General features: G+C 43.4%; 1 protein-coding gene across 1 annotated transcript; it reads right to left on the reverse strand.

Moving 5' to 3' along the window:
• Positions 1–13,985: 13,985 nt before the first annotated feature.
• Positions 13,986–45,676, reverse strand: LOC139366787 (cadherin-20-like). Its single transcript, XM_071104495.1, has 12 exons — positions 45,501–45,676; positions 36,959–37,303; positions 31,920–32,214; positions 31,005–31,124; positions 28,905–29,072; positions 27,459–27,646; positions 26,356–26,609; positions 19,448–19,584; positions 18,499–18,620; positions 18,026–18,143; positions 16,499–16,750; positions 13,986–16,229 (listed from the first exon to the last, which is right to left on the reverse strand). The coding sequence occupies exons 2-12, from the start codon at positions 37,193–37,195 to the stop codon at positions 15,700–15,702; spliced, it is 2,421 nt and encodes an 806-aa protein (XP_070960596.1). The 5' UTR covers positions 37,196–37,303; positions 45,501–45,676; the 3' UTR covers positions 13,986–15,699.
• Positions 45,677–72,089: the final 26,413 nt, after the last annotated feature.

Raw genomic sequence — 72,089 nt, forward strand, 5'->3', positions numbered from 1 at the left:
TGTGAAAACATGTGTTCTTGGAACACTTCACGAGCGTGACATTCTACACATGAAAACGTGTTTTTTCACAGGTGAAAAGATGTGTTTTTGTAACCCTTCACATCTGACATGTTTTTCTGTAAAGGTGTATTAGGATATTTACAAGAGTTTCTCGAGACATTTATTTTACCAGTCGTCAGGATATAACATATCTCTCTACACTTAGGAAAAAAGTGCCATCTGCACAAGTATTTTAGTTATCAATTAATCTGACTATTATCTCATCATTGATTTAATTGACTTATTTCAGCAATTAGATTTTTTTCTGTATAGTTGTCTAATGTTGGTGGGGCATATTATTCTGTTTTAATGTTACTCCTGAATCACTATGATAAACAATAGTTTTTCTTGAGTTTATTTTTTATCAAAGCTGAGACTCACTTTGAAGTCCAAAGTGTAAAGATTACAGGTGAAATCAGTTGTTAACACAGGCGTGGTGGCATAGCAGAAAGATTGAGATGCTGTTAACCAAGAGCTTGTGAGTTCAAATTCCAGATGAGGACATGTTGATTAATGACTGCTGCATAAATAAACATATACAGTTGAACACACTGTACGGTATGTTAACAGCGCTTTGTGTATCATAATGACTAATTGTTGTTTTCCTATGTGAAGTGTTCTAAAAACACGTGTTGAAGTGAGGTGTTCCAAAAAACAAGTTTCCTACATAGCATGTGTTTTTTCCATAACGGAGGTTGGCAGCAAGAGAGAGAGAAAGGGAGAGAGAAAGGGGGAGGGAGGGAATGTCCCATCACCCATTTCATTTATGTACCCTATTATTGATTCAGTTATTTATTGCCATGCATGCCTTGCAGCAAATTATTGGCCTATACTTCAGAGTATTGACTTTATAAACCTTTATTGTGCCTTCATCACATAAGCCAGTAAACCCCTTTCTGCATACAATGCATTTTTTTTACACTTATGCACATTTAAAAATGAGGCATGTAGAGGAGTGCAGTGTGGAACAGTGAAACCTGTTCCTTGTCATGCAACGTGGTCTCAGATCATTTCGTATTATTATGTATGTAAATCTGAAGCGTTTAGTTTGATATGTTACGTTTTGTATGGTATGTATTAATTTGTGGCTGTCCGTCACTCATTTGGTATATGTTACGAATTACAATTCGTATGATATGTTACGAGTTGCAATTCGTACAATATGTTATGAATTAGCAAAATGTACAATATTTTACAAATATGCAAAACGTATGATATGTTACAAATTCCAATGTGTTGTGACTAACGTTAGCTAGGTGGCAAACGCTAACATTTGCTAGCTTTAGGGTTAGGCTTAAGGTTAGGTGTAGGGGAAGGTTTAGCTAACATGCTAAGTAGCTAGAAAGTTATACTTAGCCTAGTTACCATGTTGCTAATTAGCTACCATGCTAAAGTTGTACGTGATGAGATTCAAACACACAACCTTTGAGTTTCTAGATGTCTGTATTATATGCCTGGCCTCCCTCACTCACTCTCTTCTTGCATTAAAACCTCTACAGGATCGGTGCCCCCCCCCACGGGATGGTTAAGCTAACGTAGGCTAATATGATTAGCATGAGGTTGTAAGTAACATGAACATTTCCTAGGACATAGACATATCTGACATGGGCAGAAAGCTTAAATTCTTGTTAATCTAACTGCATAGTCCAATTTACAGGTGCTATTACAGTGAAATAATATCTTGCAATTGTTTGAGGAGAATGCACAATTATGAACTTGAAAATGTATTAATAAACCAATTAGGCACATTTCGGCTGTCTTGATACAACATTTTGAACAGATATGCAATGGTTCATTGGATCAGTCTATAACTTTGCACATACACTGCTGCCATCTAGTAGGCAAAATCTAATTTGTGCCTGGGCTGGAATAATACATTATGGCCTTTCTCTTGCATTTCTAAGATGATGGTACATTTATTTATTTTAAATGCTTGTTTTTTCTTTGTATTATCTTTTACCGGATCTAAAGTGTTATATTCTCCTACATTCATTTCACATTTTCACAAATGTATTTTCTTTCAAATGGTATCAAGAATTGGCATATCCTTGCTTCAGGTCCGGAGCCTCAGGCAGTTAGATTGGGTGTCATTTTAGGTGAAAATTGAAAAAAAGAGTTGGATCCTTAAGAGGTGCATTAAGTAACTTTATATCTTATGTAACCATACCAAACGTAACATATCATACTAATTTTAGTGTTCTGGATTTACATTTACTATGTTACGTCTAGTCTATGAGACCATTCTTTCTCAGCTCAGCCCTTCTTGCTGCCTTCAGCATGTCTAATCCATCGGAGTGTGGAGAAAGCAAGCAGACATACACACATACCACATATACAAACACACACACGCACACACTCACACACTCACACACACACAGACACAAGCACACACACTGCGGAGAAAGTGCTGGATGAGGCATTTTCACTAAATCCTCCTCCATCAAAGTCGTCAACCTGCCTGCCTGTTCCCACCTCTGTCTCTACCTGCACCCCAAATGGCACACTATTACCTATTTGGTGCACTACTTTTGACCAGGACTTATAGGGAATAGGGTGCCATTTGATACACATATCCTGCCCCCTGTCTGCCTCAGCTCGCAGGTTTAACATTTCACACACACTGTCAACAGCCCCTGTCACGACTCATCTAATCCGATCTAGCTGATCCGGCTGAGGATGAGATAAGTCGTTAGGAAACCACATGCTGACAGCCTGTCTGCTTCTGTGTGTGAGAGAGGTTATCTGTTTAGGTTTGAGTGTGTGTGTTTTCTTATGTGTATGCTTATGTGGAAGTTTGTGAAAGAGAACATCGGAGCTCTGAGCAAAGCATTGGTGTATTAATAGGATAAGCAAAGGTTGAGGAGGGACTTTCAATGCATTCCTGTCTCTGTCTGTATCCCTGTCCTATCCTGGCAGAGTCCATCGCTGCCCTCGCTCCTGGATTGCAGAAAGTAGTGTGTGTGTGTGTGGGAATCCTGTCTCTGAGTGTATGTGGTACAAGAGTGTGTGTTTGTGTGTGTGTCTGTCTGTCAGTGTGTGTGTGTGCGTGTGCGCCTGCATATGAGTCACTGTCCTTATAATATCTGCATCCTTCTGTCCTATGTGAACTCAGGTGGGCTTGGGCCTAACCAATGCATGGCTGACTTTATACTGTATGTTTGGCATTTGTGGGCTGCAGTGGAGGCTGCTGAGTGGAGGACTGCTCGTAATAATGGCTGGAGCGGAGCGAATGGAATGGCATCAAACAAATGGAAACCTATGTGTTTGATGTATTTTATACCATTCCACGAGCCAGTCCTCCACAATTCAGGTGCCACAACCTCCTGTGATGGGCTGAGACGGCCTGTTGGTTTCTATGAGAGACAGGAATTGAAAGAGAAAGCGACTGAGCGCTAGAGAGAGAGAAAGAGAGAGAGGAAAGGGAGAATCAGAGATAGCATGAGAAGGCTAGAGAAGGCTTGAGAGTGCATGAAAACGTCATCCTTCCACATCAGTATTGTTGTTTCTCTATCAAAGTTGTTGTGTCTTCTTGCAAGTAAATATGAGATGCTTTTGACCCTGTTGGCCACCTTGTTTACTGTGTCTATTTCTAACTGTGCCAATGGATGCCCATCGATCTGTTTACGCCTTCAGAACCGAGCGTTAATTAATGCACAGGAGAGGCTGGCAAGCGAGCCACGGTGGATTAAAGGAGGTCACGCTCATAACAAATGTAACTAACACTGGGAATACACATTGTGCTGCTCTGGGTACTTGGTCCTGACAGGATGCTATGTCTTTGACACTATGTGTGCGTGTGCGCATGAGTGCATGCATTTGTGTGTAGCTCTTCTGACCTGTTCAGTTCAGCAAATGAGTTATTCTATCAAGGGCCATACTTCAGTGTTCAGCTCTGACTCTCCAGATAAAAGACACTTATTGGAATAATCTGGCGAGGTAATTCACCTTGGTAAAGTGTGGCTATTATATGAATTACCCTTATGGAAAAACTACCTTCATTTCACGTGAAGACATGAAGTGTTCCAAAAACACATGTTTTCATGAGATCACTTGATCCTATGTGAAGTTAATGTGACAACATGTAAACCAACACGTGATAAAATAAACTATACATGTGAAAATGGGATCACGTGAAGTGTTCCAAAAATACATGTTTTCACGATTCCACATGTGAAATCATATGGTTTCTCTGTAAAAAATAATTGCCAATTATATGCTGTGTGTTTACACAATGGCTGCACACATTGACATAGCATATGCTAAGTATTCAACCCATGACTATGGAACTGTGGGAGAAAAGGGTAGAATGTAGAATTCACTCGTCAACATTTTGAGAAGAAACTGAAAGTGGACTGTTACATTACAGAATAATATCTAATAATTGTAAATTCAGGAACAAATTATAATGTGTCATTTGAGAACTGAAGTGCGATGATATTTATGGTCTCTTATCCTGTCTCATAAGCTGTACCCTGTGATGTGTACTGGCATGGTCATCTCCTCCAGTCTGGAGTGAATACTCCAGCCATGCTTTCTCAGAAACAATCCTGGTGTCATCATGACAAGACTCTCTCACACCCCAGTGCCTTCTGAGCCCTCTGTCCCGACCTCACCCTTACCCTTTCCTCAACCGCCTCACCACTCCACCACCCAGCTGGCTAAATCCCCAAGAATGAAGAGGATCTTGTCAGGAAATAACCTCTGCTGCTCCAAAGCAGTGGGAAATTATAGTCTTAGGTCCCAAATGCTACCCTATTCCCTATAGGCCCTAGTTAAAAGTAGTGCACTGTATAGGGAATATGGTGCAATTTGGGACGCATGCAGGTTCTTAACCCCCCCCATTGCTAATGTGTGTCGGATCTACTTGAGACAAATTAATACTCACACTGAAGTCCTGAATGTCATCTTAACCTGTAAGAAATGAAACTCTGACTCATTCTGACACATTTAAAGCTGGAATCCTTAATGGTGAAACTGCCACGTTTGTTTGCAATATTTCGACAACAAAGACGTTACTGCAAACAACAAACACTGTTTTATTGTCTCTGACATCACAAGCAAATTTTTTCTTTACCAAAAACAATGACGGCCATAGTGTGGACAGCGGCGCTGTTTCGCTTACTGTTGATTCTATCAATAAGAAAGATTAACGGAACAGTAAAGCTACTAAAGTACTTTGAATAGTACAGAGGAGAATCAAATGGAGGAGTTATTTTGTTATTCAATGTTGCAATGAGTGTTTGGTTCTGTTCTGTCTGTGGGGGTTTCCTCCAGAGACCAAAAAATATTGATTCTGTAGAATGTCAAACATTGGCAGAGCTAACACAGAAAACACATTGTCATGCAATATTCCTTTTCCTGCACAATCACAGAGAGACAAAGCTCTCCCTCCATTTGGCAAATCTGACCATAATTATATCCCCCTGCTTCCTGCTTACAAGAAAAAATGAAAGCAGGAAGCACCAGTGAATCCGTCTATAAAAAAGTGGTCAGATGAAGCAGATGCTAAACTACAGGACTGTTTTGCTTGCACAGACTGGAATATGTTCCGGGATTCTTCCGATGGCATTGAGGAGTAGACCACATCAGATGATGCAATCTCTATTGCTCTCCACACTGCCCTTTCACACCTGGACACAAGGAACACCTATGTGAGAATGCTATTCAATGACTACAGCTCAGGGTTCAACACCATAGTGCCCTCAAAGCTAATCACTAAGCTAAGGACCCTGGGACTAAACACCTCCCTCTGCAATCTGGACTTCCTGACGGGCCGCCCTCCAGGTTGTAAGGTTAGGTAACAGCACATCCGCCACACTGATCCTCAACACGGGGGGCCCCTCAGGGGTTGGTGCTCAGTCCCCTCTTGTACTCCCTGTTCACTCATGACTGCACAGCCAGGCACGACTCCAACACCATCATTAAGTTTGCCGATGACACAACAGTAGTGGACCTGATCACCGACAACGATGAGACCTGACCATGTGGGGGAGGAGGTCAGAGACCTGACCGTGTGGTGCAAGGTCAACAACCTCTCCCTCAACATGATCAAGACGAAGGAGATGATTGTGGTCTACACAAAAGGAGGAAAGAGCACGCCCCCATTCTCATCAACAGGGTTGTAGTGGAGCAGGTTGAGAGCTTCAAATTCCTTGGCGTCCACATCACCAACAAACTAAAATGGTCCATGCACACCAAGACAGTCGTGAGGGCACGACAAACCCTATTCCCCTTAGGACACTGAAAAGATTTGGCATGGGTCCCCAGATCCTCAAAAGGTTTTACAGCTGCACCAGTGAGAGCATCCTGACAGGTTGCATCACTGCCTGGTATGGCAACAGCTCAGCCTCCGACCGCAAGGCAATACAGAGGGTAGTGCGTACCGGTCAGTACATCACTGGGTCAAGCTTCTTGCCATCCAGGACCTCTATACCAGGTGGTGTCAGAGGAAGGCCAAATATTGTCCAAGTCTCCAGCCACCCTAGTCATCGACTGTTCTCTTTGCTACCGCACTGCAAGCAGTACCGGAGCGCCAAATCTAGGTCCAAGAGGCTTCTAAACAGTGTCTACCCCCAAGCCATAAGACTCTTGAACATCTAATAAAATGGCTATCCAGACAATTTATTTGCATTGCCCCACCCATCTTCAATGCTGCTGCTACTCTCTGTTATTATCTATGCATAGTGGAAGAAGGTGAGGACCAATGCGCAGCGTGGTAAGTGTTCCTATTCTTTAATAGAACTCAGAACACTAAAATACAAAACCAACAAGAGAACGAAATTAAACCGAAACAGTTCTGTCTGGTACAGATACGAAACAGAAAACAATCACCCACAAATCAAGGGTGAAAACCGGCTGCCTAAGTATGGTTCTCAATCAGGGACAACGATTGACAGCTGCCTCTGATTGAGAACCATACCAGGCCAAACACAGAAATACCAACTCATAGAAAAACAAACATAGACAACCCACCCAACTCACGCCCTGACCATACTAAAACAAATACATAACAAAAGAACTAAGGTCAGAACGTGACAGTACCCCCCCCCCCCAAAGGTGCGGACTCCGGCCGCAAAACCTGAACCTATAGGGGAGGGTCTGGGTGGGTGTCTGTCCGCGGTGGCGAACCTGGCGCGGGACGTGGACCCCACTCCACCATAGTCTTTGCCAGTCTCTTTACCCACCCCCCGTGGCCTCTTTAGAGCGGCGACCCTCGCCACCGACCTCGGACTGGGGACCCTAGCAACGGGTCTCGTATGGACGGGAGATTCCGGCAGCACCGGACAGGCGGGAGTCTCCGGCAGCTCCGGAGTGAAGGGAGATTCCGGCAGCGCCGGAGTAACGGGCGATTCCGGCAGCTCCGGAGTGAAGGGCGATTCTGGCAGCACCGTAGTAAGGGACGGATCCGGCAGCTCCACTGACTGGTGGCTCTGGCAGCTCCTGACTGACCGGCGGCTCTGGCAGCTCCTGACTGATCGGCGGCCCTGGCAGCTCCTGTCTGACCGGCGGCTCTGGCAGCTCCTGACTGACCGGCGGCTCTGGCAGCTCAGGACAGACGGGCGACTCTGGCAGCTCAGGACAGATGGGGGACTCTGGCAGCTCAGGACAGAAGGGAGACTCTGGCAGCTCAGGACAGAAGGGAGATTCTGGCAGCTCAGGACAGACAGGAGACTCTGGCAGAGCTGAGCAGGCGGCAGCACCTGTAGGGAGGAGACGGAGAGATAGCCTGGTGCAGGGGGCTGCCACCGGAGGGCTGGTGCGTGGAGGAGGCACCGGATAGACTGGACTGTGGAGCTCCTGACTGATTGGCGGCCCTGGCAGCTCCTGTCAGACCGGCGGCTCTGGCAGCTCAGGACAGACGGGCGGCCCTGGCAGCTCCTGTCTGACCGGCGGCTCTGGCAGCTCCTGACTGACCGGCGGCTCTGGCAGCTCAGGACAGACGGGCGGCCCTGGCAGCTCCTGTCTGACCGGCGGCTCTGGCAGCTCCTGACTGACCGGCGGCTCTGGCAGCTCAGGACAGACGGGCGACTCTGGCAGCTCAGGACAGACGGGAGACTCTGGCAGCTCAGGATAGACGGGAGACTCTGGCAGCTCAGAACAGACGGGAGACTCTGGCAGCTCAGGACAGACGGGGGACTCTGGCAGCTCAGGACAGAAGGGAGACTCTGGCAGCTCAGGACAGACGGGAGATTCTGGCAGCTCAGGACAGACAGGAGACTCTGGCAGAGCTGAGCAGGCGGCAGCACCAGTAGGGAGGAGACGGAGAGATAGCCTGGTGCAGGGGGCTGCCACCGGAGGGCTGGTGCGTGGAGGAGGCACCGGATAGACTGGACTGTGGAGGCGCACTGGAGGTCTCGAGCACCGAGCCTGCATAACCCTACCTGGCTGGATACTCCCCGTAGCCAGGCCAGTGCTGCGAGGTGGAATAGACCGCACTGGGCTGTGCTGGCAAACCGGGGACACCATGCGTAGGGCTGGTGCCATGTACCTCGGCCCGAGGAGACGCACTGGAGACCAGATGCGCTAAGCCGGCTTCATGGCACCTGGCTCGATGCCAACTCTAGCCCGGCCAATACGAGGCGCTGCTATGTAACGCACCGGGCTATGCCTGTGCACCGGGGACACGGTGCGCCTCACGGCATAACAAGGTGCCTACCCTGTCCACCTTTCTCCAAGGTAAGCACGGGGAGTTGGCTCAGATCTCCTACCTGACTTAGCCACACTCCCCGTGTGCCACACTCCCTGTGTGCCCCCTCCCCAATACATTTTTGAGGCTGCCTCTCGTCTCTGTTGCGCTGCCGTGCCAACTCCTCAAAATGCCGCCGCTCTGCTTTGGCTGCCTCCAGCTCTTCCCTGGGGCAGCGATATTCCCCAGTCTGTGCCCAGGGTACCTTGCCATCCAGAATCTCCTCCCATGTCCAGGAGTCTTGATATTTCTGCCGCTGCCCGTTACCATGCTGCTTGGTCCTTGGTTGGTGGGTGATTCTGTAACGGTTGTCTGTGGTGGAAGAAGGTGAGGACCAATGCGCAGCATGGTAAGTGTTCATATTCTTTAATAGAACTCAGAACACTAAAATACAAAACCAACAAGAGAACGAAATGAAACCGAAACAGTTCTGTCTGGTACAGATACGAAACAGAAAATAATCACCCACAAATCAAGGGTGAAAACCGGCTGCCTAAGTATGGTTCTCAATCAGGGACAACGGTTGACAGCTGCCTCTGCTTGAGAAACATACCAGGCCAAACACAGAAATACCAAAAACAAACATAGACAATCCACCCAACTCACGCCCTGACCATACTAAAACAAAGTCACAACAAAAGAACTAAGGTCAGAACGTGACACATGTAAAGGTATATCTGACCTATATTACCTCTCTAGGGTATGTGGGATGCTAGCGTCCCACCTGGCCAACATCCAGTGAGATTGCAGAGCGCCAAATTCAAATACAGAAATACTCATTATAGAAATTCAGAAAACAAAACATATTTTACTTTTAAGGTTTAAAGATGAACTTCTTGTGAATCCAACCACGGTGTCAGATTTTAAAAAATGCTTCACGGCAAAAGCATACCTTATTTTATTTGAGAACATAGCCCAGCAGACAATTCATTACAAACAGTAACCAACCAAGTAGAAGAGTTACACAAGTCAGAAATAGAGATAAAATTAATCCCTTACCTTTGATGATCTTCATATGGTTGCACTCAGAAGACATTATTTTACTCAATAAATGTTCCTTTTGTTCAATAAAGTCTCTTTTTATCCAAAAACCTCAGTTTTGTTTGCCCGTTTTCTTCAGTAATCCACAGGCTCAATCACAGTCTAAACAGGCAGACAAAAAAAATCTAAATTGCATCCGTAAAGTTCATAGAAACATGTCAAACAATGTTTATATTCAATCCTTGGGTTGTTTTTAGCCTAAATTATCTATAATATTTCAACCAGACAATAACGTTGTCAATAACGCACTCTCTCGGTCTCGCACATGAAAAAGCTCTCTGACACGGCATTCAGAATGCTCCAGAATACAAGCCTGAAACAATTTCTAAAGACTGTTGACATCTAGTGGAAGGCAGAGGAACTGCAGTTTGTGTCCTAAATCCTGGATTTTTCTCAGGTTTTCGCCTGCCAAATCAGTTCTGTTATACTCACAGACACTATTTTAACAGTTTTGGAAACTTTAGAGTGTTTTCTATCCAAATCTACCAGTTATATGCATATCATATCTTCTGGGCCCGAGTAGCAGGCTGTTTAATTTGGGCATGCTTTTCATCCAAATTCTGAATGCTGCCCCCTACCCTAGAGAAGTTAACACTGGTGCCCATGCACATTGACTCTGTACCGGTGCCCCTGTATATAGCCCCGCTATTGTTATTTTGCTGCTGCTCTTTAATTTTTTGCTATTATTCATCTCGCTTTTTTTTGTTATTTTCTTTAAAATGCATTGGCTTGTAAGTAAGCATTTCACTGTAAGGTTTGACAATTTACATTTGATTTTATTTGATTTATAGCCAAATAACCTGAGGACAGGATAAACAACATTCACAACAATATATTATTAAATTACCACTTTCCTGGGGCCAGATGTTTACACAACTCTGGCAGTTCTCTGGAAAACAAGCAGGCCAGGAAACAGGAGAAAGAGAGGAGAGGGAGAAAGGAAAGGATAATAGATGAAAGCAGAGGAGAGAATTGGAAGGGAGATGAGTAGAGGAGCTTGTAACAACAACCTCACAGAGACGGACATGTTCATTTCCCTCTTCTAGATAATGGTCAGACAGGAACGCATACAGGCCCACCTGCACAAGCCACTGCCGCTGCCATGAATGACGGACTGGCAAAATCAAGAAGCACCAACCCCAAAAATGCCAGAGGGTTTTGTGAGATTGGCAGCTCTATACAAACGTTATCGGTGTGTGCTGCGTACATACCCCAAACTGAACACTGAACCATATCCTAATCTAACACACTGCCACTGATCAGACTTCATAACAAATGCTCCCAATGCTCCAGATCTCTCTTTTTTTTGCAGTTTTCCTCCACTCATTTTCTCTTTGCAGGAAAGTAGCATTTAGTTGTTGGGGGTATTGGGATAATACACTCCGTGCCATGTCCAATTTGTCAGATCTGGCTTCTGTCAGCTTGGACAGTTTTCTAACAGCAACTCTGGGTTCATCTATGGTTTGTTTGAAACCTGCAACAAAAATGTGTCATTTTGGAGAGGTGGCAGGCATGGGACGAAGAGGAGATGGAGGAATGGAGAGATGGAGGGAGATATAGAGGAGGGTCAGGGGACAGTTAGATATCAGTTTTACTTACCCTTCTCTGACATAACCCATAGACTCTGATAAATGCAGTTAACACCCCACACATCTCTCTTTCTCCCACTCCCTTCCCCTTCTCCAATTATCTAATTCCTTCTTTCTATGCACTTACAGCATAAAGATAAAGGTGTCTGTCGGTAGCATTAATAATAAAAGTGCAGAACTGGTACCTATCAGGACTAGGACTGTTTGTTGTGTTTGTTATGCAGTCATTTATCTGAATGCATAGAGGGAAAGGTTTCCTTGGATTAGGCATAGGCATTAGCCTGATGAAAATGTGTTCTCCTCTTACACAGCCATTACTACTTATACAGTAAGGCTGCGTCCTAAATGGCACCCTAGTATAGGGATTAGGCAGACATTTGGGTATGTAGCCTCAGTCCTTTAACGAGCAGCTAGGTGCAGTATGAGTCCATCCATGACACATCCATCCTTCCAGGCCTTTAAAATGTTTGGTGTTATACTGGATACACAGAGAGCACACAACACAGTTAAATGGAATGCCCAAACGGCAAAAAACAAAAGCTCCACTGTAGCTTGGAGGGATAAAGTGTGAATAACCCATCACGCTGCACAGATCTCTCACTTTCTGTCTGGTGCAAGTTAGTTTGCCTTTCCTCCAGTTTCAGCTGATCAAGGGAGTGCCTCTATTTTGTACAGCATGTTATTAGAGGATGATTCAGTGGCCTCTGCTCTGCTGTGAGTTTACCATGGGCAGGATTAGTGAAGGGAGCCAGCCGGCATCTTATTAACTTTGCTGCAGTTTGAAACCCTCTTATGGGAGACAGAGCACCGAGGCTTAAGACAAATTACCCCCAACGCCTCTGCATAACACTGGGACAGGAGTGTGCGTGTCTGAGTGAAAGAGAGAGAGCGAGAGAGTGTGTGTGTATGTGTGTGTGTGCGCATGTGTGTGCATGCCTGTGTGCGTGAAAGGTGGCGGCGGAGTGATGGAGGGGTATGATGAAGGAGCAGGGAACTACAGTAAAGGGAATTGGGAGGATGCTAGAGACAGAGATGTTTTTTTTTATATATATAATGACACATGCTCTATATGCTCTGTAGAAGGGATTTAGGCCTGTAGCAAGAATGATTAATAAGGAGGTTAATCACAGCACATCATTAATATTTGTGATTTAGAATAGAGAGGATTCAGGGGAAATGTGAAGTTACAATGTCTGAAAGGTTTTTCTCACTTATACTAATTAACAACTTCTCGTTTAAACTGATTGACAATTTGCATAATGCTTCCATTACCTGATTAATTATATTGGGTGCACTGTATTTTACTGGTTGGCTACAACTTCCATGTTTTCCTTGTTCTTTCTAGTATACATGTATCATATACTTCAAGGGATATAGTGGCTGGACGTGTTCTTTGCAAAATGGAAAATGTCATGCACTAAATGACAGGACAAATGACATGCAGGACAATATGATGTGGTTATAATACATGCACGTCTACAACAGTTCTCACAGAATAGAGCTGAATGTACAGACAAAACAAAACCGTTGGCTTGTAATTTGAGTGTTCCACTGTGTTGTGTATGCTTCTCAATGGCTATGAATAAAAAGCAGTAGAAAATGTTGTGAACAATGTTCCATTTCTCCCTCCTGTCGTCTCTTCCCTTCCTCTCTGAAAAAAAGGTATCATTAATTCATTGAGGTCATTTGAGGCTAGCTGAGCTTACATTAGCATCACAGAACATAGTTGTGGATCATTGTCTGTTTGTAGGCTAAGTCTGTCTGTTGCAGGGTTGGCTGGTGGGCTGGATGGGCTCGTTGTAATGGTTGGAATAAATGGAATGATATCAAACACATGGAAAACAAAAGCCTCCTCTGGTCGGTTGCAATGTTAGAGAGAAACACAGACTCAAACGCCATTACATCCAAGGTTAACTTTTTGAATTCCAACAGGGACATATTCATGCTTTTAATTGGAATCTGTTTTATCGTTACACCATTACGGCTGAAATGGATGTTCTTAGTTAGAGTTTCACCTGGGAAGCTCGTCTGTATAATTGTTGTTGTGAAAATAATGGAATGCAGTTGCCTGTTATGCTTTAGGCACAGGTACTGATATGAGGACAACAGGGGGAATGAGATTTTAATCAACGTTTTAAACCCAATTGCCTCCAAACCAAATAAGTCAAGCAAATGAAGTACTTTAAGAGGGAAATGCAATGAAAATGGAGTCATATGCAATAACACTGGAGAACAATTTAGCATATATGATTGCATATTTAAATGGCTGCTTTATCTTTTGAAAGGCTTACACTTCTGTCATGCTTCAGGGAAACGCCGCCTAATGTTCCTTGCAGGGGAGAGAAGTGATTTATTTTTCCGAAGTACGCTCTCTCTCCATAGTTATTGCTAAAATACCTGAAGTACGAAAAGTAACTAAACACCTTTATTTTTTTGCTCTCAAAAGCGGATAATCAAAGCCACGTCGCAGACAAGTACACAGCACTTGACATTTAAAGTAATTCCCCTTTGAGATAACATCTGCAGTATTTACCATTATTGCCCATCTCCGCATGTGCAGTGCTTGAAAACAGCAACCATTTCTTTGAATCCCAGCCAACTTGGCAACTTGACTTGATGACAGCAAAATGTTTTATTTTCTTATTTTATTACCAAGTATACAACAAATATCTACATTCAAATAGCACATACTGTAGCATAACTGACACCACACATGTTTCAAGTCGAGTCCGCCCAATCAAAAATGATCAAAATGTCCTCCTATTATTTCACATCATCTTTGACAAAGAAGTCCCTTTGTTTATTTGGCGTCGTTTTGCTGAAGTACATTTTCTTCTTCTTTACATATGGCACTTGAAGAAGCAGATTATCAAAGTTATCAAAGTCTATGGGACGGGATGCGAGGGTTGAGATCAAGCAACAATGAATGGCAGAGTTGGACTCCACCCCTAAGCCTGATACCCTGATGAAATGCTTTTTACCATATCGTACATCCCCTGGTTTTACTCATCCAGCTATGTTTATAATGATGAGTAAAACATTTACGGTAACTGGCCATCCTTCATTTCAAATACAGATACTGTAATGTCCCTCAGTCCTGCTGTGGTATCATGGACAGTTTATTTCAAAACAAGAGTTTAAAGATTGTGTTTGCGTCCCAAAATGCACCCTATTTCCTATATAGTGCACTACTTTGCATTGGGTGCAATTTGGGACACACACATTTCCTGACGAATGCATGATCATGCTTTATGCTCCCAGCCAGCAGCAAAACAACAAAGGGTTCAAACTAACAAAATATGAATCGATACATTTAACAAATAATCTTAAAATCCAAATAGGATTACAGAGTTTCCATCTCCCTTACTATGTCTGAAACAAGACACTGAGAAATGCCGGGAGAAACATTGTCTTTGAAACACAGAATTGCAATTAGACGCCATTGAAACATTTATGTTACATCATAACTCTTGAACATATTTGAACATATTTTATGCCGAACCCACAACCTTGGGATAACATCAAACCAGTGTTTGTTTGATTCCCAAAAATAAGTTATAAGAAATATAAATACAGCACATGAAAAAATAAATTAATTAATAAGAGACAGCCACATATTGAAGTTACCCTTCATGGAAAAAATTGCAGTTCTCAAATCAAAGTGGTCATCAAAAATGTATCTTACTCTTCCTTTTTTCCCCTTGTGTCAGTGGCTTGGAATAAAAAAAGCAAAGTCTTAACCGAAATATTGTCAAAACAAACCAACAAAAAAGACATCAGCATTTCAGAGTTTGTTTGTGTCCTGCGTAAGTGTGTGCAGGAAGGTAAGGCTAAGTATGTTGAGCCCCTTGTTTTCCCCTCATTCCCCTCTCTTGTGTTCATCTGAAGGGAATGGGACCCTTTGGACCAGAGAGCTGCTGGCGCCTGTGGCTAGGGCCTGGGTCGGCCAATAGAGTTAACTAACGTGCTGCTTTGAAGCCCTTTGCTTTGAGGGCCTTGTGATGCTAGCTGTCTGTCAGTCAGTCAGTCCAGGCTACTCTCAAGCCTCTCTTGGAGTTGGGGAAGGGTGGTGATGGCAGCTACACAGCTAGGAGGAAACCCACCTCTGGGTTGAGTCTACCCAGCTCTAAGGCTATAGAGAAGAGGCGATGCTCAGTGGTGCTATTGCAAATTCTGCAGTTCTACGGCGAACACACCTTTCAAATTCATTCTCTCTATTTCTCTCTCTCTCTGTTCCTGTCTATCTACATGTCTCCGTTTCAGCCATAGTCTCTCTATGTTTCAGTCTCTTCTTCCTATAAGATGTGTGTATATAGGGGTGAGTCTCTTGTTCCTTCCTCCCCTCTACCACATGGGAGGGTTGTTTGTCTCCAGAACCCCGTACATCTCTGCCAGTTTCTTAAACCTGGGCCCCCAGTCATTGAGATAATCATACTCATGATCAGTATTGGAGCAGCCAGACTGCAGCGAGCTCAGGGACTCAGCCACCGATCCCTCCCCCTCATAGGCGTAGGTCTGTAGGGAGTCGTAAGGTGGGGCGCAGGGGTCCAAATCCGCCTCCAGGAGCTTGGATAGCACATACCCCTGCACGTTGCTGTCTCCACCAACACAAACGCTCCCTGGCCAGCCCACACATGCAAGGGGAACGTAGCGTGAAAGGCTCTCGATTTCGGGCAGCATGTCCTGACGCTGCTTCCCCACTAGGTGGGCCTCGTGGGGGTTCCACATGGCAGCGATGTCGAAGGCCTCAGTGTCCTCCTCTCCGCCCCCCTCGTCATCGTAGCGGACGATGTTCTCGTGGACGTTGTCTTCCTCATCGTGCAGGTAGGGCTTCTTACGGTGGCTCCGGAGGGACAACATGAGCAAGATCATCACTAGTGGAGAAAAAAAGAGACATGGTCAGATACAACATGAACCCCAAATATGGAAGATTATTAATGGTTGCTTCAGTGAGTTTGGTGAGTTAGTGTACTATACTAAGACATTCAATATACGCATAGATATGGTAAAAGAGGGTTTGTATAGAGTGGAATATGATGTTCTCGTATACAAAGACAATACAAATATACAGTAACTCATTAAGTACGTGTAAAGCAGATCAGCAGTGGAGAAAATCACTTCAAAGAACAAGATCATGACCTACCGAGCATCACGAAGATACATGCCAGTATGGCGATGAGTGCCCCTCTGCTCAGACTAGCCGGTAGGTGGTAGGCCTCAGCATTACAGGACATAACGTTGCCCTCCACATCGCAGCTACACACACGGATAGTCAGGGTGCTGGTGCTGGTCTGGACCGGCAGCTCTCCATCTGAGATAAAGATAGGAAGGTAGTAGACTGACTGGTCCTGCTGAGACCAACCCCCACGCCGCGTCAGGATCCATGCTGTGTTGTCTACATCGAGGACAGAGAGAGAGAGGAGCCTGGTTAGATACATATATACACTGAGTGTACAAAACATTAGGAACATGCTCTTTCCATGTCATAAACTGACCAGGTGATTCCAGGTGAAAGCTATGATCCCTTATTGATGTCACCTGTTAAATTCACATCAATCAGTATAGATGAAGGAGGGGAGACAGGTTAAAAGAAGGATTTTTAAACCTTGAGACATTTGAAATATGGATGCCAGTCACACCGGTTTGAGTGTGTCAAGAACTGCAACGCTGCTGTGTTTTTCATGCTCAACAGTTTCCCGTATGAAGAATGGTCGACCACCCAAAGGAGATCCAGCCAAATTGACACAATTTGGGAAGCATTGGAGTCAATATGGGCCAGAATCCCTGTGAAATGTTTTCGACACCTTGTAGAGTCCATGCCCTGATGAATTGAGGCTGTTCTGAGGGAAAAGTGGGGTGCAGCTTAACATTAGGAAGGTGTTCCTAATGTATGTACACTCAGTCATTACCAAGAGCGGTGTTTGTCAGACCATGAGTCATCCCATGCTACACGTGAACGTAAACGGATGCTACACGTGAACGTAAACGGATGCTACACGTCTGTAGCATCCGAAAGGTTTCTCTCGAACATGATTGTGTTCTCCGTGACCCCCCACAGTGTCACATGACTCGTCTGATGGTAATCAGTACTGTTTTTTTTAAAAACACATGGAATATGAAGTAAGTTTTTCACCTTTAAGGACAGGTACTTTTGTTTTTTAGGACAGGCACCTTTTTCTTATTATTTATTTTTTGACTGTCCCTTTTTGCCATTTATGAATTTGCAATTTTTATTTTATTTTACCTAAGAACAAATTCTTATTTTCAACGACAGCCTAGGAACAGTGGGTTAACTGCCTGTTCAGGGGCAGAACGACAGATTTGTACCTTGTCAGCTCGGGGGGTTGAACTTGCAAACTTCCAGTTACTAGTCCAACGCGTGGCTAACCACTAGGCTACCCTGCTGCCCCATTTTGGTTCTATGGGCTGTAGTAGTAAAGGCCTAAATCAATGTTATATATTTTATATACCTGCATATATATTTTTTTGAAATTGTTTTTGATACCTAAACTGGTCCTATAATTCCAAATCAAAATCAAACCCACATCAAACCCACACCTAAAACCCACACTCTAAAGAATTAAGCACAAAAGGGAAATTATGTCAACAGAAAATGGTAGTCCAGGTAATGATGTGGGTTTTACTGCTGTATAATAAAGCCTTTATTTACCTTGGTTGTCTCTGAGGGTGAAGTTGGGATTGTTAGCAGCCTCTGGTGCCAGGCTGTAGTAGAAATGCTGACCTCCCAGAGGATCATCTGGGTCTATTGCTGTCACTGTCTGAATCAGCTTAGGTCACCAGACAACAAGACAACAGCCAGGAGATGGGAGAGAGAGACAGTTAGGATCGCTGACCTGAGACAAGTTGTGAGTGAAACTGTCAGATATTACATACATTCATATTATGCAGATATTTCTTTACAGTATTCCATCAATTTGAATAATTCTTCATACGATAAAATCACAGGTCTGCAAATAGTTGTTATTGGTCTGCCTCTGTTCAGGTCTTGAGTGTGTATCTTTCTTGTGTGTGTGTGTGTGTGTGTGTGTGTGTGTGTGTGTGTGTGTGTGTGTGTGTGTGTGTGTGTGTGTGTGTGTGTGTGTGTGTGTGTGTGTGTGTGTGTGTGCGTGTATGCCTCTGTACCTGTCCAGCCTTGGCGCTCTCACAGACGAATGCTTCAAAATAGTGTGTCAGCGATGGAGGGTTATCATTCACGTCCAGAATCTTCACAGCTACAGACACACTCCCGATCATACTGGGATTACCTGGAAGAAAACACACACACACATGCACACACACAAGTTAGTGTACAAGACACACACACACACTAGCCGATGACGAAAGACAGACTAGGATGAAATACTCAGAATGGTTGATTAGAATAAGATTACAATTCAGTTATTATCCAAAATGTACATTTGAATACCTTAATGAGCTGTGTAATTGGCAATGGAAATGCTAGCAGGCAGTAACTACTTTCTCAGCTTTCATCAAACAATTGATCAATCAATAGCTTGACTTTGGCACTCTCCAGTTGAGGGTGAATGGCTCTCTGTGCTGCATGTGTGTGTGTGTGTGTGTAGACTCCAAGTAACAACTCTCTCTCTCCCCCTCCATCTCTCCCTGGGGCCTGCAGCTACAACACAGCCCTCCCACCACACTGGAATATTTATATTATTCTGCTGTCTTTTCTTGTCCCTGTCCCTGTCCCTCTCCACCCCCCTCTCCTGATAACCAATTGAGTCATATGTGCCAATTTGGCCCAATTCAGGTGTGTTTTATTCAATGAAGCCGTTAATTAAAACAAAGCTCCACTCGTTAGTGTGCATTCCAAACAAACAGAAACAAAACAAGGGGACTGAAGGTGACTCTCCTGGGTCCTGAATACTCCCGCTGTGTACAAGTCTGTTTTATATTATCACACAATATAATATTATAATGTGGCCTCATTCAAAATATACCAGATATGTGTGTATGTAACATACTGTATGTGGCTTTGTCCCAAATGGCACCATGTTCCCTATATAGTGCACGTATTTTGTACTATTGTAGACAATAGGGTGTCATTTGTGTGTGTGTGTGTGTGACGTACTCATCTCCATTGCCAGGACGGTGATGTTATGCCAGGATAACTCTTCTCTGTCCAGCGCCAGCACCGTCATCAACGCCCCGGAAGTGATGTCAATGTAGAAATATTTCCCCAAGTCTGTGGTCATCTCTATGGAATACCTGGTGACAGAGGGACACAATGGTAACCAATGTTGAGTAACACTTATCTGGTATTTACATACATTGCCTTCACAAAGTATTCAAACCCCTTGACTTCTTCCACATTTTGTTTTGTTACAAAGTGTTATTACAGTGGACTTAATTGTCATGTTCTTTCTCCAAGATCTACACCGAATACTCTGTAATGTGAAAGTGGTAGAGAAAAATTTGAACAATTGTACAAAATCGATGAAAAATAAAACACGGCGATATCTTGATTAGATTCAACACCAAGTCAATACGTGTTAGAATCACCTTTGGCAGCGATTATAGCTGTGAGTCTTTCTGGGTAAGTCTCTAACATGCCAACCACACCGCTCGTGTCACGTGTGCGAGCGTTTCAAAATAAATGTACACATACATGTTACTCAATCATTGCACCCACTCTGCTAGCGCGTGTCAACGAGAGTCTGCGTAACCAGGCACTAAAATAGAACTTGAATCTATTTGTGACACTTGACGCGCTGCAAGTTCCACCTCTCCAATCTCCTGACTGGTTGTTAGGAGGATATGCAGTGGCTTGCGAAAGTATTCACCCCTCTTTGCATTTTTCCTATTTTGTAGCCTTACAACCTGGAATGAATAACTTCACCATGCTCAACGGGATATTCAGTGTCTGCGATCTACCAATAGGTGCCTTTCTTTGTGAGGCATTGGAAATCATCCCTAGTCTTTGTGGTTGTATGTGTTTGAAAAGTCCATGCAAAAATTGTTTAGGGTTGCCATAACAAAGGGGTTGAATAATTATTGAATCAAGACATTTCAGCTTGTCATTGTTAATTCATTTGTAAAAAAAAACAAAACATTTTCAACATAATTCCTCTTTGACATTATGGGGTATTGTGTGTAGGCCAGTGACCAAAACTACTCAAGTAAATACATTTAATTTGTTATACAACAAAATGTGGAAAAAGTCAAGGGGTGTGAATATAAAGCATGCACATATCTTTATCTATTGCATGGGCTGTTGCGTTTTCTTGTTCAAGAAATACTAATGAAAATTGTTATTTTTAACATGAGTTCTTCTTTATTCTAGTTAACCGGAGATGTAAAGAATAGTGAGTGCATTGAACTGGAATCTCCCGCGCTCCAACTGACATGTGTGGGCTGCACGTGGTCACGTGGCATCAGATACATTGTGCCACATGAGCTTGGCATTTTGGATGCAGTAATTACAGAATTACTGCAGTTGAACTGCAGTTATACTGCACTCTAACTGCAATATACCAAAATAACACAGTTTTTGCTGCAGTGTAACTGCAGTTAGAATGCAGAATAGCTGCAGTTATTCTGTAACTACTGCATCCAAAATACCACAGTCGACCGCAGTTACTACACTTTTACTACAGTTTCACAACTGAAATATTTTTGGGGAAGGGTCGTGTGTGTTCATGCACCTTCTAACATTAAAAAATGTCTCAATTCTGGGGGCACCCTCATAAAAACGTTTGCAGTCAGAGTGCAGTATAACTGCAGTACACATTTTTTCAGTGTAACTGCAGTTCGAGTGCAGTGTCACGACTCTCCTGTGAAGATCTGAAGGATCAGGTTTCGGTGGGTCAGCTCTACAGCGTCCTCTCTCTCTCTCCCACGCTGTATTCCAAGCAGTTTTGGTGGTCCGTGGACACTTAAGGAAAAGTCTTGTCGAGTTTGTTTCATTTGGTGACCTCATGAAGGACAGGAGACACTTTGTTTGTGTACACTTCTCAATTATGAGGATTGCATCTGAATGTTGTGTAAAATACATGATTAATCATAAGAATACTTTTGGAAAGATAACAATGTGATCTTAGTCTTCTAAATAAGAATTGTTTTTCATAGTGACTTATGATCAGTCAGTTGCCACGCACCCATGAGCACAGATATTACACGGTGTCATGGAATGCCCCCTTTTCTACTAAAAGTATAAAACCCACTTACGACAAAATTTACATTAGACCAGCTGTCGCTACTTGTTGAAATGGTTGGCAACTCTACCAAAGGACAAGACCAGAGAACGTGGAGATCATTCCCACGTTGAAATGGCTAAGGTATCTACAAACTAAAAAACAATTATTCAGGCTGCAGCTGTTTAAGTACTTTTAGTCTGGTAAAAGCAACTGGTTCAAACGACCGAATGGTACTCTGACATATCTATTATAACAAGCTACAACTACGAAATACTTTGATCTCTGGTGGACAAACCAGAGACTTTCTGTCGAATATCTGTCCAGCAGACGGACCGGCGATCGCAGAAAGGGACAACAAAGGCATACACTCGTAAATATGTAATTTAAAATGTATTTTCGAATCAGCTGTTGTTCATGTTCAAAGTATTATAATTTCCATGAATGTAGTTATCGACTCGGAATTTCCCCTTCTTGAGCTGTCCCCACCCTTTTCCTTTGTCTACCAAGCTGTCATATTGGTGTCGTCCACTAGTGACTTTTCTTCGTGTCATGTTAGTAACCAATGTATGACCTACTGTGTGGGTGTTCATGTAATTATGTAATTGATTAGTTAGTTAAGCCAATTTCTATATCGCTGATTCATGATTAATGTTAGGGTTCGTGCAGATATCCAAGGGTTTGCGACATTCAGGAATGAGACTGATGAGGTAATAATACATTAATAGAAAACTGTAATCAATAAGATAATAAAATATCTGAAGAGATATTTTCGGGAAATTGTAACTCTATAAACAACATTTTCCCGTTGTGCCTTGACTTCCTAGTTAATTACTATTCCATGATTCGTTTAATTATGGAATAATTACACATAGAGAATTTATTTGATTATATAACAGTCTTCACATTTAATGACAGCAAACGCTATGAACAACAGTATAACTGCAGGACACTGCAGGTATTCTGCAATTACTGCGTCCAAATACCACAGTCGAATGCAGTTACTACACTTTGACTGCAGTTTCAAAACTGAAATCTTCTTTTGTAAGGGAAATGCAATTCGAGCTAGCTCCTCAAACCGTCTCAGTTGTGATCGAATCAGCAATATATCTGCATTCTGCCAAATTGAGCTGCAGCACAGAGCTGGTGTGTGTGCGTATACCTGCAATGGGCTTTACTGTGCTGTGCTACACAGGCTGGCTCATCTCCTGCCACCACGGGCCACTTTCCAAAGCGCTCCTCAGAGAACATCACACAACAATGAGTAAACAGACAGACACTCAGAGATGAAGCCAGATGAATAGGGGGGGGCACTACTTCAGGACACAGCTTAATCCCATATTCATAGGGTCTCAAAGAAGGAAATTAAGTCAATTTAGAATCCTACTGGGAAAGACCTGAAAGAACAAACATAGGCTCTGTGTACAGTGATCGCTCTTTTTCCCTCCCTCCCTCCCTCCCTCCCTCCCTCCCTCCCTCCCTCCCTCCATCCCTCCATCCCTCCCTCCCTCCCTTTTCTGTCTCAGTGTGAACTAAACTCCCAAAGGCAGGCTTCCTGACCCATCATTGTGCAGCAGTACACACAGAGAAAATGGAGAGAGTTCTCAGCTATACACAGAGAGAGTCCTTGGCAGAATCGCCTGGTCTGTCAGACTGGTTTAGACCCTACACACACACACACACACACACACACACACACACACACACACACACACACACACACACACACACACACACACACACACACACACACACACACACACACACAAGATGTGGAATGGCAAGCTGTCAATGTTTAAGGCAGACCCAGCATCAGCAGCACTCTATGTACCCTCCTTTACTGGTTTGTGTGTGTGTGTGTGTGTGTGTGTGTGTGTGTGTGTGTGTGTGTGTGTGTGTGTGTGTGTGTGTGCGCCAGCATGTGTGTGCCAGCGTGTTTTTGTGTGTGTTTTGGGAAGCATGATCCCGGGGGCAGGGAACATGCCCAGCATAGGCGATGGTAGGGGAAGATCCCCCTAAAGGAGCACTATTAATATCACTCTATGGTGTGTGTGTTTGCCAGTGACAGTTAGAGACAGCAAGTGTTGAGAGAAAGCGGGAGAGAGAGAGAAAGGCCTTCTCTCTCCTGTTGTATTGATTCCCCCATTTAAGGTCAACCTTATTCCCAATGGGTTTTGGTAAAAAGTAATGCGCTACATAGGGAAAAAGGTGCAATTTGAGACACATATGTTGTCTGTCATATAGTAATGTTAGCCACACCATTTGGCCACGGTGAAACAATTGCAATTCAAGGTTGATGCTCTTACTGTAGTCATGCTCACAGGGCTGGTTTGATTTGCATCCTCACACACATAATTCCCAGAGCTTTCCCTATCTGCTTCAAGCGTGTCCCCCAAATGGCACCCTATTCCCTATAGCACTAAACAGGGAATAGAGTACCATTTGGGACACTTGCTGAGACTGAGGGGTTTTAATATATTCACTAAAGCCACATTATCATTTATTTTATTTATTTTAATTTTATTTTTTTTACCCCTTTTTCTCCCCAATTTCGTGGTATACAATTGTTTTAATAGCTACTATCTTGTCTCATCGCTACAACTCCTGTACGGGCTCGGGAGAGACGAAGGTTGAAAGTCATGCGTCCTCCGATACACAACCCAACCAAGCCGCACTGCTTCTTAACACAGCGCCATCCAACCCGGAAGCCAGCCGCACCAATGTGTCGGAGGAGACACTGTGCACCTGGCAACCTTGGTTGGCACGAACTGCGCCAGGCCCGCCACAGGAGTTGCTGGTGCGTGATGAGACAAGGATTTCCATACCGGCCAAACCCTCCCTAAACCGGACAGCGCTAGGCCAATTGTGCGTCGCCCCACGGGCCTCCCGGTTGCGGCCGGTTACGACAGAGCCTGGGCGCAAACCCAGAGTCTCTGGTGGCACAGCTGGCGCTGCAGTACAGCGCCCTTAACCACTGCGCCACCCGGGAGGCCCTAAAGCCACATTATCTAACAGACAGAGCATTACAAAGAGGGATGACATTGGCATACCAGCATTCTGAAATAGCAGTTCATTTTAATGGCGAGAAATGATTTGTACTTGGATCCCATACAAATACACTATATATACAAAAGTATATAAACACCCCTTCAAATCAGTGGATTCGGCTATTTTCAGCCACACCCGTTGCTGACAGCTGTATAAAATCGAGCACACAACCATGCAATCTCCATAGTCAAACATTGGCACTAGAATGTCCTTACTGAAGAGCTCAGTGACTTTCAAGGTGGCACCGTCATAGGATGCCATCTTTCCAACAAGTCAGTTCGTCAAATTTCTACCCTGCTAGAACTGCCCCGGTCAACTGTAAGTGCTGTTATTGTGAATTGGAAAACGTCTAGGAGCAACAACGGCTCAGCCATGAAGTGGTAGGCCACACAAGCATACAGAATGGGACCACCGAGTGCCGAAGCGAATGCGGTGTAAAAATGGTCTGTCCTCGGTTGCAACCCTCACTACCGAGTTCCAAACTGCCTCTGGAAGCAACATCAATAACTTTTGTCGGGAGCTTCATGAAATGGGTTTCCATGGACCAGCAGCACACACAAGCCTAAGCTCACTATGCACAATGCCAAGTGTCGGCTGGAGTGGTGCAAAGCTCCCCACCATTGGACTCTGGTGCAGTGGGACCATGTTTTCTGGAGTGATGAATCACGCTTCACAATCTGGCAGTCCGATTGACAAATCTGGGTTTGGCGGAAGCCAGGAGTACGGTACCTGTCGCAATGCATAGTACCAACTGTTAAGTTAGTGGAGGAGGAATAATGGTCTGAGACTAGGCCCCTTAGTTCCAGTGAAATTAAATCTTAACGCTACAGCATTCTATATATGCGTCCCACATTCTATACGATTCTGCACTTCCAACTTTGTGACAACATTTTGGGGAAGGCCCTTTCCTGTTTCAGCATGACAATGCCCACATGCACAAAGCAAGGTCCGTACAGAAACTGTTTGTCGAGATCGAGCTCTGACCTCAACCCCATCGAACACCTTTGGGATGAATTGGAACACAGACTGCGAGTCAGGCCTAATCTCCCAACATAAGTGCCCGACCTCCCGAACGCTTTTGTAGCAGAATGGAAGCAAGTCCCTGCACCAATGCACATAGTGGAAGGCCTTCCCAAAAGAGTGGAGGCTGTTATAGCAGCAGCAGGTGTCCAGGTCATGTCGTGTATCTGGCTCCAGCTGAAATTAGCACATTGAAAGATTTTCAAATCTGACTATTCAAAAATGTTTAGCCTCAGGTCATGTGAATGTTGATGAGTAGCAGTGTGAGATGAGCCCCTGACCATTAGTGTATTCCCCATATAGTGTATTATCCTCTAGATATAGGGCTGGGATATTGTACATTGCTGCAAATTGACCTCAAGAAGCCCAAACAGATATAACATTTGACCGAAAGTAATGAATAGGGTGCCATTTGGGATGCACAGTGAAACTACGCTCCACTCTAACCCAACATCTGCTCTGTGAGTGAGGTAAACACATTGCATAATTTAAAATGATGGGAAAGTCTCCTAATACCACACAATCCAGTACACTGGACTGATTAGGGTCCTTAAAAATGCCAGATCATCATCATTAACACCATCTTCATTGCCAATGAACTAAAATCGCATAGCCCATTGTCTATATCACTCTGAGCTGTCACATCAGCTCAATGGTTTTTTTAAACACAGCCTTGTACACTCCAATACCATACTGACACCATCTGGCCACAAGATGACATTACATGACATTGGTTAAAACATTTTGGGTGGTATTTTGCTGTTAACCATGTCCTCACCTGATGGAGTTATTGGAAGCATCAGGGTCTCTGGCAGAGACCGTCTTGAACACTGTGCCAATCTCTGCTTCTTCAGAGACCTCTATGTAGTATGCAGCAGAGCTAAACTCTGGGGGCTCGTCTATATCCTCTACGCTGACGTGAACAATGGTAACATGGCTGAACGGGCCCTTGTCCAGAAAACGGTGGTCCAGGTGTGTGTTGGCTCCTTCTATCTTCAGAGTGTAGCTTGCTTTGCTCTCAAAGTTCAGAGGCTAGAGGGGAGAGAGACGATGTTTACCGCATTGGTAGGTACGTTTTGTCATAGGTGTAATTCATATGAATAGTTAAATGAAGAGGCCGCGAAGGTTTCTGTGCACTTCGGCACCTTCACAAAAAAAAGGTTCACAGGTGGGTTGAGAAAGGATCCACTAGGAGTGAACCAACAATCAAATAATGAATCTAAATTAAATTGAGTTCAATGTGACTTATTGCATTTGCATTTTAGTCATTTACGGCTGTGTCGACTCCTCTGTCCTCTGTCAGAGGCATGTCATTACCTTTCATTGAAGTCTAGCCCGTGTGTGTGTTTTCATTGGTGTAACCTTTCATTGAAGTCTACCCTGTGTGTGTGTTTTCATTGGTGTAACCTTTCATTGAAGTCTACCCCGTGTGTTTGTTTTCATTGGTGTAACCTTTCATCGATGTCTACCCCGTGTGTGTTTTCATTGGTGTAACCTTTCATTGAAGTCTACCCCGTGTGTGTGTTTTCATTGGTGTAACCTTTCATTGAAGTCTACCCCGTGTGTTTGTTTTCATTGGTGTAACCTTTCATCGATGTCTACACCGTGTGTGTGTTTTCATTGGTGTAACCTTTCATTGAAGTCTACCCCGTGTGTGTGTTTTCATTGGTGTAACCTTTCATTGAAGTCTACCCCGTGTGTGTGTTTTCATTGGTGTAACCTTTCATTGAAGTCTACCCCGTGTGTTTGTTTTCATTGGTGTAACCTTTCATCGATGTCTACCCCGTGTGTGTGTTTTCATTGGTGTAACCTTTCATTGAAGTCTACCCCGTGTGTGTGTTTTCATTGGTATAACCTTTCATCGATGTCTACCCTCTGTACCTTTTTGATGGTGATGATGCCAAACAGGTTGGTGGGGTCTGTGCTGATGTCGAAGGTGTCCCTCCCGTCTCCGTCAATGATGCTGTACCTCATCTCTGCGTTGATGCCAATGTCACGATCCTTCGCCCGGATACGACCCACAACAGACCCCACGGGAGCCGACTCCAGAACGCTCATCTGATACAGCTCTGAGAAGGGGAAGGAGATAGGAGAGAGAGTGTTAAATGCATTTATTTAGTTGATGAGGTATTATGTAATAACATGTGTTAGCTCATTGTTCCTCTAGAGGGTGCCACATTTATGTAATTACACCAGGACATTAGAAGGATAAACCACAGACCGTTGAGCACAAATTGGTTCAGTCTGAGAGACGGTTCGCAAAATGGGTTGTATTGTCTTATGGGTCAACGAGAATTAATTTCACCAATTTAACCTAATTTCAAAAACAGGGGTGACAGCGGTTCTCAATTTGCCGTGCTCCCTCTGTCTGAACTGAAACGGTCACACATTATGGTTGTCAGACAAGCGCACCCGAAGCTCCTCACAACGTATTAAAGTCTCACTTAAGCGATGTGACTAATTTGAGAGAAGAGATGGGGACGTGGGGGAAATAAGGGGGAGAGAGAGGAAAAGTCGAGGCCACCAGTCAGGCAGAAAGCTAGGGGATATGGCTGAGGATAGACAGATGATAGAGAGAGATGAACTGCCGATCTCTCATTGGACGGTAATGTGGAGATCAGGAATGGGGCCAATCAAAGAGACAGCATTGGGGCCGGAATGGGACTGGTGGCCGGGTGAAGAGAAAGAAAGAGAGGTGGGGGCATGGGGCGACTGGTGGCCGAGGAGGGATGGAAAGAGGGAGAGTAGTGAGAGGGTGGGGGATGGGAGTTGATGGAGGGATGATGAGGACAGAAAGAATAGTGTGAGAGTGGGGAGGGTTAAAGGGCTGGTGACAGACTGGTGGCCAAAGTAGATGATGAAGAGGAAGGAGAGAGAGAGAGGGCATGGTCTGAAGGAGAGGGACAAGCGAGGGGATACACTGTTGATTAAGTGGTGGAGAGGGCTGGAGAGAAAGAGCAAGAGGAGAGGACAGCAGAGACGGAACAGGAAGCGAGACATCCCACTCCCATTTTTTTCTGACTGATATACAGTCAATTAACTAAGTAGACCAGACCCAGCTGCTGTCACATTGGTGTCTATGAGAGAGCCACCCCTAGACCTAAAACTTAAAAAGAAAAAGGCCTGAGTGGTAAATGGCCTGAGTGGGACGTCTTCATTTATCCACCATTTTTGAAGACAGAAGAGGCAGAACAAGAGGTGTGGAGAGGGAGGGAGATAGTTAATGAGAATGATGACAAGGGATTCAACAGTTGTGAAGATAAAATGAAGAATGGAATCCAAATAAACAAAAAGGCACAGGAGAAGAGAGGAGGCTCTGCTTCTTACTCTGATCAAACATGGGTGGGTTATCGTTGACGTCGCTGAGGGTGATGTTGACGACAGTGGTTCCAGCCAGACCCCCTAGCTGGCCTCCCATGTCCTTGGCCTGGATGATGATGGAGTAGATCTCTCTGACCTCTCGGTCCATGCCCGCCAGAGACACACGCACCTCGCCTGGGGGGACAGGGGGAGAGAGAGAGAGAGTGGGAGGACAATGAGAGAGAAAGAGGGGGACGGTGGAGAGGAGAGAGAGGTCACAGTTTGAAATGGAGTGATGGGAGGGTTAGCAGTGTAGTAGATGACGGGTCGTCAGGCAGATTAGGGACACATCTCAGACTGGGCACCAAATAACACAGCATTAAAAATGTAGTGCCTTTTTCTTTTAGTGGAGCCCTATAGTGCAAAAGGGAATAGGGGAGTGCCATTTCGGTAGAAGCCAGTGTCTTCTTTTAACGAATGAAGTCAGAATGTTATACTGTAGTTCAGGGATTTTCAACTTGATTCAGCTACATGGGAATTTTTTCTTGGTCAGGTAGCCAGAATATAATTACCAATAATTTGGAGACTGCAAATTTATCGCAAGAAACCCAAACAAATATAACATTAGACTAAAACATTACTTCAAACCTTGCTTACATTTGTATACGATCACATATACAGCGCAGTATTCAGACACCTTCACTTGTTCCATATTTTGTTACGTTACAGCCTTATTCTTAAATTAATTCCCCCCAAAAATCCCCCCATCAATCTACACACCTTACCCCATAATTACAAAGCAAAAACAGGTTTTGTGATTTTTTTTGCAAATGTGCCAGTCAAAAGTTTGGACACAGCTACTCATTCAGGCCTTTTCTTTAGTTTTACTATTTTATACATTGTAGAATAATAGTAAGACATCAAAACTATGAAAAAACACATATAGAATCATGTGTTAACCAAAAAAGTCAAACAAATCCAAATATATTTTATATTTGAGATTCTTCAAAGTAGCCACTCTTTGCCTTGATGACGGCTTTGCACACTCTTGGCATTCTCTCAACCAGCTTCACCTGGAACGCTTTTCCAACGGTCTTGAAGGAGTTCCCACATATGCTGAGCACTTGTTGGCTGCTTTTCCTTCACTCTGCTGTCCAACTCATCCCAATCTCAATTGGGTTGAGTGATTGTGGAAGCCAGGTCATCTGATGCAACAGTTCATCACGCCTTGGTCAAAAAGCCCTTACACAGCCTGGGGGTGTGTTGGGTCATTGTCCTGTTGAAAAACAAATCATAGCCCCACTAAGCGCGAACCAGATGGGATAGCGTATTGTTGCAGAATGCTGTGGTAGCCTAGCTGGTTAAGTGTGCCTTGAATTGTAAATAAATCATAGACCAGCAAAGCACCCCTACACCATCACACCTCCTCCTCCATGCTTCACGGTGGGAACCACACACGCAGAGATCATCCATTCACCTAACTCGTGTTGTCTGGTTTGCTTAATATAATACATTATTAATTATTTATACTTTTACTTTTGAAATTTAAGCACATTTAAAACCAAATACTTTTTTACTTTTACTGAAGTAGTATTTTACTGGGTGACTTTCACTTTTACTTGAGTAATTTTATTTAAAATTGGGTTCATTTTACAACACTGGAAATAGAAAAAATAAAGAAAAACCCTTGAACGAGTAGGTGTGTCCAAACTTTTGACTGGTACTGTATATATACTTATTTTTTGCTCAGAAAACTTGGGGACCAAATAAAATCAACTGCGGGCCGTATTCGACTTGCAGGCCACCAGTTGGGGAACTCCGCTGTAGCGAATGTATTTGCTTATTGATTTTGGATTTGCCAGTTGTTACATTGGCAGCCACAAGAGGGCATTCTTAACCCTGTTGATATGTGCCATATGTGTTTACATTCAAACTGTATTATATTCAGCCTGTATGTGTGTGTGTGTGTTACCTGGAGTAGCAGATGGGAGTGCATCAGTTATGTGCCAAAACATGGAAGTCTACTAACATAACTAAAGCACATCCATTGTAACTACTATTGTTAATTAATGCAGGTCTGACGATGTTTTGACACTTTGGTTTTGGTTTCCCCTGTGCTTTACATACCAGTCTTGGGCTCCACAGAGAAGTATGGCTGTCCTTGTAGGATGCTGTAGACCACTCTGGCACTGTTACCATATGTAGGGTCATCAGCATCTGTAGCGGTCAGCCGAATCACCTCAGTGCCTGGGGAATGAGGCGGGGAGGGAGGGAGGGAGGGGGAAGTAGAAATAGAGTGACTTGGTGAGCAAAAATATTTCCACACAACTGGAATGACTCATTCTGTTTCTTTATGGCTATTTCAACAAGGCCTGTTTACAAAATGGATTGGCCCATCTGCATAAAACTGCTTCAATGTTAACAATAGGTGTAGGCTATTAGTAACTGTGCAGTTATTTTCCGCCTCAAGGTATCTGCACTCACTGGTGGATTTATAAATATTGTATCCCACTGGTGCAGTGTGTAAGCAGAGACATCATTTTGATGGCATTATGACGATACTGCAGAGACATAATTATTTTGGCAATTGTGCGCACATAACCGAACATCCTCATCTCCTTCCCAGCGTACACTACTCACAGAAACACACTGCTGTGAATAACCAGCACAACAGAGACATACTGTATAATAGAGAAACAGAGTTTGCTAACTGAACTACTAGAATTAAAAAATAAGCAAAGACTGTTAATGAATGGATGAATGGAACGTGTAGAGGCAGCAGCATGGTGTTCAGCTACACTCTCTAGCTGTGTTTCTGAAAGGGTCCTGGTCAAAAGTAGTGAACTATATAGAGAATAGGCTGCCATTTTGGATGCACACTGTGGCTTTATATGCCGATTCTCCACAGTTCTCCCAAAATGTGCACTTACACACTTTCTGTCAAGGATTTAAAAACATTGGTGTAACCACTGGCTTGAGGGAGTTTCCACTATTGTAAATTCCATTCAAGGATTTTGACCACCACAATCTCTACTGACTCACCGATGGTTGACATCTCAGGTATGGTGGCTTGGTAGGGCCCATCCTGGAACTTAGGTTCATTGTCATTGATGTCCTGGATCTTAACGATAAACTCAGATTCGGGCTCTAGGGGTCGGTCTGTCTGTCTGTTCCAGGCCTGGGCTTTCAGCAGGTACTGGGCCTTGACCTCGCGGTCCAGCCTCTTGATGGCATGGATGTCTCCTGTACTGTCATCAATGGTGAAGGTGGTGCCGGCACCGTCTCCTGATAGTATGTACTTGATTGAGCCATCCCCTAGGTCCATGTCTGAGTGGAGCTGTGGGGGTCACAGGTCAGAGGTTAGGGGTTAGAGGTCAAGAGAGGTTAGAAAGTACACCTTTGTTGTAGGGCCCTGGTCAAAAGTAGTGCACTAGGGTGCCATTTGAGACGCAGACTGAATATGAATATGTGATGCTATTATTTGACTTCACTGAATCTGTGACATTTCACTATTTCACTGTTTCACGTCACAAGATGGTGGTTCAGAAGATTTCTGTACAAGAAATGAATAGAACATGGAATAGAGTGCTTTTTTTGGAACAGTTCCACTATCTACAGATCTAAAGTTTAACTCCTGGCTAGACACCTTTCACACTGAGAGGGTCTCCTCTGCTTTGTTATATAGGCTCAGACAAAAAGGAAAGTGTTAAGTAAATGGAACGAAAGATATTCTAGACACTCATCCACACTAGTGCTCCATATAAATTCATGTGGAATGTACTGTATGTGCAGAGGTGTCACGCCCTGATCTGTTTCACCTGTCCCTGTAATTGTCTTATTTTCCCCAGTGTATTTATCCCTGTGTTTCCTGTCTCTCTGTGCCAGTTCGTCTTGTATGTTTAGTCAAGTCAACCAGCGTGTTTTTCCCCATACTCCTTTTCTATTCTCTTTTGCTAGTCTTCCCGGGTTTTGATCACTGTCTGACTCTGGACTACTTTCCTGCCTGCCCTGACCTTGAATCTGCCTGCCCTTCGGTACCTATTGGACTCTGAACTGGTTTTGACCTTTTGCCTGTTCATGACCATTCTCTTGCCTACCCCTTTTTGGATTAATAAACAGTGCAAGACTCCAACCATCTGCCTCCTGTGTCTGCATCTGGGTCTCGCCTTGTGCCGTGATAAGAGCTTGTGTCCCAAATGGCACCCTATTCCCTACATAGTGAGTTACTCTTGACCATGGCCATATGGGAACCCGATGGGCCCTGGCCAGAAGTAGTGCACTAGGGAATAGGGTAGGATTTGGGAGGCAGACACAGACATTCATTGGCACAGGAAGATACCTTGATCACTCAAGCGTTGAAGTGGATTGAACATTTGATCAATGATGATAAACCCTGCAGCTATCAGAGACCACATCCAGCCGACCACGACGACATTGATTGAAAAGTTGAGAACTGTCATCAAACAGTTCAATAGTAATGATGGTGGGCATTTAGCAGATGCTTTTATCCAAAGTGACATGCAGTTAACACATTTATATCATGACACAGGATATGACCCAGATGCAGAGACAGGAGGCGGGTAGTTCGGTTCTCCGAATATTTATTATAACAAAGCGGCAGAAAAAGGGCAGGTCGCGGGCAGGCGGCGGTTCGTAATCCAAGGCAGAGTCAGAAACCGGGTCGGAACCAGAAAGACTGGAAAACAAGAACTTGAGAAATGGGAAACACACTGGTAAGACCTGACAAAACAAGACGAACTGGCAACAGACAAACAGAAAAAACAGGTATAAATTCACGGGATAATGGGGAAAAATAGGAGACACTTGGTGGGAGTGGAGACAAGCACAAGACAAACACGAACACTGTTCAACATGTCACGGAGCACGTTGTTGACCTGTGCTTGGAACACCGTGGGAGTGTTGGTCAGTCCAAATGGCATAACCAGGTACGCATAGTAGCCGCTAGCCTTGTTAAAGGCTGTCTTCCACTCGTCTCCGAAACAGATGGTAGGCGTTCCGAAGGTCCAACTTCTAAAAAATATTCGCCCCCTGGAGAGGCTCGAAAGCCGAGGAGAAGAGAGGTAGAGTTTTTTTTTAGCATTTATTTTTACTGTGAGGTCCCGGTAGTCGATACACGGGTGCAGGGTGGCCGGGGAGGAAGAAGGATGAATCAACCCTGTAGCTAGGAGGATGAATTAAGGATGAACCTTGCAATTAACCCTGCAGCGAGTCCTCAATGTACACTTCCATGGTCTTGGTCTCCGGACCAGACAGGGAAAAATGCCGCCCCCTGATGAGGTGTAGTGCCAGGGATAGATTGGCCATGGTGGCGAAGTAATTACAATATAGCAATTAAACAATGGAATGGTAGATGTGCAGAAGATTAATGTGCAAGTAGAGATATTGGGGTGCAAAGGAGCAAGATAAATACATACTGTATGGGGATGAGGTAGGTAGATAGGTGGGCTGTTTACAGATGGGCTATGTACAGGTGCAGTGATCTGTGAGCTGCTCTGACAGCTGGTGCTTAAAGCTAGTGAGGGAGATATGAGTCTCCAGCTTCAGAGATTTTTGCAGTGTCTTCCAATCATTGGCAGCAGAGAACTGGAAGGAAAGATGACCAAATGAGGAATTGACTTTGGGGGTGACCAGTGAGATACACCTGCTGGAGCGCGTGCTACGAGTGGGTGCTGCTATGGTGAAAATTGTTGAAAATCTCCTGGTCATTGTACTCAGTGGGAATGGCTGAGAGGTCTGAGGCTTTCCCCAAGCCCGCATAAGGACGCCCAGGGACAGGCTGTGCCGCCTTGAGGCAATGTGCATGACAGAAAGGGCTCCAACCCAAAATAGAATCCCTAGCCCAGTCGATCAAGGGGTTGTGTGTCTGGAGCCATGACAATCCCAAAACCTCAGCCACATGAGGAGACTCAATGAGCAGAAACTGCATGGACTCACTGCAGTTACCTTACACTCGCAGGTTGATGGAAACCATACTGTGAGTGACCCTGCCAATACAGCTTTCGTCCAAAGCTCTGGTGTCCATGGGAATGGAGAGGGGTTGTGTAGAGATGCCCAGTTCGGACACCAGGGTAGCATCCATAAGGCTCCCGTCGGTTGCAGAGTCCATGAGCACCCGGAGAGATTAAGACCGGTCTCCCCACAGTAGGATAGCATGGAGAGGAGTGTGAGTAACGGGAGATGGGAGACTCCCTGTATGAACCACCAGCGTCCTCCTACCTACTGATGAGCCTGGTCTTTTACTCGATAGGGGGATATGTAATGTCCTGAGATACCACAATACATACAACTTTTGGCACTCAGTCTGCATAAACGTTCCCCAGTAGACAATCTAGCCCTGCCCAGTTGCATGGGCTCAGGAGATGGCAACAGTCCTCGATGAATCCCGGGAGAACTCGGGTGACATCGGATTCTCTCGGGAATGCATGCGTCAGGGACTTCCGGGATTCTTTGGAGGCAATGGGGAACACATGGACGAGCGCGTGTGGCTGGGAACAGACCTCCTCGCCCTGCTCCGTTCCCGTAACTCCCATCAATTCTTATTGTCAGGGCTATGAGAGAGTTGAGGTCCATGGGCAGCTCCCTGGCTGCGAGCACAACTTTAATTCCCTCCAATAATCCTTGAAAGAAGGTGTCGAACAGGAACTCCATGTTCCAGGCACTTTTGGTGGCCAAAAAGTCTGCCACATTACAGGAGTCTTGACGCAGCGTGAAGTAGCTTCCGAGCTACCTTTCTCCCAGACACAGGAGAATCGAACACCATCCTTACCTCCGCCATGAAATCCTCCAGACTAAGGCAAACGCTGGATTGCTGCTCCCACACAGCTGTAGCCCAGGTGAGCTCCCTCCCGGACATTAGCATTAAAAGATACTTGAACGATCTGAAGGAAACAAGGAGGGCTGTATCTCAAATATGAGGGAACACTGGAAGAGAAAATGCCCAGCAGGTCCCATGATCCACAGCGTAGTGCTCTGGAGGAGGTAAGCAGGGTTCTCGGGAAGCCGGGTAGGCTGGGGAGAAGCAACTCTGGTAGCGGGGTTACTACGAGTCTGGAAGGATACCGTGGTGGCTTGCTACCTAGTAGATAGTCCGCTGAATTGTTCCAACAATGCATTGAAGACATGGTCATGGCGTTCCGCCAAGGTATGGTGTCCCTCCAAAAGGTTAGCAGTAAGTCCTTGTGTCCTCCAATGGTGGCTCCTTGGGGGGAAACAGTATTGTGGAGCTGGTCTGAGTCTGCTGGGTCAGTCATGGCCAGTTTGTACTATCACGGCTCAGGATTTGACCCAGATGCAGACACAGGAGGCGGATGGTTCAGTTCTCAGACTATAAAAAAAAAACAAAGGGGCAGGAAAAGGGGCAGAACAAGAGTAGGCAGAGGTTCGTAATCCAAGGAAGAGTCAAAAAGGGCCAGAACGGCAGGCAGGAATCAGGGACAGGGCAGGCAGAAAGGTCGGATCCAGGAAGACTGGAAAACAAAAACTTGATAACTGGTGAAACGGGAAACATGCTGGTAAAACCTGACAAAACAAGACGAACTGGCAATAGACAAACATAAAACGCAGGTATAAATACACTGTCAGGGTGTGTATGAAGGCGAAGTCAGGTGCAGGAGAGCAGAGTAGGATTAAATAAAGCGCACTTTATTATAGTTCCAAACTGGGAGCACAACAAAACAAACGCACTCCAAAAAACGGAACAATAAAGTAAAGCGCTTAACGAACATCACTTGACATGAAAACAATTACACACAAAACATGATGACGGTTAAATACAAATAGATTGATTGGGGAAATGAAAACCAGGTGTGTATGAAATCAAGACAAGACAAATGGATATATGAACAATGGAGCGGCGATGGCTAGAAAGTATGACGTCGATCACCGAATGCCGCCCGAACAAGGAGAGGAGCCGACTTCGGCGGAAGTCGTGACATACACGGTGGATAATGGGGAAAAATAGGAGACACCTGGAGAGGGGGAATGTGTGTGTGTGTGTGTGTGTGTGTGTGTGTGTGTGTGTGTGTGTGTGTGTTCATGCATGTCTGTGTGTGTCGACTCACCTTTCCAATGTATAGCGGCTCCAGTCCAGTGTACTCCTCCAGCACAAAGAACTGGTTCCATACCCAGCCTCTTTTCACCCTCCTCAACAGCCCTGCTCTACTTTCCTCCTGTGACCTGGCTCTATCCATACGGCCCTGGGCCTCACACAACAGGGTCAGCAGGGCTAGAGCTAGTGGGAGTAGTAGGGTGTAGACAGGCCTACCACCCCCAAGATAGTGGTGAAGTCGATCTCCCATGATGGATACTCAACCACAAAGCAAATTGTTTTGTGTTTTCTTTAGGGATCCAATGACCCACCGATGTCGTGCCTTTATCTCTTGCGTCCTGGGAAGGTCCTCAAATGGCTAGAGAAAAGAGACAGCAGAGATGAATTTCAAAACCCTTCAAATGTAGTTGTCATTGTTGTGTCATGACACTATCGTCCTTGGCCTATAAGCTATTTTGCTGTTTCGTTCTTCTCTGAAACTAAGGAGGAAAGGAGGAAAGTATGGATGAATGAAAAGATGGAAAGATGGAGGGATGACAATGATCCCAGCCTATTGTGTATAACCACCGATTCCTCTTCTTTTCTGCTATTTGGTGAGTGATATTTAATGTGTGTGTGTGTGTGTATGCGTGCTTACGTCTGTGTGTGTGTGCGTGTTTGATGTGGAAGTGCGTGCATGTGCTTGTGTGTGGTAGAAAGATAGAGAGCTGTATTAAAACTTAATTAGTGGGGCCTCTCACACTGCAGATGAGGTGTGTTTAGAGTAGGAGCGGAGAGGGAGACATTGGGGAGAGGTATGTCCTCTAGGGGCTGCAGGTTAACCTGAGAGGGACCAGGCATGATGCTAAACTCTGATACCAGCTTGAGCACAAAACCCTTCTGCATTTAGCTTCTCCCTTCCCCATTTATTGTGTTGTGCTTAGACCAAGGGGCTCCAACAGGTAGATCACGAGCTACCAGTAGCTCTCAACCCATGAGTAGCTCCCCAAACAATTCTGAAAGCACATACAGTGCCTTGCAAAAGTATTCATCCCTCTTGGCATTTTTCCTATTTTGTTGCATTACAACCTGTATTTTAAATGTATTTTTATTTGGAGTTCATGTAATGGACATGATCTGTCTCAGTATACCTGTTCTGAAAGGCCCCAGAGACTGTAACTCCACTAAGCAAGGGGCACCACTAAGCAAGAGGCACCATGAAGACCAAGGAGCTCTCCAAACAGGTCAGGGACAAAGTTGTGGAGAAGTACAGATCAGGGTTGGGTTATAAAAATATCCTAAACTTTAAACATCCCACGGAGCACCTTTAAATCCATTATTAAAACATTGAATGAATATGGCAACAAACCTGCCAAGAGAGGGACGCCCACCAAAACTCACAGACCAGGCAAGGAGGGCCTTATCAGAGAGTCAACAAAGAGACCATAGACAACCGTGAAGGAGCTGCAAAGCTCCACAGCGGAGATTGGAGTATCTGTCCATAGGACCACTTTAAGCTAAGAGTGTGCAAGAGTGAATGCCAAGAGTGTGAATGCCTTGAATGCCAAGAGTGTGCAAAGCTGTCATCAAGGCAAAGGGTGGCTATTTGAAGAATCTCAAATATAAAATATATTTTGATTTGTTTAACACCTTTTTGGTTACTACATGATTCCATATGTGTTATTTCATATTTTTGATGTCTTCATTTTTATTCTACGATGTTGAAAATAGTAAAAATAAAGAAAAACCCTTGAATGAGTCGGTGATCTTAAACTTTTGACCGGTAGTGTGTAGAGCTATATAGTGTATATACATTTATTATGGATATTGCACGTTCTGATATTTCTTAATTCCTTTCTATGTTTTGTATTTGTGTGTATTGTTAGGTATTACTGTCACGTTCTGACCTTAGTTCCTTTATTATGTCTTTGTGTTAGTTTGGTCAGGGCGTGAGTTGGGGTGGGTAGTCTATGTTCTTTTTTCTATGTTGTATTTCTGTGTTTGGCCTGGTATGGTTTTCAATCAGAGGCAGCTGTCGATCGTTGTCTCTGATTGAGAATCATACTTAGGTAGCCGGTTTTCCCCAGTTTGGTTGTGGGTGATTATTTTCTGTGTCTTCCCACACAGAACTGTTTCGTTCGTTCTCCTTGTTGTTTTTTACTTTTTTTTGTGTTCAGTGTTAATAAATATCAACATGGACATGCACCACGCTGCACCTTGGACCTCTTCTCCTTCACCAGATGAAAACCGTTACAATTACTGCATTGTTGGAGATAGAAACATAAGCACTTCATTGCACCTGCGGTAACATGTGCAAAATATGTATACGAGACCAATAGCATTTGATTAGATTTTTTACTATCCCATCAAAGCCAAACTGATATTATCCCACCGCTGGTTAGACACTATTGGCTCAAAAAGCCAAACGTAACACAATATCTGCCATTTAATTTACAGCAATATTACCCATCTGCCTGTGTGGTGCGTGAATGCATTTGTGTATCCCTTAGTTTAGCCAGTTAGCGATGCTAATGACAACCATCTTCTGGGTAGACAGAAAGGCTTTCCACCAGAATCTTCAACATAAAATGTTAACTACAAAATAGGCTTACCTGATAGAATGTTATCATGATTATTTGTATTAAGCAGGTTCACATTAGGTTTGCGAACTATACCATGATGCGTGCAGTACAGAAATATTGCTAGCCAGACACAGTCCTCAATTAAAGAACATGCAACTGTGCTGTTTCTCTATAAATAATTGTCATTTTTACCATTATAAAATCTATTTTACAGCAAAGACCTGGTGAAGAGTTGCAGGGGAGAAAAGAGCATGCCTATTTCAACGCTAAATACATTTGTAGCTGGATAATTTTTTTTTAAGTACCTCTTATACAAAAAAAATATTGTAAACCCCTTGCTTGGACTGTAGCAACCACCCTAAAACCCTATCTCTCTCTCTCTCTCTCTCTCTCTCTCTTCTTTCTGCATTGTTGGTGATTTCTGCTTCCCCCTCTATTTGCAGTTTCTAAGAAACAGTAACTTCTTTCATTTCTCTCTGGCTGTCTTCTCTAAGCGTGTAGTTGCTTCTCTCCCTCTCCCCTCTCTCCCACTCTCCCCTTTTCTCCCTCTCTCTTTCTGCTGCCTGTCACAGAGGAAGTGAGAGATGCGCTGCTGTTTCTCCCTGCCGCTCTCTCTCCCCCTCTCCTCCTCTCTCAATCCTTCTCTCTCCCCCATCTATCTCCCTCTCCTCCTCTCACACTCTCCTTCTCTCATCTTTCTCCATTTCCCCCTCTCTCCCTCTCCCCTTTCTCTTTCTGCTGCCTTTAGTAGAGGAGGTGAGAGGTGCACTGTCTGCCTTCTGCTAATGGCCTCAGGGTGTGATGTCATGAGATTGTAGTGTTTGTGTCCGAATAGAATTACCTTTGTGTACTAAACGCTACTCACACCGTGAACTACTGTACATGCTACATGCCTGATAGGGCAACATGCAACAAGTGGCGCACCGTTCCACAAAATAGAGTTCGGCAAAGAGGAAGTGGAGAGAGTGGAAAGAGTTGAGAGCGGTAGAGAAATAGAGAGACGGAGGAAGAGTATTTCCACCATTTATCGGGTGTAGGCACTGACTTGATAACTGATTTCCAAATGTCAAGTTTATTTGCTGCACTCGAACTGCCCACAATAATCAGAGCAAGCAAGGTCAATCATTATTTCATGGTGCTGTGGATCTTTTGATGTTTTGTATTGATTTCAAGTAATGTTTTACATTTAATCAATGTCTTTCATATGCTCTACTCAAACGGTGCCTTTATGACTCTTATTTGTTTTTCTTTCCATTTGTCAGTGAGGTGGTAACATCTGTTTGCCTCCACCACAATATATTTCCTCTCTATTAACAAGCTGCAAGGGGCAGAAAACGGACAGCTGTGTCGTAATAATGCAGAGAGGGGAAAGGGAAAAGAGAAAAATTGAAAGAAAAGACTGCTAGCAGTGGGCGTGGAGAAAGAGATGGGAAGTGGGGGGGGGAGAACAAAAGAAAGAAAGAGAGCAAAGAAAGAGAGACTATGTTTAGCTCTATTATATAGTGTAAGAGAGAGCTCATTGTGCCGCCATGGACACTCCCAGTCTCCAAACACAGTTAATCATTATTGAAGAGTCACAAAGAGACTGGTGGCTAGGGGAGGGTGCTGAGCGTGGTGGTATTGTTGCAGAGCCCCTGATAGGGGGGGGTATATGGCTACTAGCCACCCTGGCCCTCGAACTCAGGGGATATGTCCCAAATGGCCCCCTATTCCCCATGGGCCCAGTTAAAAAGTAGTGCACTATATAGGGGATAGGGTGCCATTTGGGATGCAATCTTGAACTTAGAGCCCCACGAGGGCCACTTGCAGGCTGGGTGAGCCCTGACCCCAATGGGCCCCTCCTGGTCCTACCCTATTCTGTCTGTTTCCATTCTCTCTCCATTCTTTCTAATCAATTCGCCATGTTGTTCATTATGAAGTCAAATTATCTCCTCGCTAAATCCTCCACACACCCCTTCACCCCCCCCAGCCCTTCCCTCTCAGAGTTCACAACTTTGTGTTTTGGTGTGTGTGTGCTGCTCCCGGCAGAGGTCAGGGCATGCACCCATTGCATTCTACCTCTTTTTTTGTTGTGTCTAATGAGGTGACATGCTACATAGTTGTGCTGGCTTAACATTCCACATATCTCCCTCAGACTAATCTGATGGTTCTTCAGATTAGCAGCTGCTCTTTCTGCTCCTGCCTTTACGACCTACCACACAAGATTCCCCTGTCCAGAACAGAGGAATGGATGGATAGATGAATGGATGGAAGGAGGAGGGTGGATGGATGATTGGTGTAGGAGACATCATATGAGAAAGCTTAAGGAGAGGTATTTTCCCACCACAATGACATGTTATACTGACTTGAGGATTTCGGAGGGAAACGGTAAAAGACAGTTTAACTTTCAAAGAGAACAGCGTGCCTTATAAAGATGTGTGTCGTTCTCAAAGCGTCTTGTTGCGCTGTCTATGTGTGTGTTTGTGCATTGCATGTTTGAGTGCGTGCTTGTGTATCTAATGTGTGTGTCAATCAAGGAGGGGATGTAACAATCAACAGCAGTAACAGCTGGTGTTCGAGGAATTAAAGGACCATATTGTTGAGTCATCAAACTCTCAGTCAGTCTGTCAGCATTGCACCCTTTTCCCTATAAAGTGCACTACTTTTGACCTACCATAGGGTGCCATTAAAGACCATGCACTAATATTTGGCGAGAAAATAACATCAAAACCACTACTTTCCCTCTCCCATTCCCTTAGGCCTACTAAAGAGGTAAACAACACACATGAAACAAGGCTATCAAACTAACAGAACTATACAAAAACCCTCTGCCGTTAGCCACTCAGACTCTGTGAACTCAGCCTGACTTTTGTGCTCTGCTGCAGATCATGCGAAATTTTATTTACATTTTTTTCACAAAGTCAATCTCATATGATGGTTGCTTACTTCCTGTCGAGCGAGCACTTTCTTCTCAGGAGCAGCGGTGTGCTTGTCTAAAACAGAGTTATACACTCTGCTTACCAAACCATCAACAATGACACTCCAACAATGTAGCCATTGAACACTGAACAGATAACTTTGACTTTCTCTCCACTTTGTGTGTGCTAACAACAGTGTGGTAAACAACATATCTGTTGAATAGCTAACTTTCAGATATATAACTTAATGTGGTGCGGCAGTGTGTCGTTGAACAGACATGTCACAATGTAGGCCTACCTATTGAAGAGATAACGTTCCGACTTTCTCCCAACTTTGTGTGTGGTGTGACAGTGTGGTCCTATTTCCTATGTAGACCCAGGTCTGCCTTTAAGGTCATTCATAAGGCTTAATTTCACAGTGGGCATGTCCGTATCCTCCATTCACCCCTATCTAAGAGGACCCCCGTTCCTAAATGGACCATTAATGACGGAGTCACCGTGAAAGAGGGGCGGAGTTGGGGCTCCAGCATCATAAAACCACAGGGAGATACGTCATGGCTAATTTGTTAACCACAATTGATTTTGCATGGTGGAGAAAGTAGCCATCACTGAGACACTTCATATCTTTGACCCCAGAGAAAGATGGATGCACAGTATCTGGGTTATTTAGGGCAGCATTGATGGGTAACATCCTGGTGTTAGTGGCCAGATTCCCACCTATGCTAGACTGAGAAAACATAAGCCATTTTCATATTCAAAGAAAAGTCATAGAATTATAGATTTTCCATAAACTATTCAAAGTAGGTTCATTTTGAATTGAACCCCACTACTTTGCGGTACCTTAGCCTGCATGTGCCTTGTCGTAAAGCCCATTCCAATGATTTCTTGTAATCGGTATATTTTTTTATATGACAGAAGAAATTTACCAGGTTTTGTGATTTTCTCAGCGGCAAAGGGTCTATGGTACGGTGATATCACAGACAGTTCACAGAGGGAGGCAGCGATCTTCAAATGCTGTTTGGAGCAATAGGAGGTGTGTCTTCTCTATGCCAGCACACTCAGATCACGCAGATGTTTGTGTACGTGCGTGCGCGGCGTATGTATGCAAGCAAGCGTGTGTGTGCCTGCACCCATCTTGCCCCCAATCCTAACCTCTCGTCCCTCACACCCCACCTCCACCCCCCAGCCTCTCTCCGTGTAGCTGTAACCCCAGCCACTGTCTGTGCTGCTGCTGCAAAGTGAGGGTGCTCTATTTCCCTCCCCATGGGTTGTTTAATGTGGTGCTCCTAATTATGCCCTACCCTCTCTATATATCCCACTCTCTCTCCATCTATCCTTCTTCCCTTCCTCTCCATCCTGCCTCTATGTGTTCTTTGAGGTCACGTGTGAGCCTCTGAAAATTATAGGATGTACAGTACATTATGTGCTGTGAACCACGTAGTGTTGCTGTCTCTGTCTGGAGCAATGGGCTAGCACCCTTAGTGCCATGGGAAGGGCAAAAGTTATCACCACATTTTTTCCTACCAGCTCCTTTGTCCTATTCTTTTCCATAACAATATCGTTTCGTCCTTCTTTTCTCTCAAGCTCATTGTCTTATTCCAACTATCTTGCACTTTCTTTCTCTTTCCATCGCTGGTGCTGCTCTCTCTCGCTCTCTCTCTCTTTCTTTCTTTCTCTCCCCATGCACATACAAAAAGAAACCTTGTGATTTATGGAGAAATTAAATCACACAAATTGGCATTCATCCCGACCACTGGTGCATGGAAATTATGTCACGGGGCATGAGTGTCACCAGGAAAGTTTGCAATCCATGTCACTCCACCACAAATTAACCAACAGAGTCCTGGGATTGCGTCCCAAAGGCATCCTATTCCCTGCATAGTGCACTACTTCTGACCAGGGCCCTGTTCAAAAGTACTGCCCTATATAGGGAATAGGGTGCCTTTTGGGATGCAACCCTGCAGACAGCAGAGGGCCTCTTCAGTACTCGAATATCCCTTCATAATCACTCCAAAACATCTCTGCAGATGGAGAGATTGGGATAGGTTGTTGTTGAGATAGAGAGGTGATGTACTTATTCTCTGCTGCATAAACGCTTGAGCATTTAGCGATTCAGAGATTCCTTTTCTGTTATCCTGTCCGTCTGTGTCGGAATGTTGTTTAAAAACACGACTGCATGACTGGGAGAGTAGAGCGTCGGAACGTCTTTGCGTGCATCTCAAATGTCACCCTATTCCTTTTGTAGTGCACTACTTTTGACTAGGGCCCATAGGACTCTGGTCAAAAGTAGTGCACTATATAGGGAATAGGGTTTCTTTTGGGATGTAGCATGAGATTGTCTAGGAACCCTTTGAAGCTGTTGTTAGTTATTACAGAGACTACACAGCAAAACCTCAGCATAATGTGTGTCACTCAGTTCCGTGAATGAGCGTTAATCGTCCCAACTTCTGACACGGATAATAGCTACAATGTCTTTGTGTCTTTGTGCACACTTGTCAATCCGGTTTATTTCCCAGCTTCGGTTGACAAGGAGACAGCTTAATGGTTTTGAAGAAGATGACAAAAGTCCTCGTCATGTTGAAAAATTAAAGCCTTCACTGTGACTGAGGTTTGAACACTAAACTAAAGTCCAGACTTTAAATACAGCGTATTTGAATTGCCACCAGGGCTAGATGTGTACTGAAGGACCCCATACAGTTTTGAGCCCAGGTTTGTATTCGAGTTATACTTTGCCACAAGCATTCTCACAGATCAATTACTCTCTCCTCAAATTACTCAAGTCCATTCTTGACAAATAAAAATGATATACAAAATGAACATACATTATAAGCAGGTTACAGCTTCAGTTAGCTTGTCTCACTTTGCACAGGTTTCTCATTTCCATTTCTACATATAAAAAAAAAAATGTCAAAGGATGACATCAAGACAATGACTGAACATTCTAAACATGCAGAAAGGAAATGAGAAACCATTATTTATCATTGACTGCAATGTCCCAACAGTAACACCCATTGAAGAATTTAATTGAAATCTCTCATTGATGATCATGTAGAAAGGCATTTGAGAAGTCAGAATAATTAAAAATTCCAGACCTTACCTTCTTTCTCTGTCCTTTTCAGACAGTTTTTGCTATTTTTTCTTCTTCTCTTATCCGTCTCTTCTTTTCTCTCCACTCTCACTAAATTGCACGTGGTAAAGTTGTGGAAGTAACTGCCTGCTATGCATCAGTTCCCCTAAAGTTACTATGGGTCCATGCTCCCTCTAAACCACACTGGGTGTCCTTTGTAAAGTTTCTACTTCTATCACTCATTGTCTCCCCGTGTCTCTCTCTCTCTTTCTCTCCACGCTCTCTCTCTCCAGGCTCTCTCCCTTTTGCTTTCCACAAGCTCTCTCTCTCTCTTTCTGTCTCCACGCTTTCATCCACAGTGTCATCTTGCCCAGGAGCCAATCAGACTAAAGGACCATTGGCTGCTGTGTACAATCAGGGGTCCGCAACCAGAAATATGCAACCTGAGGCAGGGGATGGGAATGCTTCTCAGAGCAGAGCAAGAGAGAGAGAGAGAGAGAGAGAGAGAGAGGAGAGAGAGAGAGAGAGAGAGAGAGAGAGAGAGAGGAGAGAGAGAGAGAGAGAGAGAGAGAGAGAGAGAGAGAGAGGGAGCAAGAGAGAGAGAGAGTGAGCAAGAGAGATAGAGGGGGCAAGAGAGAGAGAGAGAGAGCGAGAGAGAGAGGGAGAGAGAGAGAGAGAGAGAGAGAGAGAGCGAGAGAGAGAGAGAGAGAGAGAGAGAGAGAGAGACTGTGACTGACCCAAAATTAAGGAAAGCTTTGACTATGTACAGACTCAGTGAGCATAGCCTTGCTATTGAGAAAGGCCGCCGTAGGCAGACATGGCTCTCAAGAGAAGACAGGCTATGTGCTCACTGCCCACAAAATGAGGTGGAAACTGAGCTGCACTTCCTAACCTCCTGCCCAATGTATGACCATATTAGAGAGACATATTTCCCTCAGATTACACAGATCCACAAAGAATTCGAAAACAAATCCAAATTTGAAAAACTCCCATATCTACTGGGTGAAATTCCACAGTGTGCCATCACAGCAGCAAGATTTGTGTCCTGTTGCCACGAGAAAAGGGCAACCAGTGAAGAACACACACCATTGTAAATACAACCCATATTTATGCTTATTTATTTTATCTTGTGTCCTTTAACCATTTGTACATTGTTAAAACACTGTATATATATATATATAATATGACATTTGTAATGTCTTTACTGTTTTGAAACCTCTGTATGTGTAATGTTTACTGTTAATTTTTGTTGTTTTTCACTTTATATATTCACTTTGTATGTTGTCTACCTCACTTGCTTTGGCAATGTTAACACATGTTTCCCATGCCAATAAAGCCCTTGAATTGAATTGAATTGAAATTGAGAGAGAGAGAGAGAGAGAGAGAGAGAGAGAGAGAGAGAGAGAGAGGCACCAGTGATTGAAGACAGAGAAAGTGCTAGAGAGCTGGAATAAAACAATGAGCGTGAGAGAAAAGGACAAAATTAAATGATATTGTTATACAGGGTGGGCAGGGATGGGTTTTTGTGCCACAAAAGCCACTAATTTTATCTTTCAGTATTTGCAAGTGAATAAAGTACCTTATGTGGAGGTGGAGGCAGAGAGGGTTGACTAGTTTCCTTGAGCAGCGAAGTAGAAAACAGAGAAAGAGGAAGGGAGAGGAAAGGAAGAAAGATTTTTTTAAATTATCTATTTTTCTCTCTCAGTTTGTTTATGTCCTACACAAACTGATCTTCATAAGGATTTATAGGCACAAAAGATGAAACTTAAAACTACATTATATTGCCTTGCCTTGCCCATTCAGAGACAAAGCAATTTGTTTTTCAGATTTCCGTCAAGATTTGGGAAATTAGATGCATGCCAGTACCTACAAAGCCTCCATTAAACATGGTCACAGAAAATCTGATACCTGTTCAGAATAGAGAAAAATGATCATCTGGAAAGAGGAGAGGGAGGAAAAAACTATATTTAATTGAAAGCAATCATGAAAGTAATATAGTTAAGTGTTGAGTGTTTTAAGTGTGTCCCAATATGGGCCTTGCTCAAAAGTAGTGCACTATACAGTATAGGGAATAGGATGCGCTTTGGGATGCAGATTTGGGCATGTTGTTTTTTTACTTCTTTCCACTTCAGAACAAAGTGGGAGAGGAATTACTCAACCATGCATAGACAGAAAATGTAAATATATTAGCTACAGGAAGGAAGTGTGATGTGGCGTGGCTTTGTTCAAGCACTCTGGGTTTATGAAATGTGCTATACCAAATAAAATGCTTTATCATTGGTTTTTAATTAGTAGCATATTATAATGCAACCGGTGGCTCTTATTATCAACTGTTCCAAGCTATTTTGATATTGGAATACTCCAAACACAACCGCGGCAGCAGGTAGCATAGGGGAAAAGAGTGTTGGGTCAGTAAACAAAAAGTCGCTGATTCGAATCCCCGAGCTGACTAGGTGACAAATCTGCTGATGTGCCCTTGAGTAAGGCACTTGACCCCGAATTGCTCCTGCAAGTCACTCTTGATAAGATCGCCGGTTAAGTTATGTAAATGTGAATTACCCATATTTGCACTGTGAGTCATGATTATTTTCTTTTCTGTCAACATATTTGGCTCTTTTTTGCTTCCTCTCCAAGCCTTTCCAGTCTCTTTCATCTTCCTGACAACATAATTTAGTCTGTTGTATGGTACTAAAAATACAGATGAGGGCTGTTGTCATCTTCCACAGAACAGATGGTCAAAAGGTTGCTCTCTCTATCAGTTCAATATGTTTCTTTCCCTCTACCTCCTTCAACTCCTCTCTTGTCCCTTTCAATATGTCTCTTTCTCATTTGCCAGCCCATTCTTCTTCTCCCGGTCTCCCCACGACCTCTTTGTTTCTTTGAAGACCTGACTGGTTAGTGCCTCAGCCAATCTGTCAGACAATTCTTGACTGGGCCCCCGAGAAAAGGCAGGGGGTCTCGGCCCCTCTCAGTCCCTCTTGGTCCTGCTTTGTCGGCCGGGGTGAGATAGGAGGAGAGGGGTGGGGTATGACAGGGTGGCATTCCACCCCATTGAGCAGTGGCCTTCATCACACTGGCAGGCTGGCAGATCGTAATTGGCAGAACAAATTGAACGTATGGGCTTATCAAAAGCAATGTCTCTTTTTGGGGTATTTTCAGTGTTCTAGGGGTGGAGGAAGTCTGGGGAAACAGGGAAACAGAAGGGGTCCACCACAATAGTTAGCTTAGAAATAGATTGGAATCAGTTGTGTTCTGGTTGTTCTGCTAATCTGGACATAGGTTGGTGTGATATGCAGAACATTATAGGGACACGGTGTGTTGTCATGCCTTATGGATAATCTCTGCCCACTCAAAAGGTTGAGTTGTCGATTGGCCAAGGAGGAGGAAGAAACAACTTGTTCCTGTCACCTGTTAGTTACATGAACAAATTGGTCATGATACGGTAGAACTATAAGACTATAAGATTTGTGACCTTTCAGTTACGCCTCGCCCGACTTCCTTTACAGCTGAATATGACAGATAACTAATTTAAACTGACATAGAGAGATGATCGCACTAATTTGGAACCTTAACTCGGTTAAACATTTGATGTGGCCTGGGATGAATAAAGTATAAAGTATGAGGATTAATGTCACTACCACTGGTAGAGGGATAGAAAGAAGGAGAGAATCAGAAGAAAAGAAAAGACCTCCTGCATCCTCCATGTTGCCTGACTGAGATGAAAGAGGAAAGAAAAGAAAGCAGTCTTTTCTGCCCAAGATTAAAAGTGGCAGAGACCAAAAAAACACCAAAGTGATCCCTCATGTCTTTGGGGCACGCAGCCAAAGCTTTTCATGTCTATCTCCACTTAGAGGTAGAAACAAAGGAACATTAAGAGAGGAAGTGTTGACTCCTAGCACAGCAGATAGATGCATCTGTTTGTCTGTGATTGTGGCGTAGAGTTGTGTACAGCATGGTCATTACCAATGTACCAGAGATAAATACTACCTGGTTGTGTCCCAAATGGCGCCCTATTCCCTACATAGTTTATACACTATTTTTGACCAGATCCATGTTTTTTTTTTTCACCTTTATTTAACCAGGTAGGCAAGTTGAGAACAAGTTCTCATTTACAATTGGGACCTGGCCAAGATAAAGCAAAGCAGTTCGACACATACAACAACACAGAGTTACACATGGAGTAAAACAAACATACAGTCAATAATACAGTAGAAAAATAAGTCTATATACAATGTGAGCAAATGAGGTGAGATAAGGGAGGTAAAGGCAAAAAAAGGCCATGGTGGCGAAGTAAATTCAATATAGCAAGTAAAACACTGGAATGGTTGATTTGCAGTGGAAGAATATGCAAAGTAGAGATGGAAATAATGGGGTGCAAAGGAGCAAAATAAATAAATAAAGTACAGTAGGGAAAGAGGTAGTTGTTTTGGCTAAATTATAGATGGACAATGTACAGGTGCAGTAATCTGTGAGCTGCTCTGACAGCTGGTGCTTAAAGCTAGTGAGGGAGATAAGTGTTTTCAGTTTCAGAGATTTTTGTAGTTCGTTCCAGTCATTGGCAGCAGAGAACTGGAAGGAGAGGCGGCCAAAGGAAGAATTGTTTTTGGTGGTGACCAGAGAGATATACCTGCTGGAGCGTGTGCTACAGGTGGGTGCTGCTATGGTGACCAGCGAGCTGAGATAAGGGGGGACTTTACATAGCAGGGTCTTGAAGATGATCTGGAGCCAGTGGGTTTGGCGAGTATGAAGCGAGGGCCAGCCAACGAGAGCGTACAGGTCGCAGTGGTGCGTAGTATATGGGGCTTTGGTGACGGATGGCACTGTGATAGACTGCATCCAATTTATTGAGTAGGGTATTGGAGGCTATTTTGTAAAGGACATCGCCGAAGTTGAGGATTGGTAGGGTGGGCGGTTTTACGAGGGTATGTTTGGCAGCATGGGTGAAGGATGCTTTGTTGCGAAATAGGAAGCCAATTCTAGATTTACCTTTGGATTGGAGATGTTTGATGTGAGTCTGGAAGGAGAGATTACAGTCTAAACAGACACCTAGGTATTTGTAGTTGTCCACGTATTCTAAGTCAGAGCCGTCCAGAGTAGTGATGTTGGACAGGCGGGCAGGTACAGGCAGAGATCGGTTGAAGAGCATGCATTTAGTTTTACTTGTATTTAAGAGCAATTGGAGCCCACGGAAGGAGAGTTGATTGGCATTGAAGCTCGCCTGTAGGATTGTTAACACAGTGTCCAAAGAAGGGCCAGAAGTATACAGAATGGTGTCGCCTGCATAGAGGTGGATCAGAGACTCACCAGCAGCAAGAGCGACATCATTGATGTGTACAGAGAAGAGAGTCGGTCCAATAATTGAACCCTGTGGCACCCCCATAGAAACTGCCACAGGCCCGGAAAACAGACCCTCCGATTTGACACACTGAACTCTATCAGATAAGTAGTTGGTGAACCAGGCGAGGCAATCATTTGAGAAACCAAGGCTGTCGAGTCTGCCGATGAGGATGTGGTGATTGACAGAGTCAAAAGCCTTGGCCAGGTCAATGAATACGGCTGCACAGTATTGTTTCTTATCGATGGAGGTTAAGATATCGTTTAGGACCTTGAGCGTGGCTGAGGTGCACCCATGACCAGCACTGAAACCAGATTGCATATCGGAGAAGGTATGGTGGGATTCGAAATGGTCGGTAATCTGTTTGTTGCCTTGGATTTCGAAGACCTTAGAAAGGCAGGGTAGGATAGATAGGTCTGTAGCAGTTTGGGTCAGGAGTGACCTCCCCTTTGAAGAGGGGGATGACCGCAGCTGCTTTCCAATCTTTGGGAATCTCAAATGACACGAAAGAGTGGTTGAACAGGCTAGTAATAGGGGTGGCAACAATTTTGGAAGATCATTTTAGAAAGAAAGGGTCCAGATTGTCTAGCCTGGCTGATTTGTAGGGGTCCAGATTTTGCAGCTCTTTCAGCACATCAGCTGACTGGATTTGGGAGAAGGAGAAATGGGGAAGGCTTGGGCGAGTGGGGGTTGCAGTGCTGTTGACCGGGGTAGGGGTAGCCAGGTGGAAAGCATGGCCAGCCGTAGAAAAATGCTTATTGAAATGTTCAATTATAGTGGATTTATCAGTGGTGGCAGTGTTTCCTATCTTCAGTGCAGTGGGCAACTGGGATGAGGTGTTCTTATTCCCCATGGACTTTACAGTGTCCCATAACTTTTTTGAGTTTGCGTTGCAGGAAGCAAATCTTTGCTTGAAAAAGCTAGCCTTGGCTTTTCTAACTGCCTGTGTATATTGGTTTCTAGCTTCCCTGAAAAGTTGCATATCACAGGGGCTGTTCGATGTTAATGCAGAACGCCATAGGCTGTTTTTGTGTTGATTAAGGGCAGTCAGGTCAGGAGAGGACCAAGGGCTATATCTGTTCCTGGTTCTAAATTTCTTGAATGGGGCATGCTTATTTAAGAAGGTGAGGAAGGCAAAAAAATACAAAACAGGCATCCTCTACTGATGGGATGAAATCAATATCCTTCCAGGATACCCCGGCCAGGTCGATTAGGAAGGCCTACTCGCTGAAGTGTTTCAGGAAGCGTTTGACAGTGAAGAGTGGAGGTCGTTTGACCGCTGACCCATTACGGATGCAGGCAATGAGGCAGTGATCGCTGAGATCTTGGTTGAAAACAGCAGAGGTGTATTTAGAGGGCAAGTTGGTTAGGATGATATCTATCAGGGTTCCCGTGTTTACGGCTTTGGGGTGGTACCTGGTAGGTTCATTGATCATTTGTGTGAGATTGAGGGTATCAGTCTTAGATTGTAGGATGGCTGAGGTGTTAAGCATGTTCCAGTTTATGTCTCCTAGCAGGAAGAGCTCTGAGGATAGATGGGGGGCAATCAGTTCACATATGGTGTCCAGAGCACAGCGGTGAGAGACTTGTTTTTAGAGAGGTGGATTTTTAGAAGTAGAAGTTCAAATTGTTTGGGTACAGACCTGGATAGTAGGACAGAACACTGCAAGCTATCTTTGCAGTAGATAGCAACACCGCACCCTTTGGCCGTTCTATCTTGTCTGAAAATGTTATAGTTAGGGATGAAAATTTCAGAACATCCGGGTTGGCATCCGGGTTGGCAGAGTGTGCTAAAGCAGTGAATAAAATAAACTTAGGGAGGAGGCTTCTAATGTTAACATGCATGAAACCAAGGCTATTACGGTTACAGAAGTCATCAAAAGAGAGCGGGAATAGGAGTGGAGCTAGGCACTGCAGGGCCTGGATTCACCTCTACATCACCAGAGGAACAGAGGAGAAGTAGGATAAGGGTACGGCTAAAAGCTATGAAAATAGGTTGTCTAGAACATCTGGAACAGAGAGTAAAAGGGGGGCGATAAAATGGCTTCGAGGTATAATGTACAGACAAAGGTATGGTAGGATGTGAATACAGTGGAGGTAAACCTAGGCATTGAGTGATGATGAGAGAGATATTGTCTCTAGAAACATAATTGAAACCAGGTGATATCATCGCATGTGTGGGTGGTGGAACTGAAAGGTTGGATAAGGTATGGTGAGCAGGGCTAGAGGCTCTACAGGGAAATAAGCCAATAAACACTAACCAGAACAGCAATGGACAAGGCATATTGACATTAAGGAGAGGCATGCTTAGTCGAGTGATCACAAGGGTCCAGTGAGTATTGAGGTTGGTTGGGGTCACGGCGATTCAGACAGCTAGCCGGGCCATCGGTAGCAAGCTAGCAGTGAATGGAGGTCTGTTTTTAGCCACCTCGTGCGTTTCCATCGGTAGATTAGTGGGATTCCGTGTGGTAGAGGGGATCAATACAATTGGCAAAATAGATATAGTTATAGTGACCCAATAATTTTTTTCTGATAGACCTATTCAGATAGCAGCCGTTAAGACAGCTAACGATTAGCGGGCCGCAGATGGACTTTCAGGTAACTTCGCGACGGAGGGGCCAGTTGGATAACTCTCTCGGGCAGATAACGTTGGTAGTCCAGTCGTGAAGGCCCGGTGGGGCTCCGCATTGGCAGTAAAACGGATCAGGATAGGTGATTGTAGCACAGGAGTGGCTGATGGAACTCTTCAGCTGGCTAGCTCCGGAATAATTGATGTTTGCTCCGGGATCAACGTAAGCCAATAGTCACACGATAGCAGCTAGCTGCGAGATCCAGGTGTAAATGTCCAGAGCTTGCGGTTGAAATCCGGGGATATGGAGAGAAAAATAGGTCCGGGATGTTCTGGTCTGAGTAGCGTTTTACAAAACTGGCGATAGATTTTTGAGCTAAAGGATAACTGATGACCACAAACCGTGGTTAGCTGAATACTAACGTTAGCCAGTAAATTGGTTAACTTCTGGCTAGCTTCTGGCTAGCTTCTGGTTAGCTTCTGGTTAGCTACTGGCCAGCTTCTTTTGTGGATTTCAGATTTGAGGTAAATAATATATTATTTTTTTTTATTGGTGAGGCCGGTTGCAGGAGAGTGTTTTGAAGTTGAGTTTTTGGAAAATAAAATATATAAAAGATATGCGACGAAAGGTCAAACATATATATATATATATATATATGCGGGACACGACAAGACAAGGACAAAGGACGTCTGACTGCTATGCCATCTTGGGCTGAGAATAACAAAATACAGACTGTTCTGTATAATTATAAGACCCCAGGATTTAGCACTGGGCAAACTAAAGTGCACTCTGCTGTGTCCCAAATGGTACCCTATTCCCTATATAGTGTAGGGGAAAGTGGGGCATGTTCAGCCATTTTTTACATTCAGCATCACTACGTCAAGGGGAATATAGTATTACTTCTAACAAAGATATCTACAGAAATAATCAGAATACATGTAAAGATAACAGTTTTGAAAACAACTTCAAAAAGATAAGAAGTCTCTCCGGGTATGGGTTAAGTTGAGCATATAGGGTAAGGGTAAGTTGGGCAAGGTTGATGGTGTCCTTTGACAGTGGGTGATGGTACTGGTAGATCAAAGTTTAATTCATGGAATGGGGGTGAGGTATGTTGTATATCTTAAAGGTATGCCTACATTCAGAGAAACAGTAGATATCTCTGTTAAATATCACTTACCCTTCCACTTCTTGACCAGTTGTCTGGAACAGATTTGTTGTTTCGATGTGCCAATTTGAGGCTACTAAGCCCATTAAACTGGTTCACAAGATTCTTGATATGTTTAGCAAGCTCAGACTTCATGTCATGCCATAAGACCTTGTGTGCCTCTGCTACTCTATAGCCTCCCTTTTGCGCACTGTTAGATTCTGGGTGATATTTGGAACAATGTCATAAGCAAAAGCATAGTATATAAAGAAGTGAAAGAGACTGGTTTTTACATCAGAAGTTAATGGCTATCCTCAGGAGACAGATGGCTTTGGAATGTGTTGGGTGGACAGGAGGAAGTCACAGGATTGCTATAGGGGAAGCGGATGTACATCTGTGGATTATGTGAAGGAGGGGTTGAGGTCAGGTCAGATCCCCTGAGGGGAGAAATTATGGTTTATTATCATATTACTCTTTTCCTGTCGAACCATACGACGTAAGGATTGGAGAGAAGGAGAAGGGCCTAAAGTGGAGTATATATACTTGTGGTGGAAACATGTTTTTGTCCGAATCCAGCTGTGTCAACCCTTTGGGAAGAAGTCAACTTGGTTAAGCTTCTCTAGTGTCCGTGAGTTATTTACTCTGAAAATTAGAACCTAACAGCACGTACATGTTCACTTTCTTTTTTTTGTCATTGTACCTCTTCATTGTCATTCAGTCATTTGTTCATCCCTTGCTGCTGCTCAAATGGACGTCTTCCCCTCTCTTACTTCCTTGGCTGCTCTCTGAAGAACCTCATGGGGGGCTAGACACCTGTTTGTTTTACATTTGTATACAAGGGGCATGATGATGTCTGGTCTGTAACAATAAAAATGCATCTTGATTTCATTGCAATATACAGTACCTTGCAAAATGATTCATCCCCCTTGGCGTTGTTCCTATTTTGTTGCAATACAACCTGCCATTTAAATAGATTTTTATTCAGAGTTCATGTCATGGACATGCACAAAATAGTCCAACTTGGTGAACAGATTTTTTTTTTGAGTGCATATGTATCACCCCTTTTCTATGAAGCCCCTAAATAAGATATTGTGCAACCAATTACCTTCAGAAGTCATATAATTAGTTAAATAAAGTCCACCTGTGTGTGTCACATGATCTGTCACATGATCTCCCTATATATACACCTGTTCTGAAAGGCCCCAGAGTCTGCAACACCACTAAGCAAGGGGAACCACCAAGCAGTTGGCACCATGAAGACCAAGGAGCTCTCCAAACAGATCAGGGACAAAGTTGTGGAGAAGTACATATCAGGGTTGGGTTATAAAAAATATCTGAAACTTTGAACATCCCACGGAGCACCATTAAATCCATTATTAAGAAATGGTAAGAATATGGCACCACAGCAAACCTTCCAAGAGAGGGCCGCCCACCAAAACTCACAGACCAGGCAAGGAGAGCATTAATCAGAGAGGCAACAAAGAGACAAAAGATAACCCTGAAGGAGCTGCAAAGCTCCACAGCGGAAATTGGAGTATCTGTCCAAAGGACCACTTTAAGCCATACACTCCACGGAGCTGGGCTTTACGGAAGAGTGGCCAGAAAAAAAGCCATTGCTTAAAGACAAAAATAATCAAACACATTTGGTGTTCGCCAAAAGGCATATGGGAAACTCCCCAAACATATGGAAGAAGGTACTCTTATCAGATGAGACTAAAATGTAGCTTTTTGGCAATCAAGGAAAACGCTATGTCCGGCGCAAACCCAACACCTCTCATCACCCCGAGAATATCATCCCCACAGTGAAGCATGGCGGTGGCAGCATCATGCAGTGGGGATGTTTTTCATCGTCGGGGACCGGGAAACTGCTCAGAATTGAAGAAATGATGGATGGCGCTAAATATAGGGAAATTATTGAGGGAAACCTGTTTCAGTCTAACAGAGATTTTAGACTGGGACGGAGGTTCACCTTCCAGCAGGACAATGACCCTAAGCATACTGCTAAACCAACACTCAAGTGGTTTAAGGGAAAACATTTAAATGTCTTGGCTCAACATACACCAACGCAAACATTTGGACTTTATTAGCCCACACAGCTTCAAGGATGTAAATTCATGCTAAGTTAGGACCTCATAGTGTAGCTTATAAAGACTCCAACTGATGTACAAAAGTATTTGCTTTGGTTTAGATACAAGCATTATGAAACATATAACACAATCAATTAATTTGACTTTGTGAAAATCAGGTATTTAGACTAAGCTTGCTTATGACTTTTTCCATATGCTTTCTTCCTTTACACTCTCAATTAAATGATGACCTCTTCCTAAATATTTGGTCACATGATAAACTGTGTATGGTTTTAGAAACAAGGGGTGGCTCAACTAACCCTTTGGCTCAACTTACCCCACTCTCCCCTACTACTTTGGATCAGGGCCCATGGGGCTCTGATCAAAAGTGGTGCGCTATGTAGGGAAAAGGTGGACTATGGTCAGAAGTAGAACAGTATATTCGGAATACAGTGACATTTGGGATGTAATCAATATTTTATATAGTTAAGACAGCAAGATTAAGCACAGGGTTCATTTGAGTGAACATTTAGTATTTGATGACAGTAGTTCAATGTGCTCTGTCTTGGAGCTAGCTAGCTGTGTCTTCCTACTTCCTATTTTTTTTTATGTAAATGTGACCTTTCCACATTTCCCCTCTAGGCTCTAAACACTACAACCTCGCTAGACTATTGACTTTCACTACGACGTTCTAACTGGTACCCTATTCCCTATGTAGCGCACTACTTTTTACCGAGGCCAATAGAGCTCAGGTCAAAAGTACTGCACTATAGGGAATAGGCTGCCATTTGGGATGCAACCATTGACTTTCACTCTTCCCCAACTTCCCATCCACGCCGTGCCTAGCTCATTGTCGAGGCTTCGTTTGCTTCTTCCCTGTGACACGTAGCTGTGGCGTTCTCGTTTGGGATAAAAGGCTTCTCCTCTGCCGTTTGATGCTGAATTCCTCTGGGAATAGGGTGCTAGTTGGCCCTGATACACTGACAGGAGCCGAAGAGACAGCAAAACCAGCAGATTTCAGAACAACGGGGTCCACTGCAAACTTTGGGAACATGTGTGTGTGTGTGTCTGTGTGTGTGTCAGGGAGACTGGGAAAACATATCTCTCTGTACTGATATAGCCCCCCCCACTCATCTCCGCCCCCCTTCCTCGAACCCCTACTCTCTATGACCCTGTCCTTGTCTCTGCTACTGTAATATGCAGCGCCATTATGCAGCAAAATCAGAGAACGACAAGAGGAACCATGGAAGCTGACTTAAAAGGTGCAGACTTAAAGGACTGATGATGACCATCACAAGGAAACGCAGCAACATAGAAACAAACACAGAAACATTGAAACACACGCAGAGGATGAATGAGTCCCTTGTTTGTTCTGTGTTTACTGGCTCACGCTGTATTGGATCTTCAACGATCCAAGAGAGGAGTGATACTTCAGAAAGATAAACTGTGTCTGGATGGAAACAAACCTGGTCTGAGTTCCAAATGACACCCTATTTCATATTCAGTGCACTACTGTTGACTACAACCCATAGGGAATGGGGTGCCATTTGGGATGCAGACCTGGCTTACCACCAAGGAATAAGTGGTTATTCATGTTTTTTTTCCTAGTCAGTCATGAAGTTTCCATGTAGCTGTCCAGATTGATAAACATGAGCTTTTTACTCACAGTTTTCGGACAGCCGCAACGCCCTGCCCATTTGTCAGACGAAAAGTAATTCCACTCATTCAGTAAATCACGGATCACTTTAACCCACTAACTGGGTCATATCTCAATAACCTAACATCAATAACCCAACCTTGCTTCTTAAAAAGAAAACAACCCAACTAAGTGGCCCAATGCCATCAACCCAGCAAATGGGTAAATCAAACAACCCAGCATTTTATAGAGTTTATGTACTGTATGCGCTGAAGGCAGCAGACCTAACCGCTGTCAGGGGTATTCAACTCTTACCCTATGAGGTCCAGAGCCTGCTGGTTTTCTGTTATACCTGATAATTACTTACACTCACCTGGTGTCACAGGTCTAAATCAGTTAGATTAGAGGGGAATTAAAGGGGAATTAATTTTAAAAAAGTAGTGGCACTGGCTTCGAGGTCCAGAGTTGAGCTTGAGGGCACTAGACCATCCCAGGCCACAAGTTTAATTGTTTTCAATGACAGGACAATGGAAGTATGCTAATAATCCATTGGTGAGACTCACATCTCACATCTCAACGTTAGCTTCCCAGCTAGCATATAACGTTCGGATAACCATGTTTCTTAGAGCTTGGTGAGAGCGTGGTTGTTCTATGGTTATCTTGCATACAACCTTCCCACAACTTTCTGGGAAAGGTGCAGGATGGTTGCTTGGCTTTGAAACATTCTCAGCACATTTAAGGAACTTGACAAAATAACATTATTATCTTGGTATTTCACTACTTTAACAGAACGTTTCCTAAACGATCAAACATGTTTAGATTTCATTTCAATTTTGGGTTTGTTCTAGGAACGTTCTTCAACTGGTTTGATATTGGCAATGTTATTATATTGGCAATGTTATTGATATTGTCAATGTTTCAATACTTCAGTATAATGTTTCCTACAGGATTACTCATGATTCCATTGGAAGTCATGTTCTCAAATTGTTCTGAAAGCCATGAGAAAACTTTAGTAACGTTCAGAGAACATTCTAAGAATTGCATTTAAAACATCCATTCTGTTCTCAGAATGTTAAGACAGCTTATAAACCACATTAATTAACCAATGAGGCACAAGAGGCAGTGCTGTGATACAGCACTGCCTCGCGTGCCTTGTTGCTTTTATGAAACTGTTACTAACATATGAAAAATATATATATATATATTTTCATTAAAACTTTTTTATAATAAGTAAATTCATACAATTACATTCTTCCACCAGAAGATATAGACTCAACAAAAATCTGGTTGTTAGTTGCTATGCAAAAGGTCTGGTCATCCGTTTTAAACAAAATGGTTTCTATGCAGGTTGGATAACACTCTTGTCACATGCTAGCTAGCTATTCAACTTCAGTTAACTCAGTCAGGTCATATATTGATCCTGGAATGACAGTACACAGCACGCATTTTTGTTTGTTTGAGATTTTTTTTGTATTGGCATTTACTTGGATATATCCATGATAATGATGTTGATGAGTGATTTCAATTTGTTCAGAAAAAAATGTCTTGTCTCGTCTGGACACGGTTCAATCTATGTATAGTACTTCAGAGATCGAAAGTGAAACATTGTTCTCTGGTAGGACAGCTTATATTAACCCCCGCTGTATTAAACTATATGCTAGGCTGGAAGCAAAGGGAAATAATGTGTGAGTTGAGATAAATATAAGAGATGATTCGGACAGCAACATGAACATGATATTCAGATGGAGGAGCAGTGATCATTTTCAGATGGAACTGTTAGCAAGCATAGTTATATCTGTTATGGCCAACACAGCACGGCTTGGAACGCTGCTCGTCCAACCAGCATCCAGGATCCAAACAACCAGTTTTATAAAACGTTATTAATGTTCAGAGAATGTTCTAAGAATGTTATTTGAAAACATACATTCCGTTTTCAGGAACAACAAAACCCCTTCTATCCTCTATCTTGTTAAGTGTGTTCAGGTGTGTTAGCCACTCCCACTATTTCAGCCACACCTGGTGAGTGCCTGTTTGAATACACTAAAATTAACAGCTTGTATTCATAAAAATACATGGCATGCTAGCTCCATCTGGGGGGCACAGTGGACTAATTCCATGCATAGAGAAGAGTTTTGAATCTCACTGACAAAATGTTTTTGCATGATTAATGCCTAAGGAAATTAGTTTCCATGTGTCCTATCTGTGCTCGAGGGTCACAAAAGTGAACATAAAAAAAAACTAGCAGTGTTATCAAAAGTCTAATTGAAACATTCGGTGATTCAGTATACTCAGAGCGTTAATAAAACCTCCCAGGAAAACTTTCAACGGACCAGAGTAAAATATTTTCACAACCTCCCTGCAACCTAAAAAATAAACGTTCCTAGAACAGGTGAAAGTTTCACTTCTGGTCTCAGAACATTTTTTAAAATGTCTGTTTACCGGTCAGGAAACGTATGGCTTCGTTCCCACAACCAATGTGAAACCAAAAACATACATTCCCATAACATATGCTAGCTGGGTTGTTTAGAGTCCTGGATGCCAACACATTTAACTTGTTCAACTTTAGTTCAGCTACTCCAAACATCACGTGATTTTTTTGGGGGGGCCCATTTTTTATTTATTTTTTGAACACTGTCTGTCACTGGCCTCAATAACAACTCAAAAGTAGTGCGACTCGGATATAGGATCTTAATTTGAGCCAGTTTGCTACTGCAGGAAAATAATCCTGCAGGAACTGGACATTTGAATTATTTTGCTGATCATAATGAATGGACATTTTTGTAGGGGTTGATTCATTTTTCGCTAATCAAGTGTGAATGTTCAAAGTGGAACATTGTCATGCCCTGATCTGTTTCACCTTTCTTTGTGATTGTCTCTACCCCCCTCCAAGTGTCACCCATCTTCCCCATTATCCACTGTGTATTTTTACCTGTGTTCTCTGTTTGTCTGTTGCCAGTTTGTCTTGTTTGTCAAGCTTACCAGCGTTTGTCCTGTCAGTGCCTGTCTTTTCCCAGCCTCTCTTTTTCTCACCCTCCTGGTTTTTCATCCTTGCCTGTCTTGACCCTGAGCCCGCCCGCCTGACGAATCTGCCTGCCCCTGAGCCTGCCAGCCTGTACCTTTGCTCCTATCTTGATTTCCGACCTCTGCCTGACCTGACCCTGAGCCTGCCTGCCATCCTGTACCTTTGCCTCTGTTGCTGTAATAAACATTGTTACATCGACACGGTCTGCATCTGGTTTTAACCTTATCCTGACAAACTTGAGAAGTATTTTTCAAATGACAAGTTTGCGTTTCCTCTCAGCAACAAAAGAGTAACAGAATGAAAATCCTACATCTGTATGTATGAAATAGGGTGCCATTTTGGATGCACATATCATGTACTACTGACCCCACCATCTCGGCAGCTTTCTATCCAGATGCATTTTTTTTACTGCAAAGACAATGACAGCAGAAGGGAAGGAATCTTTACCCCCCCAACCCTTTATCCCCAAGCTTGTGACATGTTCATTTCTCCTTTTTGTGTGATTAAATTGATTGACCCATTGTTGACTAATTGGCTTCCACAAGGAGCAGTTGAATGTGTGTGTGTGTGTGCCTGTGTGTGTATGTCTGTGTGGCGAGACTGAATAAGAAAAAGGACGTAAAGTGAAGTTAAAAAAAATCCATAAAAAATTACTCAAACTGCTCTTTGTTTCACAAAAGAACAGAACATATTATTGAAAGTTCAAGAACAGGTAGACAAGAAGACACAAAACAATGCTCTCTACCCTACAGCTTGACTTTGGCACCTGTTTTTCCATAAGATTGAATTATGTATCATAATCACTAAATTCTGGATCACAACCCATTGGGCAGGTGACAGAACCATGTCAAATCGTTTCAATGACAGACTGCAGTAACAATAACACTACTGTGTGTGTAACAATCACACTACTGTGTTCAGATCCATTAATTATCCTATAGACTGGTGCTCTAAATGTCGCTCTGACTGTCGCTCCGAGGCTGGAACGGTCGCTATAAATTATTTCACAAAGAGAGATGCTTCTGAACCAGTTAGGCAGTCAGAGAACTGGGAAGTTTTGTGAATTGCCTGTCTGAGGTGATGCAATTCCCTGTCTGGTCTTCTCTAGGGGTATTTATAACTAGGCTATTCGGCTGAAATACCAACACCTTGGTGTGTGTGTGTAGCCCAATAAGGCTCTGATCAAAAGTAGTGCACTATGTAGTGAATAGGTTTCCATTTGGGATGCATCCTAGGGTCTATAGATAGCTCAGGTTTCTATGGCCCTTTCAACCAGGGGCTATGAGTTTAAGGTAATGTGACATTTCTGGGACTTCTGTATCTTCCTATTATGACATTCTACTCCAGGAGAAGAAAGGAATATACTCCATAGAGTCAAATCACATTGCTATGTATCTGAGTCTATGTCCCAATGGCACCTTATTCACTACCTACTCTAGGGCCCTGTTTAAAAGTAGCACACTACTTAGGGAATAGAGTACAATTTTAAGAAGCAGTCTAATGCTCTCATGATTCCTTACTAACTGTAATGATCAAATCCTTACTATGCTTAGAGGGGGCGGTGGGAGCAAGGAGGTTGTCTGCCATAAGAGATTAGATTACTTCAGGATGTTGACAGTTTGGGAACACCTGTCCCTGTGTATGAAGAGATATAAAGAAGGGTTGTACTGAGTCACCTGACACAACAAGATACGTATCCTTTAAGATGAAGGACAAAGCTTGACATATCTCTCTACCTCTCTCTACCCCTCTCTCGACTGGATATGTCTTTCACAGTCCTTTAAGATGGAAGACCACTTTCTGCTCATAAAGCTGCATGACCAAAAGTTTCATTCTAGTTATTTTTTAAGCACATTTCTACTGTTTCGGTGAGTCAAAATACAAGCAGAAGCGACACCAAAATAGTACCATACCGGTAGGTCACTTTGCCATTTCTAGAGGGAACCATATTTTATGAGCAATTGGGGTCGACCTAGACCTATTACAACATACAGTAAGTGCAGCGCTTGATTGAGTACTGGCTCCTCAATTTTTCTTCTGCTATAGCTGCTGCACCTCTCACATAATATTATTTCAGTATTGTGGAGCTCCTGCACCTAAATATAAACCGTACCAGCAACCAACAGTATACAGCAAATTCTCCAATGTTAAATCAACACTAAAAGAGTGGAGCCATATACACACTGGAACCAGTGTTAAAATAAATCAACACTGAGCGTGTTAAATAAACACTGAAAGAGAGGGACCATATAAAGTACCAGTACTTAAGTAAAAATACTTGAAAGTAGTACTTAAGTAGTTTTTGTGGGTATCTGTACTCTACTTTACTATTTCTATTTTTGACAACTTCATACTTTTACTTCACTGTATTCCTAAAGAAAATGATGTACTTTTTACTCTATACATTTTCCCTGGCACCCAAAAGAGCTTGTTACATTTTGAATGCTTAGCTGTACAGGAAAATGGTCTAATTCACAAACTTATCAAGACAACATTCCTGGTCCTCCCTACTGCTTCTGATCTGGTGAACTCACTAAACACATTCTTTGTTTGTAAATGTAATCTTTTTATTATTATTATATATTTTTTTTACCTGTTGCGACAAGCAATCCCGTATCCGGGATCCTATTTATAGCCTCAAGCTCATTAGCATAACGCAACGTTAACTTTTCATGAAAATCGTAAATGAAATGAAATAAATATATTAGCTCTCAAGCTTACCCTTTTGTTAACAACACTGTCATCTCAGATTTTCAAAATATGCTTTTGAACCATAGCTAAACAAGCATTTGTGTAAGAGTATTGATTGCCTAGCATAGCATTTAACCTTAGCATTCAGCATGTAACATTTTCACAAAAACAAGAAAAGCATTCAAATAAAATCATTTACCTTTGAAGAACTTCAGATGTTTTCAATGAGGAGACTCTCAGTTAGATAGCAAATGTTCAGTTTTTCCAAAAATATTATTTGTGTAGGATAAATCGCTCCGTTTTGTTCATCACGTTTGGGTAAGAAAAAAACAGAAAATTAAGTCATTACAGCGCAAACGTTTTTCCAAATTAACTCCATAATATCAACAGAAACATGGCAAACGCTGTTTAGAATCAATCCTCAAGGTGTTTTTCACATATCTATCGATGATAAATCATTCGTGGCAGTTTGGTTTCTCCGCTGAAGAAAATGGAATGCGCATGGACCTAGAGATTACGCAATAATTTCGACGGAGGACACCGGGCGGACACCTGGTAAATGTAGTCTCTTATGGTCAATCTTCCAATGATATGCCTACAAATACGTCACAATGCTGCAGACACCTTGGGGAAACTACAAAAAGTGCAGGCTCATTCCTGGCGCATTCACAGCCATGTAAGGAGACATTGGAACACAGGGCATTCAAAATCTGGACCATTTCCTGTATGAAATTTCATCTTGGTTTCGCCTGTAGCATTAGATCTGGGGCACTCACAGATAATATCTTTGTAGTTTTGGAAACGTCAGAGTTTTTTCTTTCCAAAGCTGTCAATTACGTGCATAGTCGAGCATCTTTTCGTGACAAAATATCTTGTTTAAAACGGGAACGTTTTTATCCAAAAATTAAAAGAGCGCCCCCTATCTCGAAGAAGTTAAACTAGGCAAGTCAGTTAAGAACAAATTCTTGGGGCCTCCCGGGTGGCGCAGTGGTTAAGGGCGTTGTACTGCAGCACCAGCTGTGCCACCAGATACTCTGCCGGGAGGTCCGTGAGGCGACGCACAATTGGCATATCATTGTCCGGGTTAGGGAGGGCTTGGCCAGTAGGAATATCCTGGTCTCATCGCGCACCAGTGACTCCTGTGGCGGGCTGGGCGCAGTACACGCTAACAAAGGTTGCCAGGCGCACTGTGTTTCCTCCGACACATTGGTGCGGCTGTCTTCCGCGTTGGATGCACGCTGTGTTAAGAAGCAGTGCGGCTTGGTTGGGTTGTGTATTGGAGGACGCATGACTCAACCTTCGTCTCTCCCAAGCCCGTACAGGAGTTGTAGTGATGAGACAAGATAGTAGCTACTAACAATTGGATACCACGAAATTGGGGAGAAAATGGGGGTAAAAAAAAGAAGAAAAAATAACAAATTCTTATTTTCAATGACAGCCTAGGAACAGTGGGTTAACTGCCTGTTCAGGGGCAGTTGGGTTAACTGCCTGTTCAGGGGCATCTTGGGTTGGAGCATACCCCTAGCAATCTGTAAGTTTGAAAAAAATGATTTATTTATTTTTGTTATTTTTTTTAGTCCAGGGGAGGGTCATGTCATTTGTAATTGATTAAATGTCATATTGCTCAAGGTTTGAGAATTAGATTCTCTGCTGGGCAAGCAATATCAAATGCACCTAGTGTGGTCTCAATAAAATTATCCATGGCCTATACTATATGAGATAGGCCTAGGCTATATGAAGAGCATGCTCGGAGAAGCACAGGGAAAAGTGACATTTATAAGTAAATGTAGTTATTTCCAGAGATATGCCCGACTGGGATGGTGTATATAAAACTGGGCTACCATGCATTACACACTGCCATGGAAGGCGTTCCCAATCATGAGCCCCCACAACATGATGCTGCCACCCCCGTGCTTCACGGTTGGGATGGTGTTCTTCGGCTTACAAGCCCCTTTTCCTCCAAACATAACGATGGTCATTATGGCAAAACATTTCTATTTTTGTTTCATCAGACGAGAGGACATAATTTAAGTAAATTGGAGATGTACCTGTAGATGTATTTCAAGGCCTACCTTCAAACTCAGTGCCTCTTTGCTTGACATCATGGGAAAATCAAAAGAAATCAGCCAAGACCTCAGAAAAAAATTGTAGACCTCCACAAGTCTGGTTCATCCTTGGGAGAAATTTCCAAATGCCTGAAGGTACCACGTTAATCTGTACAAATAATAGTACACAAATATAAACACCATGGGAACACACAGCCGTCATACCGCTCAGCAAGGAGACGCGTTCTGTCTCCCAAAGATGAACCTACTTTGGTGCAAAATAGTGAAAATCAATCCCAGAACAACAGCAAAGGACCTTGTGAAGTTGCTGGAGGAAACAGGTACAAAAGTATCTATATCCACAGTAAAACGAGCCCAATATCGACATAACCTGAAAGGCCGCTCAGCAAGGAAGAAGCCACTGCTCCAAATCCGCCATACAAGCCAGACTATGGTTTGCAACTGCACATGGAGACGAACATTGGAGAAGTATTCTCTGGTCTGATGAAAAAAGTAATATAACTGTTTGGCCATAATTACCATCATTATGTTTGGAGGAAAAAGAGGGAGGATTAAAAGCCGAAGAACAATATCCCAACAGTGAAGCACGAGGTGGCAGCATCATGTCGTGGGGGTGCTTTGCTGCAGGAGGGACTGGGGCAATTCAGAAGGACAATTATGTGGATATATTGAAGCAACATCTCAAGACATCAGTCAGGAAGTTAACCTGTTGCGACGACCAAACCCGGATCCGGGATTCTATTTATAGACCTAAGCTCATTACCATAACGCAACGTTAACTATTCATGAAAATCGCAAATGAAATGAAATAAATATGCTAGCTCTCAAGCTTAGCCTTTTGTTAACAACACTGTCATCTCAGATTTTCAAAATATGCTTTTCAACCATAGGAAAACAATCATTTGTGTAACAGTAGCTAGCTAGCGTAGCATTTAGCGTTAGCATTAGCGTTAGCATTAGCGTTAGCATTTAGCAGGCAACTATCACAAAAACAAGTAAAGCCTTCAAATAAAATAACTTACCTTTGAAGAACTTCTGATGTTTTCAATGAGGAGACTCTCAGTTAGATAGCAGATGCTCCGTTTTTCCAAAAAGATTCTTTGTGTATTAGAAATAGCTCCGTTTTGTACATCACATTTGGCTACCAAAAAAAAAAAAAAAAAAAAAAAAAAAAACGAAAATTCAGCCCTCAAAACGCGAACTTTTTTCCAAATTAACTCCATAATATCGACTGAAACATGGCAAACGTGGTTTAGAATCAATCCTCAAGGTGTTTTTCCACATATCTCTTCAATGATATATCCTTCGTGGAAGCCTGGTTTCTCCTTGCTCTCAAATGGAAAAATAATTGCACCTGGCTTTACGCTCCAATTTCGACGCAGGGACACCAGGCGGACACTTGGAAAATGTAGTCTCTTATGGTCAATCTTCCAATGATATGCCTACAAATACGTCACAATGCTGCTAACACTTTGGGGGAACGACAGAAAGTGTAGGCTCATTCCTTGCGCAATCACAGCCATATAAGGAGACAATGGAAAACAGAGCTTCAGAAATTCTGATCATTTCCTGGTTGATGCATCATCTTGGTTTCGCCTGTAGAATGAGTTCTGGGGCACTTACAGACAATATCTTTGCAGATTCTGAAACTTCAGAGTGTTTTCTTTCAAAAACTGTCAAGAATATGCATAGTCGAGCATCTTTTCGTGACAAAATATCGCGCTTAAAACGGGAACGTTTTTTATCCAAAAATGAAATAGCGCCCCTAGAGATCAAAGAGGTTAAAGCTTGGTTGCAAATGGGTCTTCCAAATGAACAATGACACCAAGCATACTTCCAAAGTTGTGGCAAAATGGCTTAAGGACAACAAAGTCAAGGTATTGGAGTGGCAACCACGTCCTGACGACTGGTAAAACAAATGTCCGGGGAAAATCTTAAGCATGAAATACACTGAGACTCTCACTGCCGATAGACTGCCGGTAGACTGCCGATAAGTTCTTATCACAGTGGGAAGACGTTCCTACTCTTGCTAGAACAAAAGCAGTACATGCTGTGTGCCGACCCAGTTCCGACGAACCTACTGTTTCTACTTGTAGAATTGCAATTGTCGTCACTCGCCAATAACTTGACTTTGAGCCATTCAGAGAGCACAAACCCCCATATGGGGGAGCCAACAGGAGTGACAACATAAACAAAAAAAGACTGCATTTTCTCTGTACAGCCACAGATGAGCCAGGCACACTGCATATGCAATCTAGGACATTGGATGGTAGCTAAGTGCACAGACGCATTGCACACAGCACTAAATCCTTCCTTTAAGCTAGCTAACCACTGTAGGTATTTTTAAATTTTTTATTTCAACTTTATTTAACCAGGTAGGCTAGTTGAGAACAAGTTCTCATTTGCAACTGCACCTGGCCAAGATAAAGAAAAGCAGTTACGACACATACAACAAAACACAGAGTTACACATGGAATAAACAAACATACAATCAATAATACAGTAGAAAAAAATATATACAGCATGTGCAAATGAGGTAGGATAAGAGAGGAAAGGCAATAAATAGGCCATGGTGCGAAGGAATTACAATATAGCAATTAAACACTGGAATGGTAGGATGTGCAGAAGATGAATTTGCAAGTAGAGATACTGGGGTGCAAAGGAGCAAGATAAATAAATACTGTATGGGGATGAGGTAGGTAGAAAGATGGGCTGTTTACAGATGGGCTATGTACAGGTGCAGTGATCTGTGAGTTGCTCTGACAGCTGGTGCTTAAAGCTAGTGAGGGAAGTAAGAGTCTCCGGGTTCAGAGATTTTTGCAGTTTGTTCCAGTCATTGGCAGCAGAGAACTGGAAGGAAAGGCGGCCAAAGGAAGAATTGGCTTTGGGGGTGACCAGTGAGATATACCTCCTTGAGCGCGTGCTACGGGTGGGTGCTGCTGGTGACCAGTGAGCTGAGATAAGGCAGGGCTTTACCTAGCAGAGACTTTTAGATGACCCTGAGCCTGTGGGTTTGGCGACGATGGTGAAGCAAGGGCCAGCCAACGAGAGCATACAGGTCGCAGTGGTGGGTAGTATATGGGGCTTTGGTGACAAAACGGATGGCACTGTGATAGACTGCATCCAATTTGCTAAGTAGAGTGTTTTGTAAATTACATCGCCAAAGTCGAGGATCAGTAGGATGGTCAGTTTTACGAGGGTATGTTTGGCAGCATGAGTGAAGGATGCTTTGTTGCAAAATAGGAAGCCAATTCTAGATTCAATTTTGGATTGGACATGTTTAATGTGAGTCTGGAAGGAGAGTTTACAGTCTAACCAGACACCTTGGTATTTGTAGTTGTCCACATATTCTAAGTCAGAACCGTTCACAGCAGTGATGCTGGAAAGGCGGGCAGGTGGGGGCATCGATTTTTGAAGAGCATGCATTTAGTTTTACTTGCATTTAAGAGCAGTTGGAGCCCACGGAAGGAGAGTTGTTTGGCATTGATGCTCATCTGGAGGTTAGTTAAACAATAAATGTAACACATCTGAAATTGGATAGGCCTACACAGTGCATTCGGAAAGTATTCAGAACCCTTGACTTTTTCCACATTTTGTTATTATACAGCCTTATTCTAAAATGTATTAAATCGTTTTTTTTACACACAATATCCAATAATGACAAAGTAAATCAGGTTTTTAGACATTTTTGCAAATGTATTAAAAATAAAAAACTGACAAATCACATTTACATAGTATTCACACCCTTTACACAGTACTTTATTGAAGCACCATTGGAAGTGATTACAGCCTTGAGTCTGATTGGGTATGAGGCTACAAGCTTGGCACACCTGTATTTGGGGAGTTTCTCCCATTCTTCTCTGCAGATCCTCTCAATCTCTATCAGGTTGGATGGGGATAGTCGCTGCACAGCTTTTTTCAGGTCTCTCCAGAGATGTTTAATCGGGTTCAAGTCCGGGCTCTGGCTGGGCCACTCAAGAACATTCAGTGACTTGTCCCAAAGCCACTCCTGCATTGTCTTGGCTGTGTGCTAAGTGTCATTGTCCTGTTGGAAAATGAACCTTCACCCCAGTGTGAGGTTGTGAGCTCTATGGAGTATCTCTATGTACTTTGCTCCATTCATCTTTCCCTTGATCCTGACTAGTGTCCCAGTTCCTGCCGCTGAGAAACATCCCCACAGCATGATGCTGCCACCACCATTCTTCGCCGTAGGGATGGTGCCAGGTTTCCTCCTGATGTGACGATTGGCATTCAAGCCAAAGAGCTCAAGCTTGGTTTCATCACACCAGCGAATCTTGTTTCTCATGGTCTGAGAGTATTTAGGTGCCTTTTGGCAAACTCCAAGCGGGCTGTCATGTGCCTTTTTCAGAGGAGTGGCTTCCATATGGCCACTGTACCATGAGGGCCTGATTGGTGGAGTGCTGCAGAGATGATTGTTCTTCTGGAAGGTTCTACCATCTCCACATCGAAACTCTGGGGCTCTGTCAGAGTGACCTTTGGGTTCTTGGTCACCTTCCTAATCAAGGCCCTTCTCCCCCGATTGCTCAGTTTGGCCTGGCGGCAAGCTCTAAGAAGAGTTTTGGTGATTCCAAACGTCTTCAATTTCCGAATGATGGAGGCCATTGTGTTCTTGGGGACCTTCAATGCTACATGCATTTTTTGGTACCCTTCCCCAGATTTGTGCCTTGACACAGTCCTGTGTTGTGTCTGTACAGACAATTCCTTTACCTCATTGCTTGGTTTTTGTTCTGACATTCACTGTCAACTGTGGGACCTTATATAGACAGGTGTGTGCATTTCCAAATCATGTCCAATCAATTGAATTTACCACAGGTGGACTCCAATCAAGTTGTAGAAACATCTCAAGTATGATCAATGTAAACAGGATCCACTTGAGCTCAATTTTGAGTGTCATAGCAAAGTGTATTACTTGACCTCTTGAAGCTTGTGGGCACTATCTTTATGTTTGGAAAAATAACGTTCCCAAAGTAAACGGCATATTTCTCAGGACCAGATGCTATACTATGCATATAATTGGCAACTTATGATAGAAAACACTCTAAAGTTTCCAACACCGTAAAAATATTATCTGTGAATATAACAGAACTGATATTGCAGGCAAAAACGTGAAAAAAATCCAACCAGGAAGTGACTCTTATTTTGAAAGCTCTGTGTTCCTATGCATCCCCATTGACCATTGAAAGGGATATCAACCAGATTCCTTTTTCTATGGCTTCCCTAAGGTATCTACAGCCTTTAGACATAGTTTCAGGCATTGATTTTGAAGAATGAGCGTGAACAACCACATTACGTAAGTGGTCAGGTGGAGTCTCTGAGTGATTTTTGCGCAAAACAGAGGCGGCCATTGTTCCTCCCGGTCCTAGTGAAAAGCCAACTGTCCCGGTTGAAATATTTTCGAATAGATATCTGAAAAACACCTTGAGGATTGATTATAAAAAAACTTTGTCATGTTTCTGTCGACATTATGGATATAATTTGGAATTTTTGTCTGTGTTGTCGTGAACGCTATTTCCGGTGGATTCCTGGGCATAACACACCAAACTAACAGAGATATTTGGATATAAAAAATATCTTTGTGGAACAAAAGGAACATTTGCTGTCTAACTGGGAGTCTCGTGAGTGAAAACATCCGAAGATCATCAAAGGTAAACGGTTAATTTGATTGCTTTTCTGATAATCGTGACCAAGCTTCCTGATGCTAAGTGTACATAATGCTATGCTATTACACAAACGCTTGTATTGCTTTCGCTGTAAAGCATAATTTCAAAATCTGAGACGACAGGGTGATTAACAAAAGGCTAAGCTGTGTTTCGCCATATTTCACTTGTGATTTCATGAATATGAATATTTTCTAGTAAGATTTTTTGACTGTTGCGCTATGCTATTCAGCGGTTGCTGATGACAAATGTACCGGATCTGGGATGGGTAGTTCTAAGAGGTTTTAAGTAAATAAGGCATTCTAGTTTTTTTATTTGTATTACATTTGCAAAAATGTCTAAAAACATGTTTTTGATAGGAACAAAAATAATTTTATAAATTTTAGAATAAGGCTGTAACTACACAAAATT

Source organism: Oncorhynchus clarkii, chromosome 15 (assembly GCF_045791955.1).
Source record: "Oncorhynchus clarkii lewisi isolate Uvic-CL-2024 chromosome 15, UVic_Ocla_1.0, whole genome shotgun sequence".
Lineage (NCBI taxonomy): Eukaryota > Metazoa > Chordata > Actinopteri > Salmoniformes > Salmonidae > Oncorhynchus > Oncorhynchus clarkii.

Excerpts from the sequence above, each read along its gene's own strand:
- LOC139366787 (XM_071104495.1), bottom strand. The coding sequence starts at position 37,195 with ATGGGAGATCGACTTCACCACTATCTTGGGGGTGGTAGGCCTGTCTAC. Across the intron at positions 19,585-26,355 it reads GCTTCCAATAACTCCATCAG|GTATTCCATAGAGATGACCA; the intron begins GTGAGGACATGG and ends CTCTGTCACCAG. Across the intron at positions 18,621-19,447 it reads CGTCCTGGCAATGGAGATGA|GTAATCCCAGTATGATCGGG; the intron begins GTACGTCACACA and ends GTTTTCTTCCAG.